This window comes from Mytilus galloprovincialis, chromosome 12 (assembly GCF_965363235.1).
Source record: "Mytilus galloprovincialis chromosome 12, xbMytGall1.hap1.1, whole genome shotgun sequence".
Classification (NCBI taxonomy): domain Eukaryota; kingdom Metazoa; phylum Mollusca; class Bivalvia; order Mytilida; family Mytilidae; genus Mytilus; species Mytilus galloprovincialis.
In genome coordinates, this window is record NC_134849.1 from 28,528,168 (window position 1) to 28,600,256 (window position 72,089).

The 72,089-nt window shown below is 32.1% G+C and overlaps 2 long non-coding RNA genes across 2 annotated transcripts; both read right to left on the bottom strand.

The window, feature by feature from the left end:
* Positions 1-39,036: 39,036 nt before the first annotated feature.
* LOC143054377 (uncharacterized) lies at positions 39,037-47,229 on the bottom strand. The gene is made up of 4 exons (XR_012971648.1): positions 47,091-47,229; positions 43,755-43,969; positions 42,474-42,710; positions 39,037-39,608 (listed from the first exon to the last, which is right to left on the bottom strand). It is a non-coding gene; the product is annotated as an uncharacterized LOC143054377 (long non-coding RNA).
* Positions 47,230-59,086: 11,857 nt separating this feature from the next.
* On the bottom strand, positions 59,087-64,490 carry LOC143055322 (uncharacterized). Its single transcript, XR_012971987.1, has 3 exons — positions 64,314-64,490; positions 60,328-60,399; positions 59,087-59,602 (listed from the first exon to the last, which is right to left on the bottom strand). It is a non-coding gene; the product is annotated as an uncharacterized LOC143055322 (long non-coding RNA).
* Positions 64,491-72,089: the final 7,599 nt, after the last annotated feature.

The following is a 72,089-nucleotide window of genomic DNA, read 5'->3' on the forward strand; positions in this document are numbered from 1 at the left end:
AACGAATAGGTAACGAATAGGTAACGAATCAGTAACAAGGTATTAACCGAGCGCTGGAACGGGAACATGCGCGGTAATAGGGTCATTTCATCTCTAAGAACACATTGTTACCACCAGAGACATGGACACAATTGAAAATCCTATTCTAAAAGGTGCAACGTACAACAAACGCATTATAAGTGAATAGGTAACGAATAGGTAACGAATGGGTAACAGGGTATTAACCGAGCGCTGGAACGGGTACATGCACGCTAATAGGGTCATTTCATCTCTAATTACACATTGTTACCACCAGAGACATGAACACAAGTGAAAATCCTTTTCTAAAAGGTGCAACGTACAACAAACGTATTATAAGTGAATAGGTAACGAATAGGTAACGAATAGGTAACAGGGTATTAACCGAGCGCTGGAACGGGAACATGCGCGCTAATAGGGTCATTTCGACTCTAAGAACACATTGTTACCTCCAGAGACATGAACACAATTAAAAAACGATTTATTTCAAGGTGCAACGTATACCCTGCGCATTAAAAGCGAATAAGTAACGAATAGGTAACAGGGTATTAACCGAGCGCTGGAACGGGTAGATGCACGCTAATAGGGTCATTTCATCTTTAATTACACATTGTTACCACCAGAGACATGAACACAATTGAAAATCCTTTTCTAAAAGGTGCAACGTACAAGAAACGTATTATAAGTGAAAAGGTAACGAATAGGTAACGAATAGGTAACGAATAAGTAACAGGGTATTAACCGAGCGCTGGAACGGGAACATGCGCGCTGATAGGGTCATTTCATCTCTAAGAACACATTGTTACCACCGGAGACATGGACACAATTGAAAATCCTATTCTAAAAGGTGCAACGTACAACAAACGTATTATAAGTGAATAGGTAACGAATAGGTAACGAATAGGTAACAGGGTATTAACCGAGCGCTGGAACGGGTACATGCACGCTAAAAGGGTCATTTCATCTCTAATTACACATTGTTACCACCAGAGACATGAACACAAGTGAAAATCCTTTTCTAAAAGGTGCAACGTACAACAAACGTATTACAAGTGAATAGGTAACGAATAGGTAACAGGGTATTAACCGAGCGCTGGAACGGGTACATGCGCTCTAATAGGGTCATTTCGTCTCTAAGAACACATTGTTACCACCAGAGACATGAACACAATTAAAAAACGATTTATTTCAAGGTGCAACGTATACTTACCCCGCGCATTAAAAGCGATTAAGGAACGAATAAGTAACAGGGTATTATCCGAGCGCTGGAACGGGTACATACGCGCTAATAGGGATATTTCATCTATAAAAACACATTATTACCACCAGAGATATGAACACAATTGAAAATCCTTTTCTAAATTGTGCAACGTACAACAAACGTATTAAAAGCGAATAAGTAACGAATATTTAACAGGGTATTGTCCGAGCGCTGGAACGGGTACATATGCGCTTATAGAGTTATATCACCTCTAAGAACCCAAATCTACCACCAGAGACAACAAAACAATTGAAAATCATGTTTTAAAAGGTGCAACGTATGATAGACGTATTATAAGCGAATTATAAGCGAGTGATGGAACGAATTAAACAAGGTAATAGCATGCTCCGAAACGATGTACACCCTGCTAACATGTTTAACCCCACCACATTATGTTAGTATGTGCCTGTACCTAGACAAGAGCCTGCAATTAAGTAGTTATCGTTTGTTTTTGTGTTACATATTTGTTTTCCGTTTATTTTTTTGTATATGAAATACGGCCGTTAGTTTTGTTGTTTGAATTGTTTGAAATATTCATATCTGGGACTTTTATAGGTGACTCCACGGTTTGGGCTATGCTCATTGTTGAAGGCCGTACATTATATAGTTGATAGTTTCTGTGTCATTTTGGTCTATTGTGGGTTGTTGTCTCATTGGCAATCATACCACATCTTTTTTTTATGCAAGCGCTAACACGGTGATTTCATCCCTTCGAACCAAGATCCATCTTCAAACATACGGACATACAGCAGTTAAAAGGTAGAACGTATAAAAATCAAATAAGGAACAAATGAGTATCAAACATAAAGTAAAAGGATCGGTTGAGCACAAACACATATAAATAGGTCATAAAAAGATCATTTTACCTCAACATATTTAGAATTATTACCAGATATAAGAGTATAAACAACAAGAAGTAATTGTAACAGGATGCTGTTACGAAGTCTCCCAAACAAAGCTCCCATAACTCGCAATTCATTTGGTCCCATGTTCATTTGATTTGATTTTTTGTCCCATACAAGAATATATATGGCTTACTGGTGGGGATCTCCACCATTTACAAGTATTCAAACAGGAGGGGGTGGTGGTGACCCCCAGGGACTTTACCTACATTTCATTTTATTTGTTTTATTGTCCCCTACAAGAGTATATATGGTTTAGGGGTGGGGATGTTGACCGTTTACAAGTTTTCAAACAAGAGGGGGTGGGATGACCCCCTCAGGATCAGGACTTCCCTTTTATCTCATTTTATTTGTTTTATTGTCCCCTACAAGAACATATATGGTTTAGGTGTGGGGATCTGGACCATTTACAAGATAATAGTACATTCTCAAATTGAACGGGGTGGGGTGACCCCAAGGAACTTCCATTTAATTTCATTTGATTAGTTTTATTGTCCCTTACAAGAATATATATAGTTTAGGGGTGGGGATGTTGACCGTTTACAAGTTTTCAAACAAGAGGGGGTGGGATGACCCCCTAGGGACTTTCCTTTTATTTCATTTCATTTGTTTTATTGTCCCCTACAAGAATATATATGGTTTAGGGGTGGGGATCTGGACCATTTACAAGATAATAGTACATTCTCAAATTGAACGGGGTGGGGGTGACCCCCCAGGAACTTCCATTTAATTTCATTTGATTAGTTTTATTGTCCCTTACAAGAAAGTATATAGTTTAGGGGTGGGGATGTTGACCGTTTATAAGTCTTCAAACAAGAGGGGGTGGGGTGACCCCCTAGGGACTTTCCTTTTATTTCATTTCATTTGTTTTATTGTCTCCTACAAGAAAATATATGGTTTAGGAGTGGGGATCTGGACCATTTACAAGATAATAGTACATTCTCAAATTGAACGGGGTGGGGTGACCCCCAGGAACTTCCATTGAATTTCATTTCATTAGTTTTATTGTCCCCTACAAGAATATATATGGTTTAGGGGTGGGGATCTGGACCGTTTACATGATAATAGCACATTCTAAAATTGAACAGGGTGGGGATGACCCTCGGGGACTTCCATTTAATTTCATTTGATTTGTTTTATCGTCCTATTCAAGAATATATATGGTTTAGGGGTGGGGATCTGGACGGTTTACAAGATAATAGTACATTCTCAAATTGAACGGGGTGGGGGTGACCCCCAGGAACTTTTTTTTAATTTCATTTGATTAGTTTTATTGTCCCATACAAGAATATATATGGTTTAGGGGTGGGGATCTGGACCGTTTACAAGTTAAAAGCATATTCTCGAATTGAAGGGGGTAGGGATGACCCCCCAGGGACTCCCCTATATTTCATGTGATTTGTTTTATTGTCCTTTAATCATTTCTGAAGACTACATGTATCTATCACTTACAGTTTTCAAGTTATATTCATTTGAAAATTTTAGAAAATAAAATCCCATAGGGTTCTATAGTAAATCCCTCCCTTCTTTCTGCCCCCCCCCCCCAAAAAAAAATACCCCTTAATAGACCCCAATGCACAAATGAACGGTTGATGGCTCACCTAGACATATTAGTCTAACATTTTATGAAACCCTAAGTAAATCTGACAAGTAGTTTTGGAGAAATGTTGCGAACAAGTTCATTTTTAAAGTGGCGGAAGAAGAAGAGAAAGAAGGGGAAGAAGAGGAAGAAGAAGAATAATAAAAATAATAAGAACTGAGCAAAAACAATAAGTCTCCAAACTTTGTTTGGGAGACTTAATTAAAAAGGGGGAAGGATATTAAAAATCGAATAAGTAACGAATAAGGCATAGGGAATAAGTAACGAATAGGTAACGAATAGGGAATAGGGAATAGGTAACGAATAGGGAATAGGGAATAGGTAACGAATAGGTAACGAATAAGGAATAGGGAATAGGTAACGAATAGGTAACGAATAGGGAATAGGGAATAGGTAACGAATAGGTAACGAATAGGGAATAGGGAATAGGTAACGAAAGGGAATAACGAATAGGAATAGGGAATAGGTAACGAATAGGTAACGAATAGGGAATAGGGAATAGGTAACGAATAGGTAACGAATAGGTAACGAATAGGGAATAGGGAATAGGTAACGAATAGGGAATAGGGAATAGGTAACCAACTTGACGTCAATAAATTTCCTATTGCAGCCAACATCTCCCTGTTCGGGACAGGTCATTATTTTCACAAAATACCGTTTGATTATCGATTGGATATATTTAAGCAACCAAAAGCACTTTGAATCAAAAAAATTCTTAAATTGTAAATTATGGTATTTTGTTTGGTGTTTTTTCCCGATCCTATTTCGGACCCCCTGATTTTAAGAGGGGGTATCTAATAAGTCATGCCTGATTAACTTTATGTAAATTGAACCTCAACTTGAAGACCTACACTGGGAAAATAAGTTCGAGGTACAATAAGTAGACAAAAGAAATCCTTTGTGAAATGAGATCGTCCCAGGTATCTTAGATAATTATTTTGCCTTGAATAACAATGAAAAATGCACGAGCAGGTTTGTTAGAACTTGTAAACGGTCGATATCCCTACCCCTAAAACATATAAATTCATGTATTGGACAATATAACGAATCAAATAAAATATAGGGGCCTTCATTTGGGTCACCCCACCCCTCCTGTTTGAGAACTTGCAAACGGTCGAGGTCCCTGCCCTAAACCACATATAGTATATGGGACAATATAATGGGGTCTCCCAACCTCCTCCGTTTTTAGAACTTGTAACCGGTTGATATACCCACTCCTACACGCTATTAACTTCTGTTCGTCATTTCAAAAAGATTTGAATGACATACAGGGTCAATCTCGCAGGCGTCACATATGCATATCCCTTTATCATGTTTATCTACACCAAAAAAATAGAAATATCAATGAAAATGTTATCAGAAATATTCATTGAAACTTATAGTACTACTTTCATGTACATATAGGTGTTCTTTTGTATATCTACTTTTTCGTGTAGATATATTTTGCCTTTTTATTTGCAAAAGACATTCTAAATTTGCTGATGTAATTAAAAAATCGATCATTAAGTGACAAAGTATAAACAACAGAGAAAAGATGTTACACGTTCGAAAAATATTTGCGTAGTCAGCTAATTAAGGAGGAAAAACAACATATGCCACTAATCGTTGTTGCACACCTTGCAGAATATTTCATCAATTTCTTTAATTCAACTTGATATATCAGTAGGCAATTCATTTTATAAGTAATCTTTCTATCTACAGGTCTTCTATTACACCTCGTGGTAAGTTTTGAAATATTTTCTTAGATACGACGTTTTTGTGAATACAACAGTATTTTCGAACATCGAAACAATGGTGACATTGCTTCGCAAAACTATCATTTTAAAGTCAACGTAGCGTAGTAAAGAAGACGCAACCGCTGTTTCGGAGATTGCAGTATTTTATCAAATAATGTTTAGCTCATGTTCTTTGCCGAGGGCTTTTGACAATCACAACAAAGCTTTAATGCAATATTTCTTTTCTGTTATATATGCATTATCAAAATAGAAAGAAGTCTACTGTTATGTTTTTTGATAATTAATCTCAATTTGCTGAAAATCCCGGGATCCCTTTATGTACTTGTATTGCGCAAGAAGAGATCACTGAAGTTTATGAAAGTAGTTTCGGAAACATGGTTTATCGAAGTGTAAACCAAGGGAAAAATGCAATTTACCAATCCCCTTCAAGTATTTAGAGATATGCAAATCATATAAGAATTATTGATTTATAATATCGTCATATAATTTCCATTAACAAATTTAGATATGGTCAGTTTGGGAGGATGAAGTCCTATATTCGATTATAAACAAACCATCATGAAATAAGAAAGTATTTTTCGCGATAGTGCAGTACATCGAAAGAAGAAAGAAACACTGATTCTCTTACTTCTAAGTTGAAATTTGTTTTCTGATTTTTGATACCGCCATTTCCCTGTCATACTCATGTGTAAATATTGTTAGCTTTGGTTTATGTGTTTTTTTTATACAAACTATGAAATCTACTAATAATTTATTTCTGTGAAGTGTTCCGAGTAAAAAAAGGTAAAATTGCTTGTACAATTAATTGATACAGTCAATGTTATTGATTATTTTACACAGATAGGGCTGTTATTTGTATTAAAAATGTATTCTAATTAGTTAACAAATTTGCTTATTTCTATTTCATATAAATATTTCCCCCTATCTATCTTAAATGTATTTGCAATTGGATTAGGGACTTTCAGTTTCGAATTTTCCTGGGCATTCGGTATTTCTAATATTTCTCTTCTTTTATATTTAACACGAGCATCTTTTGAAACATGAAGATGACCCACAATGTTTAACTGCAAGTATACTATTAAACATTAATTAATTAAATGTATTGTCTCTGCTGATATTCGCAGGAAGTATTTCAATGTCAATAATATGTATGATTTATTAAATAGAGTTCCAATTACAAATATTTTTCATTCTTAAAAGAAGTTGGAATAATTTATAAGATATAAAAATGTCATGTTATATTTAAAACTATTTTAATTTTTATCCCGTTATCTTTATTTGACTTAGTCAAGAATCTTAGTTTATTGAAAGACCTGTTTTCTGATTTTTAAAATATACTTTAATTTGTAAAAATATTCGAATAAGCTCTCTGCCGCGATATAACCTTTTTTGTGTTAATGTGGCGGAAAGCAAACAACAATTAATCAATCAATCAATAGTCTGTATTTACCCCTGTAGGATAACTTAAAAATTGACAACATGTACAAAAATGATCAGTTTTCAATGCTGAGGTCAATTTTTCTTATCTTAAAGAGTAACTATTGCATGGCACTCTAAAATAATATTGCTGTCTATTGTCTCATATGAGCAATCTCGATTTTGAAAAAAAAAGCATTATCAGAACTGATTTACGTACAAGGAAATTGTTTGAAATGTACTGCATTAATGGCAGGCAACACGCCTGAAAAAGGGGGGGGACCAAAAAAAAAAAAATAAACAAGACTTAAAAACAATTTTTGTCCAGACTTTGCAGATGACGATCAAAATTAGGCAGTTTAAAAAGCTACCTGATGCTAGCATCCTATATCTGATGATAATTTATAAAGTCCGATTAAACAAAATATTGTTAATCACGATAATATTTATGTTTAAGAAGAATGTGATTATTTAATTGATTTCAATTAAATGTATGCACATTTAAATTCCTTTCTATTATCAGATTATTTCGTTTATCTCTGACCTTGTTGTTATTTCATGCATAAACAAAACGTTGACCAATCAGGTCAATGTTTTAAGAAATGCAGAACAACTCGTCCCAGAGACAAGTCGGACCGTCTAAGATGACAACTCGGACCGCTTGTTAGATTTACGTAGGATTTCATAGAATGTACGACTAATTAGAGGATCCATCAATCTTTCGTTTGTGCATTCGGGACTATTTAAGGGGTATTTTTAGGGGCCTTAAGTTGGCAGGGGTTAACTGTAGAACCCTATGGATTTTATTTATTTTTAAATGACTACTACTCGAAAACAGTAAGTGATAGACACACGTATATAGTAGTCTTCAGTAATGAGATGAGGACAATAAAACAAATAAAAAATGTAGGGTGAGTCAACTAGGGTTATATCTTACCCCTTCAATTTGAAAATTTGCTTTTATCGCAATCCCCACCCCTGAACCGTATATATTCTTGTATAGAACAAACAAAGAAATAAAATAAACTATAATGGGAGTCCCTGAGGTCACCAAACCCTTCCTGTTTGAGGACTTGAAAACATCGAAATCCCCGTCCCTAAACTATATACATTTATGTATGGGACAATTTAACAAATCAAATGAAATGATGGGGTAATTATTTAGGTCACCCCCGCCTGTTTGAGAACTTGGAAACGGTCGATATCCCCACCCTTAACCACATATATTCATGAATGGGACAATAAAACTTTGGGTCTCCAACCCACTCTTGTTTTAGAACTTGTAAACGGTCGATATGACCACCCCTAAACCATATATATATTCATGTACAGGTCCTAAACAATATAACAAAACAAATGAAATATAGGGGACGTCATTTGGGTCACCCCACCCCTCTTGTTTGAGAACTTGCAAACGGTCGAGATCCCCGCCCTAAACCACATATATTCATAAATAGGACAAAATAAAATGGGGTTTCCGAACCCGCTCTTGTTTTAGAACTTGTAAATGGTTGAGATACCCACTCCTAAACCATATTTATTTCTGTTCGTCATTTTAAAAAGATTTGAATGACATACAGGGTCAATCTCGTCGGCGTCACATACAAATGTTTGCATATCACTTGATCATGTTTATCTACACCGAACCATTAAGTACTAGACTTAACCCAAAGTCAGGCGACCATAGGAATGACGAATTATGACAGCTTTGTTTGGGAGACCTCGTTACAGCATTCTGTTACAGTTATTTCTTGTTTATCATAAAATTTAATTGATGAAAAAAATGAATCTAGGTTGATTGAATTCACTTTAATTATCTTTTGAATATTTCTGGGCCTATAAAAAAATTCATTTGTTGCTCATTTTGAAGAAAACATATAAATTTTTCAAGTAGTGTAAAGCCCAAAAATGTTTGACCAACTGTTGTATAATCACCTGTCATGTTATACCAAACTTGGTATGGAGTGACATCATGGACTTAGGGTGAAGGTTGGGGTCATTTACATTTACTATGGGGAGGTCAGTCAGACCTCACCCCTGATCCCCGTAGAAGTTAACATTTTTATGATATGTGTCTCATTACTTTCGTACTGAAGGACCGATGAATATTGTTCCTCCCTGGATAGCAAGTCCATTCATACTATTACAAACTCGTACTAGGTTAACGTATTCCACTAAACGTGGACTGGTACCAACGTTAACTACCAACTTGAATAACTGCAATAATTGCGAACTTGTACCTCTACAGATTCACCATTACAAATATTATTAGTTACATAGTGTGCTAGTGACCTAATACGATATATATGGGGTCAGTAAATTCCATATGGGGTGAGAGCGAAGCTGAATCCCAGGTCATTTTGTTTTTTGTTGTATTGCTGTCAAATTTAAGAACTAAATTAATCTAGGTAAAAAAGCTAGAATTTGCAGTTTAGACAAAATAGAAATAGTACACTTTAAATGTTATAGTTTAAAGAAAATCTAAGTTGATTTGAAAAAGATATGAACAAATTTAAAGTGTACTATCTAAATTTTGTCCAAACTGCAAAACCTAGCTTTTTTTACCTAAATTAATTTAATTCTTAAATTTGACAGCAATACACCAAACTAAATGACAACCTAGGATTCAGTAAGATCAATATATTACAAAGATAGCTTAAGAGTTTGATGAAATTCTAAGTTGATTTGAAAAAGTTATGAAAAAAATTAAAATTGTACTATCTCTATTTTGTCCAAACTGCAAATCCGATTAAATTAATTCTTAAATTTGACAGCAATACACCAAACTTCATAACAACCAGGGTTCAGTAAGATTAATACATCACCAAGGTAGCTGTTTAGTTTGAAGACAATCCAAGTTGATTTGAAAACATTATTGAAAAAATCAAAGTGTACTATCTGTATATAGTACAAACTGCAAATTCTAGTTGTTTTTACCAAGATTAATTTGATTCTTAAATTTGACAGCAATAAATCGAACTTTATAACACACTGAGATGACTTGTGATTCAGTAAGATCAATATATTACTAAGATAGCTGTATAGTGTAAAGAAAATCTAAGTTGATTTGAAAAAGTTATTAAAATTTAAAGTGTACTATCTAAATTTTGTCCGAACTGCAAATCCTTGCTTATTTTACCTAAATTAATTTAATTTTTAAATTTGATAGCAATACACCAAACTACATAATGACCTATGATTCATTAAGATCAATATATTATTAAGGTAGCTTTATAGTTTACTGAAAATCCAAGTTGATTTCAAAAAGTTATTGAAAAAAATAAAGTGTACTATCTCTATTTTGTCCAAACTACAAATTCTAGCATTTTTTTACCTTTATTCTTGAATTTGAATTATTTTGAAAAAAAATATTGAAAAAAATTAAAGTGTACTATCTGAATATAGTCTGAACTGCAAATTCTAGTTCTTTTTACCTAGATTAATCTGATTCTTAAATGTGACAGCAATACACCAAACTTCATAACAACCCGTGATTCAGTAAGAATAATATAACACCAAGGTAGCTGTATAGTTTGATGAAAATCCAAGTTGATTTCAAAAAGTTATTAAAAAAATTAAAGTGTACTATCTCTATTTTGTCCAAACTACAAATTCTAGCATTTTTTTACCTTTATTCTTGAATTTGAATTATTTTGAAAAAAATATTGAAAAAAATTAAAGTGTACTATCTGAATATAGTCTGAACTGCAAATTCTAGTTCTTTTTACCTAGATTAATCTGATTCTTAAATGTGACAGCAATACACCAAACTTCATAACAACCTGTGATTCAGTAAGAATAATATAACACCAAGGTAGCTGTATAGTTTGATGAAAATCCAAGTTGATTTCAAAAAGTTATTAGAAAAATTAAAGTGTACTATCTCTATTTTGTCCAAACTACAAATTCTATCTTTTTTTTACCTAAATTAATTTAATTCTTAAATTTGACAGCAATACAACAAAAAACAAAATGACCTGGGATTCAGTAAGCTTAATATATATCTAAGATAGCTACATAGTTTGATGAAAATCCAAGTTGATTTGAAAAAGTTATTAAAAAATTAAAGTGTACTATCTCTATTTTGTCCGAATTGCAAATCCTTGCTTTTTTTACCAAGATTAATTTAATACTTAAATTTGACAGCCATACAATAAAAAACAAAATGACCTGGGATTCAGTAAGATTAATATATATCTAAGATAGCTGCATGGTTTGATGAAAATCCAGGTTGATTTGAAAAAGTTATAAAAAAATTTAAAGATGCCTATCTGAATTTATATAATAATTTTCATTTTTTCCTATTGTAAAATTAAATTCTTTCATTTCTCAGCAATAAATCAAACTACCAAACAAGCTTGAATTTTGTAAGATCAATATTTAATTTAGTTGGATGTGCTGATTTACACCAGTCAAAACTAAATTTGAAGGTCAAGACTAGTCTAGACAGGTTGAGACTGGTTGAGACTAGTCGAGACAGGTCGAGCCTTGGTCAAGACCATTTAGACTACACCAAGATCATCAAGTACTGAATCAGACTTATTAAGTAAAGTCGAGACCTAGTCGAGTACACTTAAGTACAGTTAAGAATAGTCGAGACAAAGTCGAGACTAGTCGAGTAAAATGTGTACTCGATATTACTGGTCGAGCACAAAAACTGGTCAATTCAGACTCTGAGCAGTTTGTAGTGATTGAAATAGTAACAAAAATTATTCTATTATTCAAAGCGCGTACCAAGCTGTACAGTGATATTTTTTTCAGAATTTTAAAAAACAGACTGAAGGCGATATGACCCGTTTTGTAGTAGACATTAACAAATATACAGTATCACTCTGGTCCATTTGATGTTCTAAATATTTTTTAAACCAACAATTTAACTGCCGTTATAAAAATTAACTTAAGTAAAAGTGCTAGCAGAATTCATTCAGAACTTTCTAAAAGACAAACCGAAAAAGCACCTTGCGAAATTCTTTAATTTTCCTTTTATATAATATATTGGTGATTTCCTATCATTTAATAACCCATATTTCTGCCAAAAATAACATCTAATATATCCCAGTGAATTTGAAATTAAGGATTCTACTGACACTAGAAGGACTGCTTCATACCTTGATTTTCTCCTCAATATTGACACAGATGAACGACTTCATACGAAAATCTATGATGAGCAGGACGATTTCAACTTCCCGATTATCAAATTCCCATTTCTCAGCAGGAACACACCCTCTACCCCTTTGTATGGTGTTTGCATATCTCAGTTTATAGGTTATGCTCGTGCATGTTCACACTATACGGACTTCATATACAAAAGTGTGCTTCTAACACAGAAACTGCTGAAACAAAGTTACGAGGAGGACAGACTAAAAATATCACTTCGTAATTTTATGGACACCATCACGAATTTGTTGATCTATACGATGTGTCTTTGTCCAAAGTAATTAAGGACATTTTTACCACGTGCTAGGTTTGTCATTACGTCGTCTGATCTTTTAAGTACCGAACGTAGCTTATTCCCGATTGCGAATGTTTTGCTGAGTGTGAATTCGAACTGTCACTGTATTTTGCAATCCAAAACTCATATATTTAGTTTTGATGTTATGATTGTTATTCTCATCGGACTTTGCCAAATGTCTTATCGTTTTTTTCTGTTCTTTTCGTGTGTTACGGAAACGATAATTAATCACCGAATTCATTTATACGGTTTTCGGTTTGGGTCAACTAAATTACACACCATGTATTTGGTTTACTGTTTGATTTAGAAGAAATACCGACATAGCTAGATAATACAATTAATTATCTAATTACTGCCAAAATGTTATATTAATAAGTATTGTAATTTACGTTGCTATTAATACATGCTATATCAGTATTACAAACCTAATCTTGAACTCTATCCTATTTTTTGGAAATGTTAAGAAATTTAAATTTGACGTCACTTTGTGGGTCGATCTCTTCGGATCACATATAATACATTGTTCGGGTTGTTTTACGTGTTCGTTTTTATTCTGTAGTTAGTCACCACTTCGGTGTTCACATGTATATCTTATATATCATCATATATATGTCATGTGTATAAATTTACCAATTGAAAAAGTATGAATTAATTCTGAATACTGAGGACTTTCTTATTCCAGGCAGATTAACTAAGCCGTATTTGGCACATTTTTTTGGCACTTTTGGTCCTCAATGCTCTTCAACTTTGAACTTGTTTTGGCTATTGAACATTTTTTATCAGAGCTTCAATGATGAGTATTATGTAGACGAAACGCGCGTCTGGCGTATTAAAATGTAGACGAAACATGCGGACAGCGATTTAAAATGTAGACGAAAGGCGCGTCTTGCGTATTAAATGATAAGTCTGGTACCTTTTGATAGCTATTATTTGTGTGTTTCTTTGTCCTGTATGTTCTCCCATTTTTTTTGTATTGTAGTCCTATCATTTAATGTTGTAATTTGAATGTTTGAATTAACATTGCCATAAAAGTGCGAGGTTTGGCTAGTTACTAAACCAGGTTCAACCCACGATTATTTTTTTTCAAAAAATGTCCTGTACCAAGGCAGGAAAATGGCTATTGTTATATTATGGTTCGTTTCTGTGTGTATTACATTTTAGTGTTGTGTTTCTGTTGTGTTGTAGTTCTCCTAAAAATATTTGATGTGTTTCCCTCAGTTCTAGTTTGTAACCCGGATTTGTTTTTTTCACAATCACTTAATGAATTTCGAACAGTGGTATACTACTATTGCCTTTATTTATGATTATTTCCGAGAGAAGACTAGATTCATTTACGACATAATTTATTGATAACAAAGACATTTAAAAAGAAAAAAATTGTTACAGGGAATTTGTAAAATCAGAGATTTTGAATAAATCACTGAAATTTCAGGGAATTTGTTAAATCACTGAACTGATTATTGATTTTATAAAATCCCTGAATTTGACTAGTGATTTTACTTGAAATAATTAAGATTTTTGTTTACAGATTCACTGACTAAATTCAGTGAATTTGTAAAATAAATTCATTCATTTTTATAAGAATTTCTGTGAAAAATACATTTCAGAGCAAGAGCATCTTGTTGTTGCATGAAAATTAATATATAAAAAAGCAAATAAGTATTGTATTATTAAAATTTGCTGCCTTCAAAATAACAATTACATTCATAAAATAATAATATAAAAAGACAATAGAAAATATAGGTAAGAATACTTTGTTTTTTACTTGCAAGTTTATGAATAGGTTCTAACGAAGCAAAAATGAAAACAGTTTTACTTACTTTGGTCATATATCAATACATGTACATTTTTTGTATTTGACCACAAAGTGAAATATCTGTTACTAAGTTTCTAAACTTTCTCAACTCTTTTAATCCAAATAAAAGTAGATACTTTGGTTAAATTATGTATGAAGTTCTTCAATGTGGAGATTTGAAATAGTTATCAAAAGTACCAGGATTATAATTTTATACGCCAGACGCGCGTTTCGTCTACATAAGACTCATCAGTGACGCTCAGATCAAAATAGTTAAAAAGCCAAACAAATACAAAGTTGAAGAGTATTGAGGACCCAAAATTCCCAAAAGTTGTGCCAAATACGGCTAAGGTAATCTACTCGTTTAAAAAATCGTTAAAAACGGTATAATTCATTACAGAAAGATGTTTTAAAAATATTATGTAAGTCTTGAAGACATGTAAACTAGTTCTGAAAGTTCACAAATAAATTGGTCATGGTGGTAGTTACAAAATGTTAGTAAAGGTACGCAAATAAAAATGGTGCAAATGTTTCAAACAAAGCTTTAGAATTTTTCAAAATTTTGAGAGGAATACCAACTACCGGGTAAAACAAACGTAGAGCTGCTACAGTAAAGGTATTTTCGTTAAGTCTATAATAAGCAAAGATTTCAATTTTCCATAGGACAGGTTGATTTGATACAGACATGCATCGAAAAGCAGGGTAATTTTGTAACAGTAGAAGTGGTCCAAACTTGCCATGCATAAATAATTAAATTATCAGTGGTCTAAATATTCGTTTATATGCCTTTTAGTTATTATCATTATACACTAGTTCTAGCTCACAGTGTTTATTAAACAAATATATTTCAAAATCATTAGTGATCATTAGTCTATTCTTATATTAAGAAAAACACATTTCTGAAAGCAAATTATACTTAATTATAATCAGGGATTTTACAAAATCCCTAGCCCTATTTTCAGTGATTTTGGAAACTCCCTAACAATTTCGGGGATTTTACAAAACCACTGAAACTGTTAGTGAGTTTACAAAATTACTGAATAGTACAGTGATTTTACAAAATCCCTGGTTTTACAAATTCCCTGTAACATATAAACTTGTTATTAAAGCTTTAGTGATACGGAAAACAAAATGCTCTTATTGCTCTGCAAAGTCTATTTTGTGCTTTACTAGTTCTCTATTCATGATGTATCTATTAATGACCTTCTATGATTGATAAACAAGCAGTTATATATTCATCACGTTTGCACGAACTTTTTTTCTCATCCGTTTCAATACTTCATTCTCTGTACAACTTTCTGGAAACAACTGTTAATCAAGTCAATACAAACATACAGATTTAAAGCCAGTAGCAAACTTTACAGACCAGTTGGCATTGATAGACTGAAATGAAAAGATGGTTTCATTGGTTGTTTTCATTTGATAATTATTTAGAAATTGTTTAATTTTTTTTTGTTTTATCTACTTGGCATTCAATCTCCTTTGATTTGAGCGTCACGGTTGTGTCTTGTGTAGATGAAACGCACGTCTGGCGAGCTTGGTTGTGTTTTGACATTTACTTCGAAGATAGTTTTTTTTTTTTAAATCAGAATTGACCGACTGTGGATTTTTTTTAAACACGGTTTTAAATGATAAATAATAAACTCGACTGTAATATTTTTGGCATTCAACAGACTAATTGCAAACCCTGGTTAACGATTTCTTCTAAACATATGAAATTTGATTTAAAAATGTCGTAATAAGGTATTAAAATAATTCGAAAGCAAAATGTACATGATGTATAAGCCGCTTCAGTGCATACTACCTTGAAAGTGTTATATGAAACAATCCGAACCCGTCAGGTTGTCCTTATTGGTAAGTTTGGACTTTAGTTTTATTTATTTTTTCGAGCTTGAAATAGCAATCAAAATTGATCATTAAGGAAAACAAGTGCATTGCACTTGCTTCTGGCAATTAGCTCTTTCTCAATAATCCGGCATATAGAATTAATATAGAAGAATATCAATTTCAGAATTATGATGAAGTTTTGTTGTTTGATTGTAATCATCCCCTGCATAATTTATGTGACTAATGGCGGCAGTAAGTATGTCATAACTACATGTAGTATAGCTTGTTCGCTCTTTGATCAAAGACGAATTTTTAGAATTGCTTTTATGACCACAAAAAAAATTATGTTTCGGCATGTACAGTGCTGAGATTTGGAGCGAGGGTCAAAACAAGGTCCACGTGCAAGATAACTTTGAACTTGGTTTACCACGCTAAACAGAGTTAAATCAAACTAGAATTAGCGTACAAGATTGCTTGCAACCGATAAACTGTTTACAACATTTGTTAACACAAGAGTTTAGAAGACATTTAGAGAGGAATAAAAACTCAAGTCGAAAAGTGTTGATGTTCAAAAGACTCACCAGAGAAATGCGTATGAGCGTTGTAAATATACCAGAAACTCCTTATTGGGGATGCTGACATTGATGAATAAGATTTTTCAAGTAAATATTAATCAATTTACGTTTAATATTCAATTCAATACATTTCACCAGAAACAAAAACAACCTGTTTAGATGCATACGTATGCACATAATAAACAATTCGAACAAATTGGCAATGGAACTTTAACTCATAATTTGCGTGTAAGTAAGGTGTCGTGTTACAGTAGCAATTGAAGAACACGTAGGTAGATACATACATTCTGATTTCAGCTTTAAACCCCGTCAGCGGAGATTAAAATGAGAGGTGTGGTTTTCAAGAAATCATAAATACCACAATATCATAATACATTAAAAATCAACACTTTTCTAAAAAATATCACATTTTTATTTATGTCCTATATTTTACGTGGGTAATATTGAAAATATGATTGTGAATCATACCACATCCTCTTTTTTAGATGTATTTTTTTCCATGTTTCCCTCAAAATTCTGTGAAATACCATGTTTGATCTGATAATTAGATATACTAGAGCTTGGAGGTTATATCTCTATCTATTTGCTAGAATAACTGCCGAAATAAATTTCAGCAATTTGACGGTAATATTTAGCACTTTTCCAATAATGGAATTGTTTACATTTTATGAACTTATATCTTTAGTATTAAAACATGTATCACATCATCACTGAATAAACAAGAGCAACTGATGATATCATATTGTATCGATGTACTGTTCTCTTTAGTACTCACTGGACAATGTCTGGCTTCTAATGGTAAATGTGGAACAAAAGGTCTAACGTGTGAACAAAAGTTTGGACAAGGATGGATTAATAAGGGCAGATGCTGCAACGAAAAGCCATGTTGCGGAGAGGAGGAATCTACAGGCAAGTGTTTGAATAAAATACCATGCTGCCACGTTGCAAATAATATTGAATTGAAAAAGTTGTTTTTGAAACAATTCATAGAAAAGTGTTTCCTCCTCTTTCATAGATAGTTTGTACTTGACTTCAAAGATAGTGGCGACAAGTGCATCCGAAAACAACGTCATTTTAGATCTAAAATTAATATATTTATACAAACTATATCCGATTTGAACTTTTCCCGTTGAAAACCAAACAATTCCGGGTAGATTGCTTATAGTGCGACCTTGTCCTTAATGATGTCGTCATATTGCTATTTTATTTGTTTTGACTGTAACGTTAACTGCTAATTAAGTTATCAAATATAGTAGTAGTAGAATAAATCTAGCAAAAATGATCCCTGTATCACAGAACCATCGACAGATAATCATTTCAATTTGTATATGCTTATTGTTTGGAACAGATGCAAAATTAAAAGCGACAAATATGAACACAAACAGTTTTTATTATAGTTTTCGACATGCTACATTGTACGCATGTTGTAGTAAAATATAAATCAAAATAGACAAAAGGACACCTCTGAATTAGATGTACAGTTAACACTGATTGATCTTATTAATAAATGATTCCATCGACTTAAACATAATACGATTTAATATATTTTACAGTTAAACCAGAAATAAGCTATAGCTGTGGATTTGAGACAACTGAACAATGTTTTTTCAAACAAACTAGTAATGATGATTTTGATTGGACTCGGGGATCTGTAAGTTCCTTAAACACTGTCTATTTTTAACAAAAAGTCGTACAATCCCCGACCATTTCTCCATGATGTATATTTTTAAAAAGAGAGAAAGATATCAAATGGATATTTAGACATACAAGTTCAAAACTAACTGGTAATGCTTTCGAATTAAAACAACAATTTGATTAGTATTTTGCTATCTTTAACAACTCAAATAAGCGTTAGATAAAAAGAATAGGAGGTTGTACAATGATGCAAAAACTAGATGCCTACCCACCAAAATCTAAACTGATTGCTAAATTGTTTGTTGCTTTACGCTATCTCAGCACAAAACGGCTTAAAAACTCATTTTGATTGGTTGATTGGTTGATTGTTTATCTATGTTAAACGTCACTATCAGAACTTTAATTGATTAACAAATACCGAGTAAATGGAGAGAAAATTGGATACTCTGTAGAAAATTAATACTCATATTCAATGACGATAAAAGTGGTCTCACTTTACCGAATCTGGGTTGAACATGCAAATCTAGAATAAAAGATTTCAATGATATTAGTTACTTATAAGCAAGAGATTGACTTTACTTGACTGAGAATGGACATAACCTGTGAGCTTACGAGGTGTAATTACAAAAAAAGACCGCAATCGATCCTCAGTTAACATGGCCATAGGTTAAGGTCATTGCGACATAGTTAACAACTGTAACAGTAATAAAAACGTGGTACGGTTACTAAATTATGGTATAAAACCAATAATGTATAGCCCCTTAGCCTTTTATGTTAAAATATGCAATTTCAAGCATTAAAGTGGCAATCATTTCATGTCAAAACCATACCTTATCCTGACTTGTGATGAAAAATTCAACTTATCGTTAATTGCATATAAGAGTGTACTTGTTCCCTGATGTTTGATAGTACAAAACAGGTACACGTTATCTGAACAACAGGGTAAATGTCCCTTCTTATTATAGTTTTATATACTTTTTTTAATAATCAAAAGAAACTTTTAACAAGGGTTCTACAGTAGTTCATAATCCCAAAGCTTTCATTTGATACAAAAAAACTATTTAAATATTTAACCTATTGACAGTGATACAACTATGTGTAGGACATATGTTGTTTAGAATATGTATTACTTTGTTGTATGTTCTTTCCGACCGGGCCTGAATTAGTGGTCTTATATTTTTTATTGGGTATACAGTTGTATAAGTCTTTTCACATTTCGTATCTATAAACCTGATATGACATAACTTCATCAGTCATGGTCTATCGATTGAGACATGTACATTGTTTTACACGTTAGTTGTGTGAATTGATTAATTTATATGCTCATGGTTTGAATTTTCAAAACCAAGGGGTTTAATCCCTTGAAATAGATTTCCATTCTCAATTTTATTTCTTAATTGTATAAGGACAACCCTTTTGGAAAAATTGGTCGTCGATGCACTGCAACGTCGTAATTTATAAATTTTAGAGTTCATGCGTTATTGATCAATCTAGTTGACAAAATTTTAATCCTGGTATCTATGATGAGTGTATTGCAGGGTTTCCCCTGGGTCAATTATTTTTTTCGCCATCTCTTTCGCCAAACATTATATGTTTCGCCACTTTATTTTTTTTCTTCGCCAAGTAACATAAATATATTTTTCTTGTAAAATTTACCTTTTTTCTACCCCCCCCCCCTTTCCTCCCTTAAATAAGTCGATTTTGCATCATTGTGATCATTCTCTCAAACTTATTTTAGAGTCTAAATTTTAATGAATAAACACATCATTTTTTTTTTTAAAACAACAGATTTTTTTTTAACTTAAAAGGGAAAAATACTCATTGTTTTTTAAACAACTTTTGTAAATGAGGGGGTCACTATCCTTTTAATAATAAAGAAGATACGAGTATTGATCATATGATACCAGTATTGTTCGTAGGGAAAGTTTCTTTAAAAGAAAAATACTGATGAACCCTTTTGTACTAAGAAGTGGTTTTACAACAAAACAAAATATTTTATCACATGAAATTGATCCCTCATTTTATGTGTAGTCATTACATTGAAGGGTTACTCTCATTGGAGAGCTTGTTTCAAACCTTTTTAACAGATTTCTTTATAACGACAGTTTTCTTTTTTTTACCATCGTAAATGAAAAAATTTAGACGTAAAACTATGCTTGAAACACGTGTGTCACTCAAACGACTTTAAAGTATATACGTAGTCTCCCTAATCAATTACCTATATAAAAGTAAAAAAAAATCTTACTTTTGAACATTTTTCGTCACAACAACAGTTTTCTTTTCTAAACTATCTTTAAAAGGAGAGGAGACGTAAAAAGTTTGCTTTAAACACGTGCGTCGCAAAGTGGTAAATAAATTCTGTATGTGACATTTAGCAGAAGTCATTTAACCATATCATTTTGTCAAACAATTTAATCAACACCTTTATTAATTAGTCCTTTGTTGTCGATAGCTATAAAAAGCAATCAGCTGATTATTGATTTTCTGTCCAAATCCTAATGAGGTTAAGGTGAATTCCGAGTATTGTCTGATCGGGTAACGTCCGAGAAACTCGAAAAAAGTAAATAAGCAAGATGGAGGAAAATAAATCGTTATATATATTTCTTTCGCCAAATTCTTTCCCTTTCATGAATTTGACTGTCCCTCTGGTATCTTTCGTCCCTCTTTTACAATGATTGCTAGTTTCTAAGTTGATAAGGTACACCTTCAACATGTTTTTTCTGCAAATAACGCAATGAACGTGGATAGAAATAAATATTAATTTTATTGGATTTTATGTTTTAACTGTTGTCGCATTAGGGTTCTACCCCTTCCAGTGCAACTGGTCCCACATCAGCAGCCGAGGGGATATACTACATGTTCATAGAGGCAACTGGAAATGTTGCTGGAGCACAGGCTGCATTCACTACAGATGGAACAAACTTTCAAGGTAGGACTTTCATAATAACTGGTAATTGTTTTTCCCCAGTTATTTTGTTCATTTTACTTTATGTTCACGAAATAACAGACTACTTGAAAGTATGAAGGTTGTACCCGGACGTTAGAAGAATATTTTGGATTGACGTCGTCGCCTCTTCTTCAGGGTGTTTTGTAAAAGTTTTTTTCTCTATTAAAATGGGTTTCGATTAATGGATTATTTGTTAATACACAAATATGCCGAAATTAATGTCTTGGTTAGAGAGAAAAAAAAAAACTCATGAAATTGTATATCAGTAATCAATAATACATAAACATCATGTAAAAAGCAACCAAGGATTCAAAAGGCTTTTTGATAAAACCAAAAAGAGTACCTCACTGTATTTTAGATTAAATATATCAGAGTTGATAACACAAATAAAATATCCACTTTATCCTGCACTACCGCCCGCTTATTACCAAAGTATTTCTATTCTATAAGTTAGTATTGGACATCATTCTGTCCCGTTTGAACAGGTTATAGTCAGTAAGAGTGGAGTAAAAGATATTGAGGTTACTAGTTTACAAAGTGTATACTCATTTAAATAGACATGATATATGCTCAATGATTCAATAAAAGAAATTGATGTCAAAGATCATAAATTGATACCCAAGAATAAAAGTATCTACAAATCTTCTTTACAAATAGTCGTTCGTGTTTTAACGATAGGCAATAAGTAGAATTTCAAATATTGTTCGAGTTTTTTTTTAACTGAACGTTGCAATGTGAAATGATACAACTTGTTGGTTCTTGGAATATATTTTCAGTTTGTTTTTTATATATGTCATTCAGTGTTTCGTTATCCAGTTTATGGATTGTAGGCGGACAGTAGGCAAAGGGTGTTTTTATATATTGGTTTTCGTATTTGATGTATTTCGATATTATTGAATACATTTGATCAAAGTTATCACTTGGTGTAAATTAACCAAATATCAGAACTGACGAACAGACGCCATTGATGCCTGGATTTGTATTTCACTACAACAAATAACAAACACTGATTTTGTTTGGATATTGAATTGACATGGCAACATTTAATCAAAATTCATTCAAACAACAACAACAACAGTACACAACAAAAATTTGTCAATCAATTAAATGTTGATGACGATTGAACTAATCATTGTATCATAGCTGGGCGATCCAAAGCTGGTGTACTGAAGGGCGGTCTATTCAGCAATATTTCAGAATTAGCAGTTGTTCTATCCATAGTCTGCATACAATGAGTTAAATTTCGCCCCGGTTGTGTGACTGTGCTTCAGCATGTTTGTTACCCTGACGGATATTTGCATGAAGACTGGAGCATCTGAAAAATAAATAAAACCAGCAGCAAACAAAGTTCAATTCATAAGCATGATAAGGGTGGGAGAGGACGGGTCTTAACTTGTTAACGTCCTCTCCGTTCGATTTTCAAGATAAAAGTGACCGTTGATATGCACGGACTTTTACTACTCGGCTATCACATGCTCAAATTAGCATAATAAGAGTAAAGGACGACTCGATTTGTCGAGTTTCAATACATGTATATGTTAATTCAATAAATGAATTTCATTTTCATTTAATTAAATTCTATTATTTCGTCTAAGTAGTTGTCGTTGTTCATGTTGTACACATTTCATTGATTTAAATCATGGTATTTTTATGTTGATTTCTAGTTTTTCAACATAGTCTATTTCGTCGTTTGACTAACATTCACCCTCATTGGCGTAGTCGTTGTTATGTTCAACTACTGTAATGTTGTTTTTATCTGCGTTATTGCTAGTAATTGTTTGAATGTGTCGTGAAGTACGTTTACATTGCAGTTCTTCTTTTGTCATGGTTTTTTGGGGGTTTTATTTGGTTTTTAATATGGAAGTTACATTTTTGTAAATGAATGATTAGTGCATGGCAGAAGAAATGCTTTCATCAGTTTTCTTGCGAATTTTATTTATACATCTTTAAGGATATTTGTCCTAGAGATTTTTCGCGTCGGTATAAAGTCCAAGGCTTAATTACCACTGGTAAAAAGTGATAACCGTAACTATAATTATGACTATCCCAATATGGCGACGGCAAATATAGGTAAAATCTGTCATTTTTCGCAAATGTAGCATGTTTGTTGTACATAGTTACTCAGCTGCAAGGTTTTTCTATACCATTACATCATATTTGAATCGTAACGGTGCTCTGAAATTGTCTAAGCTCTTTGAAAATTGCTGTTGAAAAGTTTGGGATGGTAATCGTAACTCGGAAAAAAAGATAATCGTAATTATGGTATTAAAAATGAGAGAACCATCGTAATTGGATAGTGTTTTATTGTTATTGACACTGAAACGTTTATCTGACAGCATACAATAAAATTATGGTTATGAATTAATCACGAAATCGTTCCAACATCTTATGACATTTCTTTTTGTTCATGTATGAATAAAAGTTTGAATGAAAACAGCTACGTACTAGTATATCATAAAATTGAAAGGGTGAACCGCAAGCTTCAGGAAATTAGGAATTGGGGAAAACACGAACTATGTTTAAATACAGAAATTTCCAAGAACTAGGAATTTCACTAAAAATGGGAATGAGCGAAGAGGCAATTTTAAGTTTATGAATTTAAATAGTAACAAATAACTATTCTAGATCCTTTACCATCCACACTAGAATTGTTTAATGAAACGTCCTAACATACAGATTGAAATAAACAATTAATTTCCCCATAGGCGACAATGACAGCCTTTTTTGTGATACAGACTTTAGAAAGTCGATTTTTGTAACAAAACCTTGCTAGAATTACAGAAAAGTTATTCGGACAGTCATTTTTGGTCCAAAAAATATAGGTTCGCGTTGCTTTTCTTAACGTATTTTGTTCTTATCTCCCATGCCTATCAATTTTGCACTTAAAAAACGTGTCTCGACCTAGCATTGAAAAGACTTGTCATTTCTGTTATGCTCATAAAATGGCTGCGCCCATTCAATCTAATGGTGTATTGTAACCTACATGGGTAATTAATCAAAACATGTGAATGTAGATTTTAAAATCATATTATTATACCAGTATAAAACAGAAAAAAAAAAAAATCCACGGGAAAAAATATGAACGACTATTTTATCTGTAATTATACATTTCACTCCAAAATTAGACTATATGCATTTTTATTGAAATATTAGTGAAAGGGCAAATAATGCAGTTATAAAGTTATTGTTGTACATTTCGCACAGAATATTAGTTTAAACGTGATATTTGAGGCAAAACATATGATATATTAAAATGTGGTATACGGGACTTTCATTTTGAGCAATGAATTGAAAGGATTGCACATTTGGGATATGGAATATTGCTAATCCCACCTTTCCACCCTCCTCCCAAAACAAAACAAACCCACAAAACAACAAAACAAACCGAAAATACCCTTAAACACAACATTGAAACTTTGAAAGAAATTAAAATATTTACTTACCACAATCACTGACTCTACAGCTGCATCATTTTCCATGTCTTGAACAAGTACATGTATATATTAATTATATGTTTGTCTGCTTGTCTTTTTCATATTTAGCAAGGCGTTATCAGTTTTTTTTCGATTTATGTGTTTGACTGTCCCTTTAGTATCTTTCGTCCCTCTTTTAAATGGTTACGCATAGTGTTGTCAGTTATAAATACACTATATAAGTAATTTATACCTAGGTTACACATTTATTATTTTTCAGTTACTATTATCTGATAAAGAAATTACGATTATCAAAAAAAGAAAAATGCCATTGAGTTACGATTATCATCCCGAATTTTTTACGGCAATTTTCATAGCCTTTAGACAATTATATAGCACTTGAACGATTCAAATATGGTGTAATGGTATAGAAAAACCTTGCAGATGAGTAACTATTGACAAAAAATTGCTACATTTGAGAACAATGACTGTAAAGATTTTACCTATATATGCCGTCGCAATATTGGGATTGTCGTTGTTCCAGTGACGGTTATCAGTTTAATATCAGTGATTACGCAACGTTATAATTTCTGTGTTTGTAAATTATTTATTTGAATGGTTTAACATAAATTGTTTAACATGTTTTAGGTTGTTATTTTGTTTAGCAATATTAAATCACTGTTTTCTGTGAATGAATTTATAAGCATTCAAAACGTTCAAACTTAAAATTTTGTCGGACAAAAACCTCAAGTTTTATACGTGTGCATGTAAAAAAAACATCTTGATAGTGATGACTCAATACAGCACAGACAAGATTTTCAAAAAGCGCAGAAAAGTGGAAAAGTATATTTTACCAAAACGCACAGATGTTCTTAAACCCTGCTGATTGCCATTTCGATTGCCAAATAAACGGATCACCAGAATAACGAAACGTGCTTAATTATCAATTTTATACCCAACAGAAAACAATAAACACATGATAAACTTGATCAAAAAATGGTATACTGCAAACATGAGGTGCAAAACACTGGTACATCATATCCGAATTTCGACAACTAAAACCTCTTCAGAGATGTAATGAATCAAAACGGTATTTTGAAGTCCATATAATTACTTCGGTACTGACATGATTTAACAATCATAATCTAGGTTACTTGTATTGAATTAGCTGGTTGCATTTATGGTCCTTTTTATAGACTTCGTATTTTTTATAAAAAAAAGCTTCTGCAATTTGATTTTCAATTATACGTCAGTTACGCCAGACGTCAATATTACAATACAACATAATTATACCTCTTCAGTAAACATGGTAAATTTCTGAAAGAAGAACACAACATATATATTTAATTTCAAATCGAACTAGTAGCTAATGCCACTTTAAAACTATCTGCCGATGGGAAATTACCTTTGAGATGAACGAATAAGTAATCAAAATAGGCACGTGAATAATATTGCATTCTTCACATCTTAATTTCATGTCTCATTGATGTCGTTTCAGTATATTGATCATTAACTGATTTTTTCCAGCCTGTCCTTGGTGTCTGTCCTTCCAGTACCATATGAACGGAATAGATATAGGAACTTTGAGAGTATTTGCAGGAGATAAAACATCTTCTTTGAGTTTTATATGGGGAAAAACAGGACAGCAAAATAATCCTGACTCTTGGAAAACTGCTACCATAGATATCCCACAATATAGTAATCTTATAGTATGTATACTACGACTCATTTATAAACAATGTATGAAAAATAAGAGTTTAGGATGTACTTACGTGAGGTTTTGGAAATTATGTCAAATGTTCAGACTCCTTGGTTTTTTTTCATACAATGCAATGTAAAACATTTTACCCTTTCACAGCAATTTATCTTTTTATGTAGACTTAATAGGCCATAAAGGGTCATTTGCTTAAATTTAAGTAGATTTTAGATTTTTTTTCTATGGATTGAGACCAAAATAATACCAATGTAACATAAGATAAAAGTCCGAGCTATAGCTTTTCCCCGCCATTTATAAAAATAGTTATCTCGAAAGGAGCTCCATGACCTATCGATATTTAAGCTTAGTTTATTCCTTAACTAACGCTATTCTGACTTAAGGTATCAATTTTAAATTCTTGATTTTTGAATTCCACAAACCCTCACTTTAGTACATCCTTTAGCAGAAATTGCTATCAAAGTGTGTCATATTGCCGTTTAAATGTAACTAGCACCCATTATATGGAAAAGCGGAAAAGTGGTATCTATATATGATTGATAATCAGAAAAGTATCCATGACATGGATAAATATCACAAACACAAACATGAATGCCAAATTGAAATGACACACCGTCACTGAACTAAATCGAACATTCATAATGGTTTCCTTTGATCTGTTTGTTGTATTAATGTCGTAAGTATTCTGTTACCTACGTGACTAAAGAAACTGCTATTGTAGACTTTCAACAATTCATTATCCATGTTGCAAGTATGTGTAACTTAAAATATCACTCTTTAAATCATCCTGAAAGTATTATGTTACTTGACATACCACTCTTTAGTTATCATTCTGTAAGTATTGTGTAACTTGACATATCAGACTTAAGTTATCATCCTGTTACTATTGTGTAATTTGACATACCATACATTAGTTATCATCTTGTAAGTATTGTGCAAATTGACATAACACCCTTAAATTTTATCTTGTAAGTATTGTGTAACTTGACATACCACACTTTAGTTATCATCCTGTTACCATTGTGTAATTTGACATACCATACATTAGTTATCATCTTGTAAGTATTGTGCAACTTGACATAACACCCTTAAATGTTATCTTGTAAGTATTGTGTAACTTGACATACCACACTTTAGTTATCATCCTGTTACTATTGTGTAACTTGACATACCACACTTAATTTATCAACCTGTAAGTATTGTGTAACTTAACATATCACTCTTTAAATCATCCTGTAAGTATTGTGTAACTTGACGTACCACAATTAAGTTATCATCTTGTAATTATTGTGTAACTTGACATACCACACTTTACATGCTTTAGTTATCATCTTGTAAGTATTGTGTAACTTGACATACCACACTTTAGTTATTATCAGGTAACTATTGTGTACTTGAAATACCACACTTAAGTTATCATCCTGTAAGTATTGTGTACTTGACATACCACACTTTAGTTATCATCCTGTAAGTAAAGTGTAACTGGATATACCACACTTTAGGTATCATCCTGCAAGTATTGTGTAAATTGACATACCACACTTTAGTTATCATCCTGACAGTATTGTGTAACTTGACATACCACACTTTAGTTATCATGTTGTAAGTATTGTGTAACTTGACATACAACACTGTTGTTATCAACCTGTAAGTTTTGTGTAACTTGATATACCACACTTTATGTACCTGCCTGGTAGTATTGTGTAACTTGACATATCACACTTTAGTTATCACTTTGTAAGTATTGTGTAACTTGATATATCCCAATTAATTTATCAATTAGTAAGTATTGTGTATCCATAAAGAGCCTACTGATCGATATTTAAAAAAAATGTTTCACAGATATGTTCACTGCATTTACTTTTTCTTGTTCCATGATTTCTTTCGTTGTGATATCACTAAAACTATTCACTGTATGTACTAATTATTGTAACTTGATATTTCAATTCACTAAAATATATTGGTATATATTGTTAATTCTTTTAAACAAAACAAACAAGATCAAGATCACGTATGAATTACAGCCATACAGAAAATAAATTAAATATTAAGGTAATTTTTTCTCAATGTAAAAAAAATAAAATACAATTAACCATACATCTAAAAGAAAGTTTTTATTTAAAACGTAAAAGTGAAAAATAAGTACCAACATATTTAATACAGTTTGTGTCAGTGTATTGCATTACCATTCACAAATGTTTTATATGTTATAGATCATCATAAACGCGATTAATGGGCCATCTATCCGGGGTGACATTGCTATTGATGATATCATTCTCAAATCTGGTAAATGTACTAGTAAGTTTTACTTTATTATTGTCGTTATCATGAATATTCATGAGAAATTTTCCTTTTAATGTTTAGCTTAAAATAATGGATCAATGTTTCCATTACCATTAATTAAAGAGAAGGAACTATAGTTACATGGATGTTGCTTGTTTTTTTTCTTCAAATATTAAAAAAAAAAACCCAAAAAAACCCGATCTAAACTCAAAATGGGAAAAAACCGACAACCATCCACAGAAGTAGTATACTGAATTGAAAAATGTCTTCATGTTTTGCATTTGAAATTAATCGACCATTTCTTACTAAATTCATTTTGCATTGGAAACTTTGATATATGTCTCTAGAGATTTATCGACAACAATCGATTTAAAAAGTTTAATACTTCAAAATAGTCATGGGAGAAATAAGCTGATACAAAATTATATATAAACAAGATAAAAAATATTTATTTACAATCGTTGAGAAAAAAAATTTCTTTGATACCATTAATGGCACCAATTATACTGCATCAGATGCTTATATTCGTCGGTAAATAGTTAGTGACTTAAAGTTAAAATTCAGTTTGAAAATGAATAGTAGATGCTTGATATCACATGTTTAACATGTATAAGTCGTTAATCCCTGCATGTGGTCTGTCACATTATATTGATATGTTTATGTCTTTCAGTTTGGTTTCTTTAATTTGCCGTGTCATAGATGTATACCTTACATCGTGTTTAATTTATATAGTATTTGCATTATAAAAATAATACATATTTCATGATAAGAACTTATTACTTACTGAGACGTACTAACTTATCAAGATGGGCTCTGCGATAGTTTTAAGTCAAAGTAAATTCTCACAGATAACCCAAATAACAGATAACTTTGATAAAATACATAGCTATGTTTTCGAAACATTTATTGGGCAATGTGGATTACAAGTGAACAACAGTTTACGTTTTATTTTTTAATGTAAAAAATGTTTTTAATTAAGTTTTTTGAAATATTCCATAAAGAATTTGATGTTAGAAAACATCAGATATAACACCAATTGTTCAATAAATACAACAAAGTTGTCGTTTTTTTCTTATGAATTATAACATTCAAAATGTTAACAAACAAATTGTTTGATTGTAAGAGTAAGTAACATGTTTTTTACTCTATTAAAAACAAAACAAAAATGGGGTTAAATTTTTCTTCTGCTGCAAAAAATCGACAGGTATAGGACATTCGAGTTATCTGAAATATTGATTTATCAAAATTGACCCAACCCTACCAAATTCATACGCATTACTGTATTTAAAGGCATGAGATGCATTTGGGTTTGAACATTAAGAGTTAAAATAGGTTTACATTGAAATTCTACAGATATAAATAAGGGCAAATCCATAAAAACATGCAAAATACCTAGAAAAGCAATTCAAAAGTCCAACAATAGGTTGGTGTTAAACTAGTTGTACAGTGAAAAGATTTTTACCTTATTTTCATAGTGCCTTCCCTTGGTCTCATGTACGTTTGAATCAAACATCCTTGAGTAGTTACAAGTAAAGATTGCACATTGAGTAAATCAATCGACAGGCATAATTCCGTCTCATCATAGACTTACACAACTAAAGTAAAAATTAGGCTTGCAATATTTTTTAAACTTGTAAGTTGGGTCATCGGGTTTTATGGGAATGATAAACACTTTCAACAATTTGTTAAAAATACTAAACGGTAAGTAGAACTTGGTATAACCAAATGAGTGTATGCAGAATATGAACACGTGCTCTGTAAATTTTATTAGAAAGAAAGACAGTAAAAATGAGAGACAAAACTACATGTGTCTTTCATAATCTACACATTAGATACATTCTCTCTTCTGATATGACATTAGATAATACAGACATTTGCATTCATAATGTTTTTCAATATCAGAAAATTCTCATAAAAAGGTTGGGGACATAGTGTAAAACTATTTGTTTCTCTTTTTTAGATCCTTGAGAGTGACTAGAAAACAGAAAAAACCGATGACATTGATTGTAGGATATTCATAGTTGCTTGTTCATTATAATGATCATGGTGATATTTAGTAGCTAGTACTTTATAATGAACGTGTTATAATAACAGTTACCTTTTAATTAAAATGATCAGGTTATACAATGATGAAAAAAGATTAAAAAAATAGCACAATTGAAATAGGTTTTTCTTTATATATTGTTTTCCCTTAAAAAAACAGGGGGTATAATGCTTTCTGTTAGTTTCTTTTATGGTCACTGATTCGTCATAGCATGAGTTAATATAACCTCCATCGATTTCCATACTGCACTGAAACTATATATAACAGGAAAGAGGCTGACCTTATTTTAATAGTTCATTGACTGCTTTGTTTTAGGTGATTTGCATATTTATCGTGAGTAATAATTTTTCTAAGGATTTCTTGCAAGGTCTACATATTTATCAAGCAGAGTTCACCTTACCTTAACCTTATTCCATGGATCAGTAATACAGGTTAAAATTACATAATTAGGGTTCATTTCGCAGATACTATTGATACAAGCAGAAGATACACTATATATGGTGTATGGAATGATCATAAGGTGTAATGTCACACTGGCAAGCTTTGTCTGATATTGGCCTAATTTGCATTTTTAATTTGACAATGTTATTATTTTTTGGTTTTGATCCGTTTTGCAAACACTATTTTCATAAGGTACACTATAGTTGGTATATGAAATGAATGTCCATCTGACAGGTATCATCTAACCATTACCCATGTGCATAAGTCAATGGTATAATATTATCTACATTGCAGACCTTTTCGACGGTTCATTGGTTAGTGTTGAGGTTTCGTGTCAAAATGTGTAACTACATTCAAAAAGTTAATTATTTGTGTGTGTTTAAAATTATTGTAAGGTATATTTTTTTGTCTGAAGTGTACATCTGACTTCAACCTGATTAACAATGTTTATTGATTATCATAAGCTTATTTAAAATTTGTTTTAACGCCTTTGTCTTAGAGATTGCACCATCAAATTAATCGTGATCCCCCTTTATATATATATAAGTACGTCTGAGTCAGTGACAACTCTACAACAGATGTATACATCGGATCGCCATCAATGATGGTGATACATGGCTGTGTACATAATGTATATACAACTCGTCTAAACATCAACCCAACAATGTTAGATCTGTAAATTTGCTTTCGCAAATTTTTGGTTCTTCTCTCGACGGGATTCGAACCCATGCTACTGTGATATCGTGACACCAAATCGCCTGCACTGCAGCCGTCCCGCTAGACCACACAACCACCTGGGCTCTACAATAATAGAGCTTTCGCTGGCCGTGTGTTACCTTTCCACGTCAGTTTTAATCTAGCGGCGTACTGCAGTACATGATATATAAGGCATGAAAATGTTATGGTTACAGATCAGCTAAATTATCTATAGTAAAGGATCCTACAAATTAATGTAAGATACAGTCACAGAAAATAATTATATTTATAAGTACGTCTGAGTCAGTGACAACTCTACAACAGATGTATCCATCGGATCGCCATCAATGATGGTGATACATGGCTGTGTACATAATGTATATACAACTCGTCTAAACATCAACCCAACAATGTTAGATCTGTAAATTTGCTTTCGCAAATTTTTGGTTCTTCCCTCGCCGGGATACCTTTCCTCGTCAGTTTTAATCTAGCGGCGTACTACAGTACATGATATATAAGGCATGAAGATGAAGATATATATATATATATATATATATATATAAACGAGTCTAAATTGAAAACTACGTTCAAACCTATGATTGCGTTGAATAAAAACCGCAATTTTTATACGTGTGCATGTAAAATAAATTTCGTTGTAGAAGGGTCTAAATACAGTACAAACAACATTTTCCAAAAGACCAAAAAAGTGAAGAATTATATTTAAACAAAACGCATTTGACTAACAGGTCGAACAACTGATGTTCTTTAACCCTGCTGACTGCCATTGGCGATTGCCAAATAAAATTGATCACAAGATGTAACAAAATGGATCTTAATATAAATTCAATACTAAACAGAAAACAATTAACTTGTGGCCACGATGTTATGCCACAAACATAAGGTGTTAATATTTTTGTGTACACCAGATCCGGATTTCGACAATAAATGACTCTTCAGTGATGTTAGGGATCGAAACGGTTTTTGGAAGGTCATATAAAATGTACCCTCTTTTTTAGATAGACTCTTGAATTGTAAGAGTCAATGTGGGATGAACGGATCATATAAACCGGAGGGAAAATATGATACAAGCCCAAACGAAAAAAATATGTAAACAAGTCTAAATTGAAAACTACGTTCAAACCTATTATTGCGTTGGATAAAAACCGCAATTTTTATACGTGTGCATGTTAAACAAATTTCGTTGTAGAAGGGTCTAAATACAGCACAAACAACATTTTCCAAAAGACCAAAAAAGTGAAGAAGTATATTTAAACAAAATGCATTTGACTAATAGGTCGAACAACTGATGTTCTTTAATCCTGCTGACTGCCATTGCCGATTGCCAAATAAAATTGATCAACAGATGTAACAAAATGGATCTTAATATAAATTCAATACTAAACAGAAAACAATTAACTTGTGGCCACGATGTTATGCCACAAACATAAGGTGTTAATATTTTTGTGTACATCAGATCCGGATTTCGACAATAAATGTCTCTTCAGTGATGTTAGGGATCGAAACGTTTTTTGGAAGGCCATAAAATGTACCCTTATTTTTAGATAGACTCTTGAATTGTAAGAGTCAATATAGGATGAATGGATCATATAAACCGGAGGAAAAATATGATACAAGCCCAAACGAAAATAATATATAAACGAGTCTAAATTGAAAACTACGTTCAAACCTATGATTGCGTTGGATGAAAACCGCAATTTTTATACGTGTGCATGTTAAACAAATTTCGTTGTAGAAGGTTCTAAATACAGTACAAACAACATTTTCCAAAACACCAAAAAAGTTAAGAAGTATATTTAAAGAAAACGCATTTGACTAACAGGTCGAACAACTGATGTTCTTTAACCCTCCTGACTGCCATTGGCGATTGCCAATTAAAATTGATCACAAGATGTAACAAAATGAATCTTAATATAAATTTAATACTAAACAGAAAACAATTAACTTGTGGCCACGATGTTATGCCACAAACATAAGGTGTTAATATTTTTGTGTACACCAGATCCGGATTTCGACAATAAATGTCTCTTCAGGGATGTTAGGGATCGAAACGTTTTTTGGAAGGCCATAAAATGTACCCTTATTTTTAGATAGACTCTTGAATTTTAAGAGTCAATATAGGATGAATGGATCATATAAACCGGAGGAAAAATATGATACAAGCCCAAACGAAAATAATATATAAACGAGTCTAAATTGAAAACTACGTTCAAACCTATGATTGCGTTGGATGAAAACCGCAATTTTTATACGTGTGCATGTTAAACAAATTTCGTTGTAGAAGGGTCTAAATACAGTACAAACAACATTTTCCAAAACACCAAAAAAGTTAAGAAGTATATTTAAAGAAAACGCATTTGACTAACAGGTCGAACAACTGATGTTCTTTAACCCTGCTGACTGCCATTGGCGATTGCCAATTAAAATTGATCACAAGATGTAACAAAATGAATCTTAATATAAATTTAATACTAAACAGAAAACAATTAACTTGTGGCCACAATGTTATGCCACAAACATAAGGTGTTAATATTTTTGTGTACGCCAGATCCGGATTTCGACAATAAATGTCTTCAGTGATGTTAGGGATCGAAACGGTTATTGGAAGGCCATATAAAATGTACCCTCATTTTTAGATAGACTCTTGAATTTTAAGAGTCAATATAGGATGAATGTATCATATTAACCGGAGGGAAAATATGATACAAGCCCAAAACGACAAAAATATAAAAACGAGTCTAAATTGAAAACTATGTTCAAACCTATGATTGCGTTGGATAAAAACCGCAATTTTTATATGTGTGCATGTAAAACAAATTTCGTTGTAGAAGGGTCTAAATACAGCACAAACAACATTTTCCAAAAGACCAAAAAAGTGAAGAAGTATATTTAAACAAAACGCATTTGACTAACAGGTCGAACAACTGATGTTCTTTAACCCTGCTGACTGCCATTGGCGATTGCCAAATAAAATTGATATATATATACAGGTATATATACAGTTTAAAAGTAAAAAACACAAAAAATCATATCATAAATCGAACATTGTTTCTGTTAGCGCTTTCACCGCATCTCCTGCGGTTCACCAGACATAATTGTTATCGTTAATAGTAACGACTTGTGACGTTACGTTATAAACCATCAAATAATAGAGCAGAGCAAAGTACTTATAACCGTCCTGACGCTTTGCCGCAAAGACCACGTATACAATGAAGGACACAGGAATGCTTATACTTATCAGCGTTCTAGAGATAGAACACCTAATCCCGGAAATAACAATCATTTTTTAGGGGAAGGTCAGATGTGGAAAAAACGAAGGAAAAAAGTAATTTCCAAACTTCTCAAAAACAAAACCGAAGGTAATTAATCTATCGAGTAGAGATTTATCTGACCAGGAAATCAAACTTTTGGAACATGGTTTAAAACTTACCCCATCACCAATATCTGACAATGTTGATCTTATAACCGATACCGACGAATTCTGCAGAAAACTCAGACTTCGTGAATTCTTTGGAGACACTAATCATGAAGATGGATCCCTGGAACGGAACTAAAAGGGTACTTATCCTCAACCGAATAGGGACAAACATTTAAAAGAATATATCAGTTGTTTAAAACAAACCGTCAACACAAATAGTGTCGATTCACACGTAAAATCAAATCTGCCGAAGTCTCAGTAAAAGACTATAAAGAAACTTCAAAATGATGAATCAATTATAATAAAAGAGGCGGATAAAGGTGGGGGTATAGTGATTATGGACAAAGATCACTACAAAGAAATGTATTCTACCAAAGACTGAATGGAAATAGAGACAAAAGCACAATGTCGAAAATAAGAAAACTAATAAAGGAATATTCTAACAACCTTACCGATAAGGAAATAGATTATCTTAAATATTTTGAGGTTAAAACCAGCAATTTTTACGGCCTTCCGAAAATCCACAAATCCAAGGAAATTCAAGACCATATAATAAACTGTGATTCTATGTATATAAAAATCAACAGGCCTACTAATCTAAAAATAAGACCGATTATTGCAGGACCTTCATGTAGTACACAAAGGCCAAGCAACCTCCTTGATATTCTGCTTAAACCACTTTGTATACAAGTGCCCAGTTTTGTCAGAGATGACATGGATTTTCTTAACTATATTCAAGACCGGGTATGTTTTGTGAATATTGTTTGTCAAATCGACGTTAGCCGTTTTTTCATTTGAGTTGTCAATATAGTCTGACTGATCGTTTGTAATTAAATGCTTATGAACAAACCTGGTTTTGATTGTCTTGCAGTTTTGGTGCTTTTAAAGCACATACACAATTCTTGGAATATTACTTTTTTTTAAAAGGTTTTTGGGAATTAAACTTATATTGAACACATCTTTCCCATTGAACATAAAATAAAAAAAGTAACAGATAACAGATAATGTCAAGTGTACCTTTTATCTTGAAATTGACAATAAGAGTCGGATGAAAACAAAAGTTAACGACAAAACAAATGATTGCAGCTTCCAAATTGTTAACTGTTCATTGGTATGCACCAACATTCAAGCAGCGCCTGTATGTTGAGTATATATGTCTCACGTGTAACGGTATTCAAGAACTTGCATGTCTCATCATGAAGTCCTTAAAAAAGGTTTCACAATTTTAAGAAAGTCATCAAACCAAGACCTCCAAGTATTGAAGTTGAAATGATCCACCTTCGAAACTTTTACTGACACCATCACTAGTTGGTTGAATGTTATTGAATGTTTGTTCATCAGATGATGACGTATATGTTCTGATTGTCGTGACCAGAATAAGTAAGTCTTATCTACGGGTTTGTATTTACAGGAGTAACACTACATAATCCACATATAAAACAGGCTCTGCTTTCACTTGGGGATTGTGTTGCTCTCTATTTAGTTATCTATTATATGTGTTGTGTGCTGTGAGTCTTCTTTTCTGAATTTGAATGTCTCTTTAGTAATCTTTCTTTTTGTGCGTTTCATTGTACAAAACAATATATACAAGAAAAAGGACCGATACATAATAAAAAGTTAAATATAAAGCGTCTACAAAAAAATATGAGCATCATTTAGTTGGGTTATTTAATACTGCAAGGCTATTGTTAAATTGTAGTCACGGAATATCGGCATTATATCAAAACAGGGTAAAAATTGGTGATCATAATAAAAACGTTGATGCGTTGGCAGAGGTCTAAAAGGGAATAAATGTTACTGTCATTCACCTAACTGCAGTAATGTCACTTTCAAATGTCCCGAAAGCATTATTTATTTATAGTATTATTCTGGAAGAAACCTGGTCCAGTTTTTTAAACGCCATTACAATATAACTGTAGTACATGACAAAAAAGTACAATGTAAAATGATTGATTTTGAATGAAATACAAAACAAAATAAGCATAGTTTGTGTTCAAACTTAAAAAAAGCGAGGCAGTATTCAGGCAAACGACTTCATTAGCGAAATAAGCAACGATTATTTTTGTCCAACTGTGTAATTTTACTAAAATATCGGAGGACCAAAACCAATCTTAAGGGTTTTGCTAAATTTTATGGCAGTAAATAAAGGCAACCGTAGTATTTCGCTGTTCGAACTTCATAAATCGATTAGGGAAAAAAAAAGGGTTACAAACTTAAACTGAGGGAAACACATCACATATATAAGAGATAAGAGGAGAAATACTACACAACAGAAACACAACACAAAAATGTAACACAACCAAAAACGAACTATAAGATAACAATGACAATTTTCCTGACATGGTACAGTACATTTTAAGAAAAAAATGGTGTATTGAATCTGGTTTTGTGACTAACAAAACCTCCTACTTTTATGGCAATGTAAAATATAACATTACATGTCAGGACTACAATACAAATAAATGGTAGAACATATAGCACAGCGAAACATACGCATAATAGCTATCAGAAGGTACCAGGTTTATGATTTAATTCAATATATTACAATTCTATATACGGGCAAAATATATTGAAAAGATATAAGGAAAATGCCAAACCTGAAGTTAAATTCAAAAAGGAGAAGTGCATAAAACTAATTTAAGAATCCGTTAGTCCCATTATCAACAAACGGAAAGAAAAGAAAAACACTAGCATATTTAAAGACATCAGATTTATATGACATGTTGACATTTGAACTCCTAACTATATTAAGACACCTGCTAAACAAAAAATAAAATAAATATATATCATTTATTAGAAAGAGTTACTAGAAAGTCTGAAATAGAATAACGAATGTAAGTACCAAACAGTATTTTTAGAAAAAAACCAGCTACCTTGTCAGTACAAAATATAGAATTGAGAATGTAAATGGGGAATACGTGAAAGAGACAACAATTCGACCACAGAGCAGTCAACAGCTGAAGGCCACCAATGGATCTTCAACGCAGCGTGAACATCCCGCAATCGCGTGTGTTTCTCAGCTGGCCCCTAAATACAATTACCAGCAAGTTCAGTGAAACTATAGTATATATGGAAAGTTATTTCTATTTCCATCATCTGATCTTGCCATGTTGTTGTCCGCTGTCCGTTGTATTGCTGTGTTACATCTCTCTAATATCCTTCCAATCTTAACGAATGTAACATTTTAACTTCGAGTGCGGGATATTTATCGAAATTTATTTGTACGGTTAATAAACATGTAGGCAAACATTTCACGGAATTGACATTTTTGGGAAAAACGAACGACTATTTATAAAGCAGATTTGTAGATACTTTTATTCTTGGGTACCAATTTATGATCTTTGACATCAATTTCTTTTATAAAATCATTGAGCATATATCATGTCTATTTAAATGAGTATAAACTGTGTAAACCAGTAATCTCAATATCTCTTACTCCGTTCTTACTGACTAAAACCTGTTTAAACGGGACAGAATGATGTCCAATACTAACTTATAGAATAGAAATACTCGGGTAATAAGCGGGCGGTAGTGCAGGATAAAGTGGATATCTCATTTGTGTTATCAACTCTAATATATTTAATCTAAAATATTGTGAGGTACTCTTATTGGTTTTATCAAAAAGCCTTTTGAATCCTTGGTTGCGTTTGCATGATGTTTAGGTATTATTGATAACTGATACACATTTCATGAGTTTTTTTCTCTCTAACCAAGACATTAACTTCGGCATATTTTTGTATTAACAAATAATCCATAAATCGAAACCCTTTTAATAGAGAAAAAAACTTTTACAAAACACCCTGAAGAGGAGGCGACCATGTCAATCCCAAATATTCTTCCAAAGCTGTAAATTATCGTATTTTTTCTACAGTTTGTGTTGTATTGTTCTTCTGGCACTGACTACACCTGTTCCATAAGATTCTATTCGTTTTAATCCTAATTCTGCGACGGCGTTGTCCAAAAACGTCCAATTAGTCCATTTGCTTGCTATTCCACGAAGTACTATATAGTAACTCGTTGACCGACAAAGAAACTTAGCAAAGTGTAAAATGAGGTGCTCCTTAATATTATCAGACACACAGCCATAAATGTTGAAGACAAAAATCATTCCGATTGGTGCTTGATAGAAGTTAATTATTGAGAGTACAGTTCTTTGTGGACAATCAAAGTCAGACACGACAACTGCAGTTCGTTTTGAAACGATCAGTGGAGCATTGGATGTAATAGCCATATATGGTACGTAGTCAGCAACTATTTCATCCTCGGGGAATAAGTACTGCTTATGGTCAGTCGATGCCAGCACTTGACCTAGCATATTGACATCAATATGTTCAGCTTTTAAAGATTGATTTTTCTTCTTTATGACATTGTACTTTATCTGTAAGGTTGTTTTATGCGTGTCGGAAAATACAAAATCCTGTTGAAAAGAATACATGTTTTTAATTAATGTTTAGCATATAACAGTCAGGATTCTACTTCGTCAAAATTATCTCCCCATTACGCCAGTTCATTTTCACAATCGTAGAAATGGAAGCCATTGTAGGGATGACGCGCTACCAATATTGCTCTTGGACACCGATAAATGTATCCACATTGCACCATTACGATCCTTATAAGTCAGTTGTATTTAAAAGACAAATGTATCAACTAGCTAATGAGCATCAGTTAATGATCTTGTCTGCATTGATTGAACTTAAAACTATTGTCTGATCGGTTGTCATTTGGAATTTTCGAAAATTTATAAACATTTAAAAAAATTCTAATTAAATATTTCGTGGAAGGACATAATAGATTTTGTTAGTGGTTGAAGACTATAAACCCTAGTTATCACATACACAAAATTATAATTTTTCGAAGATATGCATTTTCATCATCCAACTTGAAAGATTGTCGTCAAGTACTTTCAGTAAAAAAAATAGCTATTCGAACACACCTACTCTGTTTTTGTAATTCATTATATAGGTATTTCACTTGACCCATATATTTCATCTTTTAGTACTGTTATTGTTTTATGTTATAAAGTCAACCTGTAGTTTTGATATATAAAAAAGATAAAATCTAAGGCGAGACGATGTATGAAATATTCTTGCTTTGTACGATATCAAGACAAAATATTCAACTCAAACACGCCCTAACATAAAAAGGTACACTCGATTTTTTCTTTTCGATACAATTGTTACCCATTTTTGGGAATTTTTTCTTAAGTCACATAATGGAAGGGCAGACACGAAAATTACTGAACTAATAGATTGATATGTTTTCCGTCCGTGGTAATTTAAAAAATAAACGGAGGTTATGCATTTTCTACATCCAACTTGAAAGATACCCATGTCGTCGACTTGATATCTAATTGTTCTGCTTAATTATGTACTAGATAAATTGAAAACTTATGCAAATGGTGTTTTTAAAATAAAACACTTCGTAATTGAGAAGAAAATTGTAATTGTGTTTGTTTCTATTACCTTTTAAAATTTGTGTCACTATAGTAAGCATTACAGTAAACATTTATCGGCTTCTCTAACAAAGAGCTTCGATTCTTTTGTTCTATTTCAACCAGGTTTCCGACTGATAAGTTATTAACATTACTAGCAAAAAAGTAATCAAATAAAACGGGCATCACTGGTGAACTATATCTCGCCAGCAGTATACAATTCAGAAAAAATACTATCTGATTTACAGCAGCATTGTTTATTAGTTCAATCGCTGAGCTAGTTGACAGGGCCTGGATATTGTCGAAAACATGAGATCTACACACAGTAATATTTTTGGCTATTGTAAGTAGCTGAACTGACTTCTGCAGATAACTTATATCAGAAAACATCGAACGTTGCTTATTAATTCATATTCATGGGACCATGCTATAGGAGGAATACTAATTAATATAGATTTATATCAAAGTAACTTAAGCAGAACTTTTTAAACTGAAAATAGGTAGCCAATCAAAAGTCTTAAAACTATGCCCGAGGAGACAGAGACTGATATAAGTCGTCAAACTGATACGTACTGACAGTAATGCAACTTTATAGAAAATATTATTGATCAATCGAAAGACGATCCTATCAAACTACTTAAGAGGAAGATGCAACATCATCTTTTAACTACAGAAAAAAATAGAATAGTCAATCCTGATAACTTTTGAGTAACTTTCATTTTTAAGCAGTAAATCATAAAAAAACCGCGAGGACACGTTCACATGACAAACTAGGTTTATGTGTAACATTCAAAACCTTTTTCCTCAGAGTTCAGTTTTTTTTGTGATTTTACTTTTTACCGTTATAGAATATCCGTTTCAAAGATGATGTCGGATAATTATGTTTCTTATGTCGTGACTACAATCACATCCGATTTTTTCCGAATGTGACCAATGGTTTCAATTGGTGAGGTTGATATCACCTCTTCGTAAATTGTACAGGCGCCATCTTTCGTTGGTTGACTATTATAGTATGCCAATACAATTCTGACCCCTTTTCTTGGAATGCAATCTACGAAATAAGACTAATTTATCCTGAAATATTAGCCAAATATTGTACAAATAACAGGAATACAATATATTTTTGCTTTATTTGTACTAGTACACATTATATCTTCTGTTACCCCACATTCACGTTGAGCAAGCGGTATTATGAATATTTCTGTTTCCTAATCAGTTCATTTTGGTGTCCTCTTCTTAGTCCGCGTTTCAACTATGTCGATTTCTTGAGAAATTATAGACAATGATTTTGACTTTGATAACTGAAGTTTCAAGTGTTTTGATTAATTTCAGGATAAAAACAATATGTGTACATATAGTTGGAAAATATAAAATGTGTTTGTACTCGCTAGGAAACAGTAGAAAATCTCGGCAGATCATCGCTTTTCGTCTTGTTTCTAAAGTTCATTAATTTTTATATTTTCCAAAAGCACACATTAATTGTATATTTACGTGTTTGTTCTATCATGAGTAGCACAACAATTGACCTATGTGGAGTAGGATCTACTGAACCTTCCGGAGCACCTCATATCACCCATGTTTAAGTAGTAGCTACGTGCTCAATCTTTTAGCTTTTAGCTTTTATGTTGGGTTGTGTGTACTGTTGTGTGTCTGTTGGGTTTTTTTTTCTGTTAAGCGTTTGACAGTTTCTTTTCAACTTATGGGTTTGAATGTCCTTTGATAATTTTCGCCTCTTTTTTAACTGCGCATATTAATTAAATGTGTTGTCAAGTTCATAAATATAATACACAAAATGATTTCCCTACCTACCCCATTTTATAAGATTTGAGGTAGAAAACTTGATGAACTTACTTGTTCTGATGTTTTTATGTTGATTCCTTTGTCAGTCAGTTGAAGTAATGGTGAATGGGTTCTATTTGCAGTAAATTTATGCCAAATTACTTCCGGTCGGTAAAGAGGTCCTCCTATATCCATCCATTCAGACATAATGCCAGCGATTCCTTTACCAGCATATTTCTTTGAAACTCTCACTGCCCTAGTAACTACACTTCTACCATTATCTATCGTTGTCTTTCAAGTCAATCCTACCTAGAGTATGAAATATCATTTAATATCATCAACACTATATTTCAGGCTCCTAAATTGCCCTGTTCGTATCTACTTCAAAAATAAACAATTGACAAAAATACTTAATAAGCCCAATCAACAATATATCAGTTTAAGAAAAAGACAATCAAAAGTCAACCATTCAGCACGAAAAAAAATATAAGCCACACGACCCCAAACAGTAATGAATTCGTCCATTATCGATGAGTCAGCAGTTTCTGTTCCTCGCCTGTCATGTAACTCCTATCAAGATTCGTTGAACATATCCTACTTAAAGAAATTGACAAAATGTATAACCTGAAATATGTTTTTATCAGGATAAGAAAATTGTATTGTTAGACACTACTAACCAAAACAAAGGTCATCAGTAATGAGATGAGACAGTAGGGAATATAGGTAAACAATGATAATGCATTTTTTATTATTTTTTTAATTGTTTGAAGTGTTTACAAACATTGAATTGTCAAACAGTAAACCTCATCTACCTATTATGTCTGTTTTGTTTACATGTCGTTGAAAATATAATTGAATTTGATTCATCTGTCAAACAATTGAGAGGTTAAGCGCTATAAAACCAGTTTCAATCAACCATTTTTTACATTTAAAAATTAATGTTGAAAATGTCTGTAACAAGTCAGGAATATGACAGTTGTCCATTCGCTTATTGTATTCTATCATTTGATTGTGTCATTTGATTAGGGACTTTCCGGTTTTTTTCATCGGAGTTCAGTATTTTGGTGAATTTACTTTCTATGTCTGTTAAAATCCTTCATTTCTAAAATTACACAAATTTGTCATGACTTTAAAACCAGTTGAAGCTACCAGAGATAGGTAAATTGCATTTGTTTAATGAGTTTGTCTCAGCATCTCCTTGTACTTCCGATGCACTATAAACAACCTCGTTTTTGAAGTCATTATTGATACTCAGTCTTAAGATGTTATGTAGTGTTTTGTTAATTGTTTCCAAAAAGAAGTAGAGGAATAAACAATAGTTTTCCCGAAACTTAAATTAAAATATAATCATACAAATTTATCTCCTATGACAGCAGCAGACATCTCGTTGTTTGGCATATCAATTAGTATATGTAAATAGTCGGGTAGATAATCACCGCCATTATAGATCTCAGAGGGAGGTATGATAGCCATCACTTTCTCATAATCTTCTTTTGTCACCCTTTTACATCTTATCAGGCTGTTGTCCATTGTGGTTTCTGCTTCTTCTTTTCTGTATCTCCCTCCTGCTAATGAGGAGAATATCCAAACGGATTTTAAATTTTTTCCGATATTAAACGGTCACAATATCCATGACTATTATCCATTTCAAATGCCACATAGAGAGTCAATTAAAAACTTCTATCAGAAAAGTATGAACTGTTAAAAATGTTAATATATACATACAAATTAAAAATATCAGACTGAAATTTTTAAAAGTTTTTCATATAATCAGTAATCAAGGTACTATAATTATAATTAAGTAAGCCAGACGTGCGTGTTGTCTACATAAGATTCATCAGTGACGCTCATATCTCAATAGTTATAAAGTCAAGCAAGTACTAAGTTGAGAGCATTGAGGATCCAAATAAATTTCAAAGCGTTCTGCCAAATTCGGCTAAGGTAATATATGCCTGGGATAAGACAAGCCTTAGTTTTTCAAAAAATGATAAACGGTTTATTTGTTATCAGCACAACATAAGGGACACAACTCTTGCTTAGCTTGGTAAAGCTAAAATAAATCCGGGTGAATATGACAAGGGGATCGATATTCTAGTATCAGATCGATGTATTTGTATGTCACAGTCTTTTATTATTATAATGACTGTTATATTTACTTATTCAATTGTTTCAATTAAAAACAAAATCCTATGGCTTTTCCAAGAGAGTAATTTCCAATCGACAGTTTCGTCATTCAGGTCGCTAATAGCTGACAAAATTGTTTATTCTCGGATACAAGAGATTTAAGAAAATTTTGATTTCTATTCATTTTGTTTTATCTCACTCTTTGTTTTCAAAAGAACATATAATAAGATTAAAGACGCCGTTTGAGTAGTTTTTAGGTGATCATCAACGGAAGCCATAATCCTCACTTTATACACACCCAAGCTCATTAGTGTAAATCACAAATTAATTGTTTTGTAAACAATTAAAATACTTTTTCATGAACATTAACAATTTATCACTAATTATTTATAAAAATTCTACAAAAGATAATCTTAAGAAAACACTCATGGAAATAGCATGTCATAAATCAATACAGTGGTCAGTGACCGGAAATTTAATTACACGTAAATTGTCAGATTAACTCTTCAATCCATTTAAATCCCGGAGGTCATGTTTTGACATATGTGTATTAGTTCGAGATGAAAAATGATTTTTGAATGCTTTTGTTAACCTTGGAACCGTAAATTTAGTTCGACTCAACCGAAATTTCGACTCATCCAATTTCGACTCATCTGGAGTCGAATTACATACTTTTGTATGGAATAAAGTTCGGGACCACGTGAAAACTTCGATTCATCCGAAATTTCGAGTCAACCGAGTTCGAGACAACGGGAGTTAACTGTACTAAAATAGTTATTTGAATTCTGTTTTAACACATAAGTAGTTCAACTTAACCCAAGCAATAGGTAAATTATTCAATCTTTTCTCGAGTCAAAATTCTTCACGTTCATTCACTCGAACATGAGTATCGGGGGGGGGGGGGGGATTGGGTTGGGGGGGGGGGGGTACTTCTCATATCTTTAATGGAATGAGGGTGCCGCAAAACAGGGTCCCTTTTTCATATCCTGCTGATTAGAACAGGGTCACTTTTTCATGCTCTGCTGGTGAGAACAGTGTCTTTGTATAACAAAGTATTTGTTAAGAACATGATCACTTATCTAACTGTTCAAGATACAGTCTAGAATCCGGGTCTAGAACAGCATCTATTTTATAAGGTCTTATACAGGGTATATTTTTCCATATATCTGTATGTTTTTCAATGTTTTCTGGTTAGAACAGGGTATGATTTTGCAAGTGCTGTTGGCACAGTTATACTTAAAAGGATAATCAGTAGCCCCACTACCCCCCACCGGCATGGGTTTACCTTCCTTAATACTTATACTGGTTACTTATACAATAACATTATTAGATTCTAGTTTTGTTGTATTCAAGATAAATTAAGACATTGGTAGATTTTTGTTTTCTTCTTATCGATTGCAGATTAATGAATTACGTAATTTTCCGGGGAAAAGTGTGAAATATAACGTCACAATAAAATAACGCCATGTTGCCTCTTAAATTTTGTTGAAGTCCTGTGTTTAAAATATTCAGAAAAAATCATACTGTTTAAAAGAAAATTAATTTAAAAAAAATGGCTTTCTTGTTTGTTAAGGGATTTCCATTTTTTTGTAGCCATTTTGATTAAAGGGTTGAACAGGTGCCATGCAGAGATTAGGAAATGCTTTTTGTCTGGGGACGATCATTTTAATCTTAATTTCTGTATTATGGTATATCACTTTTACGCTTTTATATGGTTGAAATCACGATTTGGTTGATCGTTACATATTTGTTTTTCTCAAATGTTTATAGACATGCTCACGTTGTCGTACATTTCAACCTATTCAAGACAAGTCAGTGCTTGTATTTGTACTCAGTATTGTTCTTTATTTCACAAAATTTACCATAAATTAAAAAAAAAAATCCGCCATAGATTAAGATTGTTAACATCTGCTATAGATTTGGGATAGCATAACGTCACATTTGCCATAGATTAGGAATCTGTCATAGATTTGGAACACACTATAGATTTGAGTTCTACATATATAAGGCGTACATTTAATTTATACATTATGTACAGTATCGTTATGATAAGACTTGCTCGTACAAAAGACCGTGTTATTGTTAAGTCATGGTATGTTATATGTAAGCTTCTTATATCTAAGGGGTTTGGTCCGTCAGATATAAGACAATTACAAGCAATTAAAGTTGATATAAGACAAACAAGGTTCATTGTCTCAAATGTTCAAGATGCAGTAACAATTTCAATTGGTCAAAATTGATACATAATCACTGCTTTTGTATGGCATAATACATTGCTGTATAACCTTGTAATTTTCTGGTTTAATTGCGAAAGGTTTTTTTGCTAATGAATTATAACAAATCTATGTGAATATACAAACAACACCAACACCACTAGTGGCTGTAATGTTGTTCCATTTACTACACCCTACATTTGAAATTTAAGGTATTCGACTATTTTGTATTCGTATATTTCGTACTTTAATCGACAGTGATATAATAAATAACTTACAAGACATAAATATATACATTTAGTTAGAAAAAATCACAAATTTGCGGAAGAGTACTTCTTTTATAAATACTCACAGTTTTAAATTGCCTCTGAATTCAGCTAGGAGGTTTATTGTTTTATTATCTATCATTACCTTGAAGGTGTAGTAAAGAATTACGCAGAAGGTTATCAACGTATATATAATGAGACAGATTAAGCATATTCATTATTTAGGGTAGATAATACATGTAGCTCGTTGGGCCATTTTCCCAAGTTAGTTTTCTTATATTCTTTTACTTCTCAAGATATCAATTAAAACAATTTAAACCGAAAATGAAAATTTGCATAGATCTAGTGAAAAAAGTGGGTAAAAGAGACAAACTTCGATCTCATTCCATTGAACAGTTTCGGGACGAAAGAGTTGAAAGGCAAACTCTGGACAACAGACCTAGACGGAGGTATGACGGACGCCAAGAAATGACAGAAGCTCACTTTACCCTATGTCAAATTTATTTAAAGTCAGCGTCATAACGTGCTGGCTACTACAAAAAGCTTAGAATGTGTTATGATATGGACCTCATCATTTAACTTTAGTTTTTAGTTTGGGAACTAGCTCATGAAAACCCGTCTAAAATAAACGACAGTTTTTAATCAGACAGAGAGTAAACAAAAAAGGTGTTTCTGAAAAAATTTGTGCTATGAAATTATGTTTGGTCGTATAAGTTACTGGTGAAAATGATCTCATAATTCATAAAATGTGTCCTAGTTACATTGACGAATAACAAACAGGTGTCAAATGCTAGTACTCGTATACGGTGTCACATTTTCAGCAATGAAATTGACTGTGTCGTGAAACCTGCACAGATATTTCTCAACATTTTGTAAATTTCTTCTTAAAATCTTTTAGGGGTCTCTCGACTATGTGACAATTAGGGCGTCGTCAATTAACTGAAGGTTTTGCTTTTGTTTGGGAACTAGCTCATTAAAACACGTCTGTCATAAACGACAGCAGGTAGAGAGTTAAAAAAAAATCATTTGAAAGCAGAATGTAGTAATGTGCTCGATACTACTGGAAACGTAAGAAGGTTACCATCTACGATGGTTGTATACGACTGCTACTGAAGCTAAACAAAAAGCTGTATTCGATTATCTTTTTTTTATTACAGTTCGTGTTGTATTGTTCTTCTGGCACTGACTACGCATGTTCCATAAGATACCGTTCTTTTAAATCCAAATTCTACGACATTGATGTCCAAAAATATAAAACGTGTTCCTTTGCTTGATATACCACGAAGTACTATATATTCACTCATTGACCGACAAAGAAACTTAGCAAAATGTAAAATGAGGTGCTCTTTTATATTCTCATACCAACAGCCATAAACGTTTAAATTACACATCATTCCAATTGGTGAGTGCCAGCAATTACTTATTGAAAGTAAAGTTCTTTGTGGAAAATTCAAATCAGACACTACAAGTGTAGTTCGTTTTGCAACGATCAGTGGAGCATTATATTTGATAGCCATGTATGGTACGTTTTCAGCAACTATTTCATCCTCAGTGAATAAGTACTGCTTATGGTCGATCGATGCCAGAACTTGACCAAGCAGATTGACATCAATATATTCAGCTTTTAAAGATTGATTTTCTTTCTCTATGACATTGTACTTTATCTATAGGGTTCTTTTATGCGTGTTGTAGTATACAAAATCCTGTTGAAAAGAATAGATATTTTTGAATCATTTGTAGTTGATCATTATTCAACATTCCCAGTTCATAAAGTGATAAGTTTTCCATTAAACTGTTGACAAAGATATAATTCTTGCCTATCGGTTAACAAAATGCAAAAAAAAAAAACAAATCATCTGATCTACAGCAACATTGAAGTGTAACTTTGTAGTAAATAGCGTTGTCTATTGTAAGTTGTTCCTATTAGACATTTGCGGAAACTGTCATACACCTACGATTAGGATTACAATTCCACTTACATGACTTACAGGTAGCATTTAAATCTTGGGCTTTCCCAAAGTGTATTAACTAACAGTCGATCACTGTAACAAAAGCGATGTTTTCTGTATTTGAACAATGATATTTTTCTAAGATATTTGCAGCATTTATTGGGATATTAACATTAATTATTGTATAGGGTGTTACCCAGGTTGAAATGCTGTAATTGTACGAAGTATGATAGAATGAACTAACACAAAATATCGCAATTGTCGTTGTAGTAGCTAGATTGGGACATTTGCTGAAAAAAGTCAGCAAAACTTTGTGTTAGGGAAGGTGCAATTATCTATGGATGTATATAGGAAAGGAAGATGTTGTATGACTGCCATTGAAACAACTCTCCTTCCAAGCAACAATTTATAAAAGTAAATCATTATAGGTCAAGGAACGGCCTTCAACTCGAAGCCTTGGCTCACACCGAACAACACGCTATAAAGCCCCCCCCCCCTAAATTACTAGTGTAAAACCATTCAATCTAGAAAACGAACAGTCTAATTTATATAAAAACATGGTGCATCTTAGCATGTTTATGCTAAGACATACCTTCTCTCTTCTATTTTGTTTTAAAGAGAATGAGGAAATACAGCGGAAGAGTGTTTTTAAGCTTTTTTAAGAAATTTCACTTGCCGTTCGGTATAATTTTTAAATCATTTATTTTTCCTGAATAGGACAAACACTTTTGTCTACGTTATTGGTTTCAAAAGAAAAAGAATCACCATTATTAGAACAGAAAAAAAAACACCAAAAAAAAAACAGTTATCAAAGAACTTCTCTATGCCGGAAATGTATTTTAGACTGTTCGCCTAACTCAGTTAAAATATAAGAATAGGTGTACTCAAATAGTTAAAGCTTTGCTATTTATATTTACAACAGCAAGAAACAAAAAATGACAAACGAGTTCCAAGTTGGTTTTCTTTAATGCAATTATTATAATAGGGATACTGGGAATCATTTAGTATGAACGTTGTTTTTTTTTTCTTTGCGGTGTCGACAATTACCCCCCCCCCCCCCCCGCATGAACATGACTGGGACTGGTATGCTCGAATCATGAGCTTCAACCACTGTTCCTAGACTGGTAAAATTTTAAGGAATTGTAATATAGAGTATATTGACGACGCAGGGGTCGATTCAGCCATTTTCAAAAAGGGGATTTCAACCCAAGATAAAAGGGGAGTGACCGACAATATGTCCCTATTCAAAAGCATTGATCAGCAAGAAAAGGGGTGTTCCAAACGATGGAACAGCCCGTGATCTCTAACTGCGGTGTCGTTCATTTCAACAAAAAAGTTTATACGCAAATCTATTCATTTGAGTGTTAGGGATAAAAATTGTAAAAGTGTAGCAGGCGAGAAGAAATTGTATAGACCTAGTTTCAGAAAATGTCTATTTAACTGACTTATGTAGAAAATTTAACATGCAACTTTTGATAAAACATAAATTATATATATAGACCTTATACAGTTCCTTACATTCAATTACCTACAGACCTCCCTGGTCCACTTGTTTTAAACATTGGTGGATAGTTTTTCTCATTTTTAATAATACTATACTTAGTTTTAAAATAGATCCACAAAATTGAATTGGGTCAGTGAACAAGTCAACGACAAAAGAACCTGCTAGAACATGCATCTTACAAATATTCTATAGACCACTATGTATTGACTTTTTGTTTAACTGATATTGTCCAAATTGAATCCAGTATATCTGAGTGTACACAGCTGTTTGTTTAACTGCTATTGTCCAAATTGAATCCAGTATATATGAGTGTACATAGCTGTTTGTTTAACTGATATTGTCCAAATTGAATCCAGTATATATGAGTGTACACAGCTCTTTGTTTAACTGATATTGTCCAAATTGAATCCAGTATATCTAAGTGTACACAGCTGTTTGAGTAATTAAAATTTAAAATTTAGAGAAATATCTATGATGAAATAACATCAAATATGTAGTGCACACTGGACACTGGCTATGTAAAAATATGAACGGATATTTTCCTAATGTCGTAACTACAATCCTGTCTCAACTTTTTTCACACCTTACTTTGGCCTAAGTTAGCTATTTCCATTTTCATTTTAGACAAGAGGGCAGGTAAAATTTGTTATATTTTATATGACAGTTTATTGTTTCATTCTGACCATTAATTTACAACTGTAACTTCCCGTACTAAACGTAAGTATCCATTTTGAGACTTCCCCTCACAGTTTACCAGTCAGAGTACGAGTAAACAGTCGGTACCGATACTTTCTATGAAATTCTACTATGCGATATGGATCTTGGTCATTGTCGAAGGCCGTACATTTAGTATTTGTTTTTATTTTGAGACTACCCGTCACATTTTTCCTGACAGAGCAAGTGTAAACAGTCGGTACCGATACTTTCTGTGAAATTCTTCTATGGGTATGCATGTTTGAAGGCCGTACGTTTAATATTTTCTTAGTTAGACTACCCCTCATTTTATTCATGTCAAAGTAAGAGTAAACAGTCGGTAACGAGACTTTCTGTAAAATTCTAGTAGACTTAATTTTTATCAGACAATTACCAAATAAGAATGATGGATATATCATCTTTTTCTCTTAGATTGTACCGAAATACTTATTTGGTTTTGAACTGCACCTGTCACAGTCTGAAGTAAAAAGAAAAACCAAATAAAACAAGCATATGCGTTTGTTTTTCTACATTGGCTAGAGGTATCAGATGGTAACTGTTCGTTTGTGTCTTACTTCATTCTGTTACACACATATTTTTATTGTGTTTGAGTAATAATTTCTAAGGTTTACATTCCAGCTCCTTTTTCTACCTAACAGATCACCTAAGTTAGACTTTCCTTGTTCTGTTACTTTTTGGAGGGAATGCTTTATCCACAATAAAACTTAGAACTTTTCATTGAGAAGAGACAAACTTTCAAAATATATGTAGAAACAATCCATTATCTATGCTGTGATTCGAACTCAAGACCTTAAGCATACCAACCTACGATACATAGATTAGACACATCGGCTCAAGCGAGAAAATCAATGAACAACGATAATCTACTATAGTAGCTGTCAGCTGAAATTCGTAGCGGTTATCGGTAAAAATAATCTAAACTGTCAACCACGTTCACTCATGATATAGTTTTTCACATTCCAATCATAAATCGCAAAAAGAAAAACCACTACTGACCTACCTTTTAAGTGATTGCACTGTCATAATCCTGACCTTCACATTTTCCAAGACGATTTTGAATGGTGGAATCCGACATTGTTTTTACCGGAAGTGTTTCCGTGGAGTTCAATTTCATAAAATTTGCATAAAGCGCGGGAAACCTTATCACATCAATAAAAAGAACATGTCAGGAAACTGCGTAAATGACGAATGTCATATGTAAACAAATGAACCTCATAGAAACGAAGATGGCGGAATTACAATGGAAAACATTCTGGAAAATGTGAAGGTCAGGATTATCACAGTGTGATAGGTCAGTAGTGGTTTTTCTTTTTGCGATTTATGAATGGAATGTGAATAACTATATCTCGAGTGAACGCGATTGATAGTTTAGATTATTTTTACCGATAACCGCTACGAATTTCAGCTGACGGCGACTATAATACATCTCTGACAAACATGATAAGGCAATTGATATCTTTATTATCTTCAAAAATGAAATCAGAGACATTATAAACATGAAAAAATCAGAAGCAAACAAATCAAAAGAATAAAGCTTAAAACATGGGAATATTTCAAATTTCTTTAAACAAAATGTATGTCCCAGCTTCGACAACGTTTATATATGACTGCACAAAAGCCACATTTGTCGAGTCAAGTGATGTACAGAAACTGAAATCTGTAATTTTACTCTTTTATAATGTTTATATTTTATCATTATGTATTATATATACAATAAAATAGTATTGTTATTAAATGTTTTCATACCTGTTCACAACGAAACATAATTATTAGCAGGAAATCGATCAAATTACCCTCCCGCAGCATCTAAGATCACCCCCAGTTTTGTTGGGGTTCGTGTTGCTGAGTCGTTAGTGATCTATGTAGTTTTTTATGTACTATTATTTGTCTGTTTGTCTTTTTTAATTTTAAGCCATGACATTGTCAGATTATTTTTGATTGATGAGTGTGACCGTTCCTCTGGTATCTTTCGATCCTCTTTTTCACATCACGGGTACCTTCGATCAACTTTAGATCTTTGACCATGACAATTACTTTTTACTTTAAACAAATGAGGTTGTACACATCATGTGTGAAAAAGAAAACTTCTTACCTCATCATCTAAGACTTCTTGAGTAATTCAGTTGAGTAAACAAAACAAAAATGTTCAAAATTATATTGTTGGCTGAAAGGTCAATGTCAGTATCAAAAATCATCATCAATTTCGCGGTTCATTAAAGCGTTAATAAATAATCATATAAAATGTAGGTTAAAAAACGTACTTTTTCCCGATATAAAATTGTACTTTGTAGAACTGTTCTTATGGATTTTATTATTATGTAACTAACTTTATAGATATACTTGAATGAATAGGTTTCCGTATATATTCTATAACTAATTTAAAGGGATACAAAATAAAGCTGTAGATTGAGTAAATTGTTATCAGCAGAGATGCAATAAAACTTGTTTAATTTAGAAAAAATAAATTGCTTTCGGTGACTTATTTTTTTATACAATTAGCTTGTTATTCTCAGTTTGACACAATACACCTTGTGTATAAAATAATGTTCTTATGAATCCAAATTATTCGACTGCGCTGTCCAAAATAGTCTATCTAGTTCTTGTATTTGACTCTCCTCCACTAAATATTATATATTCACTTATTGGCTCAATAAGAAGTGTAAAATAAGGTGATTCGTTATGTTCAAAGACAAGGAGCTACATATATATATATATATATATATATATATATATATATGATAAGATACACATTCATTCCTACTGGGGCTTTGAAAAAATAACTTCTTTAAGTAAAGTGTTAAGTGGGCATCATACACTAAAACAAAAGTTCGTTTAAGAAAGAAAAAAGAAAAACAATGAGTCCGACTTTGAGAAGAGACAGAAGAAAGGTTTTGCATAGGTGGGAGCTCTGACACATCGTAGAATAAACAACAATACAAACTTAACTTTAACAAACCCAAAGGTTTACTTATAGGATCTCTTAAAAGAAAAACACAAAAATTTAATAAAATTAAATGGATTTCAGGTAATATGAAAACCCTCGGGGTAAATCACGGATAGGACATTGATAATGTTGCTATATGGCAACGCATTAAAGAAAAGATTAAAACTGTGTGAAAAAGCAGAAATATTTCATTTAGTGGTAAAACATTAATAGTAAAAATTTCTTTTTGCCCATGTGTAGTTATGAAATTGAAGTATGGGGAATTCTTGAAAAATATTTAAAAGAAATAAACAATATTATTTTGACTTTTATATGGGATGGGAAAGTCAATCAAATAGAAAGACAATTCTGTTGTCTTGGTATGACAATGGTTGGCATGGGCATGATTAGTATAGACTTATTCATTAGAAGTAAGCAAATAAAGTCTCTTTATGTATGGATTTATTTGTTAATTTCATGCTTCATACATCACATACTTCTTAGTCGCAATAGAAACATTGTTTAGGATTGGACCATGTTCACTAGGCAGGGGACGACCATTTGATATTCTAGGGGGGGGGGGGGGGAGTAGGAGAATTTGTTTTTGATATGAATCTTTTATTTTCCAAACTGCATATACATGTATTGCATACTTACATAGTATTAAAGTTTGGTTGTTACTAGCCTCTTTTAAAAGTATTGGCAAACATAATTCGACGAGCTTATCATGTTTTCTGGGTGTTCCGAAGACCCTTTCTTAATCTGAAAATGCAAGTTTTGTTTTAATAACTTTTTGACAATATTTTGGTCTAAAAGCAAAATGTATATATTCAGTGTAAGACTTAACTTTCTAGGGACAACATCAAAAGATTAATGTGCATGGAAAAGCAAAAAAGGAATTCACATAGTTAAGTCTGTGGCTGCTGTTCTTTTTTTCAAACTCATGATGATGTTCATAACACAATTACTAGATTACAAAAGGAATGCAACACTAACAGAATACAGAATGGCAATCAATGAACAAAAGCGAACATAATAAGAAACATTGAACCCGAAAAATCAGAGCTACATTCTGAGGGAAAACAGAACTTGCTTCTTGCAAGGTAATCGCCGTGAACACAATTTGATATGGAGACAAGCGTTTGGTTTTGAAATTTCCTACATGAGGCATTTGCCTCAATGTACATGTAGGTACGGTCCTGTTAAAATAAAAGGGAGTTAAGGTTTCCTGAGACAATACACCTCAAGTTAAATGAAACCAATTTTCAGACATTTCAAGTATATTTTAATAATATTTATACTTGTATTATTAATAAAATTGGGAAGTGTTTCCCGATTTTTTTTGGGGGAAAAGATGAATTTATGAAGAATCTGGTGCCATTCCATATTTTCGATCAGACCTGCTGAGTCATTTATTTTCAATACATTGCAAGTCAGGTAATTTATGTTCAAATGACCATAGAACAAACCATTTATTTTTGTGATTATTAAGGCTGAGTTATTTATTTTCAAAATCCTCCTGGCTCTCCCCAGAATATCAAATGGTCGTCCCCTTAGTGAACCTACAACATGTACTTCTTTAAAACAATTAAAACAATATGCTTTCAGGAGATACCAGTGGTCAATCGAACCACACTTTACTTGTAAATTTCTTTTTTATCTTGACAAAATGGTCCTTGTGGAAAATAAGAAACAAAATCAAATATGATCAGATAAAAATGTCAAATACAGATATTTTGATTTTTTGAAAATCATACATGATAATCCATCTGAAATCAGAACCCTAGTACTTATCTAATTATACTATAAACAAAGAAAAAATAAACTCATTAATTAATTGTATATGATAATTATATACCTTGAAGGAGACAGCGGTCACAATGTTATGTGTTCAGCCTTTGTCTCTTTAATTTGTACTACATAATACTACATGTAAAACTATATTATCGAAAGATGTTTTTTTTTCATTCATTGTCATATAAGAGAATAACAAGTATTATAATCATACTATTTTACTGGTTAAACAGTGCACTTTTCTTTCAGCGTCCTGCTTCCAGGACAGTTGCTTTTTATGTAAACAGGAATGGTCAGTTTGCATCCGGGGCAACTGAAGAAATTGTAAACAGGATATTTTTGGAATAAACAAGTATCTATTTAAAAAAAAGAGTAAAACACTAGACTAGTTTAAATAACACTCCATAGAATTATCAAAGGCAGCACGACAAAACCATACACCGTAGCGGTCTCACGTGCTCCACAATAAATCATTTTGACGTCAACATGTCTTCGTCCTGACTGATATTTTACTTACATTTTATAAGCACTTTATATAAGAAATATTCGTTACTTGATCAGCCTGGACGAAAACGACATAAGTAATTAATATGGAAGATGGAACCGATACACTTTGATATCAATCTATTTAGCAGATTCAGAAGAAAAGATTGTAAAAAAAACAACAAACTAACTGACGAAAGGGATGGCAGAAGATCACACTCACCTCTGATAAATAGATTCGAAAACAGGGTCATACTATAATCTCTACTACAGGGCGCTTACATCGCCCACTGTAAAACAGATTAGAAATCAGGGTCATAATGTTATCGCTACTACATGAAGCTATGGAAGGTAGCCATAAAGATGGTTTGAATTTAATGCTGAAGAAAACTAAACCAAAAGAGACAATGCACAATAACATTTATTCGATAACTTTTTATGAGAGTTTGCTTGGTATTCTTCTCCTGACACTTACTAAACCTTTCCCATACAATTCTGTACTTTTAAATCCAAATTCTTCGACGGAGCTGTTAAGGATGTTTGCTCTTCCATTTTTTGATTTTTTGCCAGATTTTCGGAATCCTCTGGTTTTATCCATGTATTGCCATTAAAAAAAATTGCCCACTAACCCCTACTTTTCTTTTCATATTTTTATTACATATTATTTAAAAAGCCATATTCCAAAATCTAATGAAATCCTTGCGTTTTTTTTCATAGTTTATTAAACAAAAAAAGTGCCAATGTTAAGTGAAAGAAAAATCTAGAGAGAATTATTTCCCGCCAAATTTTCAACGGCTTATATCTCAAAATCAAGCACACGGACCCTCCATTTTTTTCTGCATTTTTAGTTTCTTTATTTATATACTATCAATTTATAACAGTCTTTTAAAAAGCTTGTTATTTTTAAAAATAGGATCGAACATCCTTAAAAAAAGTCAAACTAGTCCCTTTGCTTGACATACAACGAATAAGTATATACTCACTAATTGGCCGACCAAGAAACTTTGCAAAGTGTAAAATAAGGTGCTCTTTAATATTCCCAGACAAACAGCCATACATGTTTAAATTACAAACTATTTCAATTGGTGCCTGCCAGAAATTACTTATTGAAAGTAAAGTTCTTTGAGGACAATTTAAATCAGACACCACAACTGCAGTTCGTTTTGAAACAATCAGAGAAGCATTCGATTTCATAGCCCTGTATGGTACGTAATCAGCAACTACTGCATTCTCAGGGAATAAGTACGGCTTATAGTCATTTGATTCTAGAATTTCACTAAGAACCTTTTCAAGAAAGTCGGAGTTACGGCCCTTGACTAAGGTAACGGGTTGTGCTCATGCAAGAGAAAAAATTGTGAAATTCGAAGTAAATTCCAGATTTGCTGCAAAATATTTTTGTGTAAGATTTACCTTATCATTTCTTTTGACAATTAACACGTTCTTAATACATCAGAACATTCATAAAATCCTCTTAAATGGCAAAATCAAATGAAGAAAGCCAGGGTGAAGAAAAAATGGCGTCGTATGCCGATGCAACAAAAACCAATCCAAAGACAATACATTCTTCAACAATGTCAGGAGTTAAACCAGTCTTTGTTCAAGAAATAGATGTATTTGGATCACTTACAGACCGGGTTACTACAAAAACACTGTATTTAACAAATATTGAAATGTACCAAACGCTAGGTTATTCAGTTGAAGCACGCTCGATCATTGGACTTCAACGAATAAGAGGCCTCTGGCGAATATACCTAGATTGTGAGACGGCAAGAGATCACCTCATCTGTAAGGGTGTAGAAATAAGAGGTAAACAAGTAAACATTTACTCAAGGAACCCTCGGGTAACGACACATGAGGACATAGATACTGTCAGAATAAGAGTGAAGGACGTCCCACTCTCTGCCGATGACGGCCAAATATTGAGAGCTCTAGAGGAAAAGAGCTGTATCATAATGAACCATTTCAGAGAACGTCTGAGGTATGAGAATGAAATCACAAACTGTCTCACTGGTGATAGGATCATAATATGTCAGGGTCCTTTACCCCAACATATTCCTCGCTCCATTACTATCGGAAAATATAGAGCCACAGTTATGTACCGTGATCAACCATCTACAGGAAGTCGTCCAAAAAAGTGTTCAAAATGTCTAGGTGATGGGCATAGTTTTAGCAATTGCCCTAATGACTGGGTATGTAAATCATGTGGTAAGGAAGGTCATAAACAAATTGACTGTACAGAAAATGACCTCTCTGATAACACCCAACAATCTGATGAACATCAAAAAACAGATGATGTAAGTGAACACACAAATGATGCTGATGATACCACTGTAGATACCTACGCTGCACAACATTCAAGTCACATAGATGATCCTTCTACAAACAGTGAACCTGAATCAACTAGCGTATATGATAATGACATAGACACGCCCCAATATGTACCTACTCCGGACGAAGAAAAAAGAAAGAAAAAAAAGTCAAAGAAAGAAAGAAAAACAACACAAACTCAAATAACATCATTTGTAACTGAACAACAGGAATCTGAATCAACTCCAGGAAAACAGAAAAACAACAGAAATGTTGAACGGTCTCCAGTTACCCCGACACATGTTTTGCATGACAACGAAGGGGATACCTCGACTAAACGGCCGAAAACTTTAGGAACTTAATAATATCAACTGAAAACTAATGACATTTATCAGTACTGCAAAAACAAACAGTTTGAATATTTTTTATTTGAAAATAAAAAAATGTAGAACTAATTCAACATTATACTGTAATACATCTACAATGATATTTATTCTATGTCTGTTCATGTTGATATTTAATACAAAACTCATTCACATTACAGCTGAACTGAGTAACACTCAAAATACATGTATTCACAGAACCATTCACATTTCACAACTCTTACTTTTGGTGAATTACATATTTTACATAATCTTTGTACTTTTCTCAGCACAGTTTCAACTAATCCAGATGTGCCTCAGAATTCTTCTTAGATCACAAAAACACATATTGCACTTTTCAATTCTGAACACAGATATGCTCAAGACACATTTTTGTACACCAAAATCTATAAATAAATTGACAACCGATGTACACAAACAGCATCACACTTGTAGCTCCATATATGCTCATATTTCAGATTCAAATTATGTGCAAGGGTATGAGTCCAAATTAGAAAACAAATATAGTCCACTTCATATTGCAAACCACTTCATACACTTCCTGGAAAAAACAATAACTCTTTTAGCATTCAATAGTTATAAAAAACAAGATATCAAAATAAAAGCAAAGAAGAATGAGAACAATACACCCTTACTATTTAGCCCTAACAAATGCAACAAATATAGTACTGATAAAAACAAATGTATATATTTACATAAAATAATTATTATGTTTATCAACTGTAATCTATGTAAATATAACTATTGTGTAATATATTCATGTATATATTTTTTTCAACATAATCATTGTAATATATATAGTTTTCTTGTATTGAGTAAAATTTATTTCTCAATTGTTGTCTTCACAAACTGTGTGTGGTATATGTTTGTCATAGTTCAGTTTGTAAACAAAGTCACGTTGTTGACCCAAATAATGACCCGTAAGGCGAGGTCACTTTGTGTAAAAGCTGCATGCATTTTAAACTTGAAAACACTGTGTAATATAATTTGCTATAATATCGTCAACATTAAAGATACTGTGTATCTATTTATTGTGATAAAATGTAAACAATATTCAATATGTTTTCATGTAGGATCATTACCTATAATAAAACAGTGGGAACTACGTAGAAAGTATAATAAATTTATAGTTAAAAGTACGTCAAATCTACCGATAATTATTCACCTGTTGAATATTGAAGTAAATACGCGTGAACTAGTAGAAGAAAGCACAAAATCGATAATTGACACTATAAATAGATGGGGGTTCCCCAATCATAATCTTACCTTTAAATAAAATAATAATGGCTGATCAAAAACTACACATCTGTACAGTCAATGCTAAGGGACTTCAGCAAACTGAAAAGAGAAAACGACTAATTGAATGGACAAAACAACAAAAATGTGATATTCTTCTAATACAAGAAACACACTTTACAGACAACTTAGAAGAATCTTTAAAAAAAGAGTTTGAAGGTGAATTATTTTTCAGTAATGGTCAGAGCAATGCTAGAGGGGTATCAATATGGTTAAAGAGTAGGCTTAACTACAAATTTATCGACTATTATAAAGATAAAGACGGAAGACTTCTTCTGATAAATATAGAAATTGACGAAAGCATACTTACAATTGCAAACGTTTATGCACCAAATAATAATAAGTTAAGAAACACTTTTTAAAACAGTCAAAACTTTTATTGATAAATATAGTCTTGGACAACTGATAATAGGAGGAGATTTTAACGATATTTTGTCTGAAAAAGATACAAAAAATAAAAATAGAAGAACAAAATTTGATAAACCAGTCTGCGGACTAAAAACTTTAATTAAATCTTTTAAATTAACAGATATATGGCGTGAAAAAAACAGAGATAAAACTCAGTTCACCTGGTGTAAAAGAAATAAAACAGAGGCCACAAGAATTGATTACCTGCTTGTCAGTACTGAAATTAAAAAAAATTGCTCCTCTTGTGATATCAGACCAATTGTTATTCAATACACTGACCATAATAGTGTATCTTTAAAATTACATATATCAAGAAATAACAAAGGACGTGGATATTGGAAATTAAACAGTAGCATCTTAAACGATGAAATCTACTTAAAAATAATAAACAATCTCATTAACAACTATAAAATCAAAGCAAGTAATTCAAAAAATCTAGCTCTTTTATGGGATACTTTTAAAATAGAGGTTCGAGACTGTACAATTCAGTTCTGTAAATTGAAAGCGTTAAACAAAAAAGATTCAATCAATGTATTAGAAAATCAACTTATACAACTTAACAATGAAATTCATAAAACTAATATCAGAGTTAATGAAACAAATACCTACTTGATTGATAAAATAGAGAAAGTAGAACAAGAGTTAGGAAATTTATACAATGCAAAAGTAAAAGGCAATCAAATTAGATCAAGGGTAAAATGGATTGAAGAGGGAGAAAAAAATACTTCTTACTTCTTAGGTCTTGAAAAAGCCAGGCAGTGCAAAAAAACCATCACTAGATTGTATGATGTAAACAATAATATAATTACTAATCAAGAAAAAATACTTAACCTTGAAGTTAACTATTACAAAAATTTATATTCCTCTACTAAACCAGATAAGGAAGATACCATAAAGTACTTTAACGATATTAAAAAATGTCCAAAATTAAGTGAAAGTGAAAGTGATATATGTGAAGGAAAAATTACAGTGCAGGAATGCACAGATGCAATATTCAAAATGAAACTAAATAAAGCTCCTGGTCTAGATGGACTTAATGTTGAATTTTACAGAAAATTTTGGGAAAAAATAAAAGATTTTATTGTATCAGTATTCAACTTTTGCCATAAAAAAGGAGAACTGTCAACTTCACAAAAAATCGGAGCAATATCATTAATATATAAAAAAGAAGATCCACTTTCTCTAAATAATTATCGTCCAATAACTCTGTTAAATTATGATGTAAAATTGTTAGCTTATGCACTTGCTCAAAGATTAAAACAAGTTTTACCAAAAATAATTCATACTGACCAAAAAGGTTATATAAAAAATAGATACATAGGTTTCAATATTAGACAAATACAAGATATAATTGATTACTCAGAGAAATTTAAAGTAGATGGAGCCATACTTCTTGTTGATTTTTCCAAGGCATTTGACTCCCTTGAATGGAACTTTATGTCAGAAACCTTAGTAAAATTTGGCTTTAAAAGTAGTTTTATAAGATGGATTCAAACAATGTACACGGACATAAAAGGTTGTATACTCAACAATGGTTGGGTGTCCAGCAGTTTTAATATTTTTCGCGGAATTCGACAAGGATGTCCAATTTCTTCGTTAGCCTTCGTATTAGTAGTTGAAATTATGGCAATTAAACTAAGACAAGATAATAATCTCAAAGGTTTAGAGGTGAAATTAGATGGTAGAAACTGCTCACTAAAAATATGTCAACTTGCAGATGATACAACACTTTTTCTGAAATCACCAAAAGATGTTAGTTTAGCAATGAACATAATTGAAACTTTTGGAAGTTTATCAGGATTAAAACTTAACAGAAATAAAACAGAAGGATTTTGGCTAGGAAAACTTAAAAATAGCAGAGATAAATTTGAAAGCATAAATTGGAAAACAGATAGCATTAAAAGTCTTGGTTTTTACTTTGGTTACAACAATCCAGACTGTCAAAAACTAAACACTGATAAACAGCTAAAAAAATGTGAAAAAATTATATCAAATTGGATGAAAAGAAATTTAACATTAATAGGTAAAATAATAGTAGTAAAATCACTAATTCTTCCAAATTTAACTTATATTGCATCAAATATGTACATCCCAAAGGAAATAATACAAAAGTTTAAAACTCTAGTATATAAATTTATATGGAATGGAAAAAAAGATAAAATTAAACGTGCAACCCTTTGTAAAGACTATTTAGAAGGAGGGTTAAAAATGATCGATATAGATTTGTATCTCAAAGCACTTCAATTACGCTGGATTTTAAAACTTAAACAAAATTCTGGTGAAAATTGGTCAATCTTACCCCAAGTTTACTTAAATAAATTTGGTAAAAACCTTTTGATATTTCAAATGAACATTAAAAATGTTAATATGTTAGACAAAAAAATATTTAAATCCCTTCCTGAGTTCTATCAGCAATTGATTAAAACTTGGATTAATGTTAAGGGGGGACAGACAAAGACCCCGCAAACATTTCTAGACATAAGAAAGCAGATTTTATGGGGTAATCATAACATACAAACAAAAGGAAAACCCTTATTATTTACTAAATGGATTGAACAGAATATTTTGTATGTAAATGATATACTTGACGAAAAAGGTTATATATCAGAAAATAGAATATTAACCAAAATAATAGATAAACGTGATTGGATTCGAGAATTATCCTTATTAAAGAAAGCTATTCCAAAACATTGGCAGAATATTTTAAAGCAAGAAAGCTCATATAAAACAACAGTAAATATAAATAATTCAAAAAATCTGCAAATACTACTCAATCATAACATTCATCCAGAAATGAGTAATAAAGAAATATATTCAATACTATTTGTCCCCCATAAGCAAGAAAAACCTGTAGGTTTTCTAAAGTGGGAAAGAATCTTTGAAGAAAATATAAAAATAAAATTTAAAAGCACTCTTGATTTTATTTTTAATTACCTAGATAACAACAAATTTAAAATGTTTAAATGGAAATTGCTTCACTTCATCCTTCCATGCAATGAACTGCTAGTTCAGTGGAAAGTATTAGAAAACAATACTTGTAATTTTTGCAAAGAAATTGACAACTATAAACATTTTTTTATTACATGCCGGTATAATAATACTTACTGGCAAGAAATAAATAAGCTTTTACTTTATCTTCAAATAGATAGACACATTCTAAAGATAGAAAATTTAATAACTGGCTATAAAATTGCAGACAAAAAATATTCTGATATAAACACCCTGATAACAGTTATATTTTTCTCAATATATAAGGCACATTTTGTCTCAAACAAAAAAGAAACAAAGATAGAAATCTTTAAAATTTTTAAAAAAGAAATAAACGACATAATAAAATTAAATGCGATAAGAAACATTGAAACCGGAAAAATGTTAATAAAGACGTCAACATATTGTAAACTGTAAGTAAAAGTATTACTGGTTGACAAATTAACATATGCTAATTACCTTGGCCTAGTCTAAATATTATACCACGAGGTGCCACAAACAAACAAAATAAAGCTACGCAAACAACCTTTTGATTTGAGTTAACATAATTATTCACTTACCTATATGTGTATTTTCCTAAATAAACATGATCAAGAATGTAAGCTAGGAAAAATAAATCCATAATATCACAATATAAAAGAATATTAAAAAGTTAGGCTAACTCCAATACACTATTCTCGAGACACTCCTACACACGTTACCTGTACATGTAAGAAAGTAAATACACATAATATAATAACAAAACGGCACGGCGTAGAACCGTAAATTTTTCCCGATTTATAAACAGAAACACACAATTTGATTTTTAAATGAATGAATTTATTTGTATTGATGTTTATTTATATAATGTATTATGCTTCATTGTAAAATACTAACATTAATATAATATTTTATTATATATTCTCCCTGGATGTATAATAATTGATATACAGGGATACTTAGCCTAAAGCTGTAAGCTAGGTAAATTGTTAAACAGCATTTAGTGCAATAAAGATGATCTAATTGTTAAAAAAAAAAAAAAAAAAAGAACCTTTTCATTGATACTTTGAGCTTTTAACGAAGGATTTTCTTTCCTTATGACAGTGTACTTATTTTGTAGTGTTCTGTTATGTATGTCGTAAAATTGAAAAACCTGTAAAAAAGAAAAAAGAGATTCTTGATTCATTTATAATAATATATACTCGAACATGTACACACAAATTGTTGTAAATATAGTTGATTTTGATGCGACTGTTATACATTTGTGAGATTTAGCGCTATAAAACCAGGTTCAATCAACCAAATTTTTTTTCATTTAAAACATCAAGTTAATAATATCAGTCGGTTCGAACTCTTCCAGACCAAGTTGACCGTAGTTTAACATGTTTAATTTGAATATTCTGTTTATGTCATTTTTGTTCTTACAGCTGCTAACATTGCATCGTTTTTCCACATCCATGGATTTACAGTGTTAACGTTTACGCTTTCTCGGTTAGAGAAATCTATAAATGCGTTTATTTGAAGAAAAAAAAAAATATCAGGTTTTTTTTTAAGATATAGACGATTATCGGTAGTGCAAATTTTAGTTATAACAATATTTTGAAAGAGTTTCTTGATGTATTAACTTAACCGATTAACTCACAAGTTGAAAAAAGGCCGAGGTACTTTTTTGCAAAGTTTTTCGAGTAAATGAAAAAAGTAATACAGCATTAAAAGTTAACTAGTTTATTTCTTTTATTTTTTTATCTTTTAAAAGTACACATTTTACTCCGATCAAACTGTTTCATTTAAAACAACAACAACGTAGTTCGCTTATTTAGGAATTCTTTATTATGACATTAGAAGCAGAATGAAGATTTGAATAAGGGCCACCAAAACGTATTCTATAATGTTTTATATGCCATCTTTTTTTATTCCTTATATATTTTGCCCATTTTTTTTTATATTTTAGAACCCTTTTATTTATGTTTTATTCCGTTTTTGTTTTGTCCTTTTTTTCCATGTTAATTGCACATTATTCTGTATTCTGGAAATGCTAGACAATCATACATGTATAAACATATATGTTGATATATTTCCCTTGATTTACAAGTAAAAGCTAAAGTTTATGATCAAATCTCTCAGATCTATCTCTTATATTATACATGTAAATATTTATTATTTACAGTATTTTAATATAATGTACTATACTACATGTAGTTATGAAATAATATGAATTTCTTATCGTTGGAATATAGATAATCTAAGCAAAACTTTTCAAAATTTGGTTCACCAATGCGACTTTAAGCGAAAAACAAAATTCTCGACCAAAAAGGGAAAAAGGGGGGGGGGGATTTGAAGTATATTTAAGCACACACACTTGTTCTAAAGTTTTGTTGTATGTTCCTTTGTTAATCAATTGAAGTAACATTGAATGTGTTATACTTCCTGAAGTTTTATGCCACATGACTTCCGGTCGGTAAAGAGGTCCTCCTATATCCATCCATTTTAACATTATTCCAAGTATTCCTTTACCAGCGTATTCCTTGGAGACTCTCCCTGTCCTAGTTACTATACTTTTCCCTTCATCTACAGTTGTCATCAAAGTGAATCCTACGTACCTAAAGTAAGAATTAGATTTTAAATATTATCATCGACTATTTTATACATTATAATTTATGACTTCTAAATTGATTATATACCATATTTACATATAAAAAAGCAATTATTGAACCAATTTAGTAACAGACCCAATCAAAAACTAATAATTTGAGACACTCAGACAATTTTAATGTCAGTCATGTGAAACCTGACAAAAAGATAAACAAATGTCGACCATTTTTTTTATATAGACAATGGAGATCACTTCTAACCTCTCATTAGAACTGTCAGGAGAACTGTCATAGAACTGTTCTAACCTGTCCTAGAACAGTTCTACCTAGAACAGTTCTACCCTAGAACTGTTCTAAGTAGAACTGTCAGAATCAGTTCTAGGTACAACTATCAGGATCAGTTCTAGGGTAGAACTGTCTAAATCAGTTCTAGGTAGAACTGTTCAAATCAGTTCTAACCGTAGAACTGTCAGCAGAACTGACTAAATCAGTCAGGACTGTAGAACAGTTCTAAACTGACGTCACTGCAGTAAGGGCACTTTAGAATTTAGAAGAAATAAATCACTTCCAATTACTTTGCTATATAATAGCAGATTTTCTATATTTCGTTCTGATCATACGTTACATGTACAAATATCGAAGTGAATAGGAGGTTATCCAACTCATCGGAGAAGTATTTTTATAAGATTGCATAGGAAACACCATTGTTTACGTTTCTTCGTTCCCCCGTTTTTAACAGTCTCTTCATACATGTCATAAATATATCTCTGCATTTTATTCACGGAATTTTAATCGTAATTTACCTTGTTTGCCTTGGATTTACATTCATTTAAGATTCTGTTTTGACAAATGTTCATACGAAAATTGTACAGTGGATGAATTATGGGATATTAATGATAAAAGTGTTGTATTATAACGTAAAAAAACTATATACATTTGCATCATCTCGTCAATTTAGCCAGACTTATCCATAACGATTATAAATGATATCAGGGAGTCTGGAACTCAGAAAAATATACTCATCTGAACATGAATGAAGCATTTGCCACTGGACGTTCGTCTACAAACAAAATCATGCATTTTTCTTTGCCTTCTTCCATTTGTCTTCAAATTATATTAACAGTATACTATTCCAAGAAGAGAACTTCCATACATGTACTTTTTATTTTAAAATAAAGTATATGAATCAGTCATGTGAGTGTTGGATGATGCCGTAAAATAGTTTTGTTTAAAAAAAAACCATCACAAACTAACTGACTTAAAAAGTCACTTTATTGACGGTTCATTATTATGGATACAGAGAGAAAATAAGGGTGCTCTAAATTTTTAGATATGGTATAAATACACCTTACCGCTATTTGTCTGCCATTACTGGATATCGCACAGGTTCCCGTAAAAATTTGACATCATAAAACAAAATATCTGACGCCACAATGGAAAAATGATTGTTGTATGCTTCAAAAGTTCAAGAGGCCAGGTCAGCCAGGATTAGCAATATAGGTGTATTGTGTTCCAAAGTTGGTGTCATTTTTATCATACGATCTGTCCTGAAATAGAAATATTATTGGTTTACAATGAGGCCATATATATTTACATGATAAGTGTAAATAAGTTCAGTTTTGGTTGATATGGTCAAATAATTTTGTTAAAACGACTCAGTCTGATACATGTATATCGAAACTACTGAAATTTGTTTACAATTCAATATTTTGAATAAAAAGAGGACTTGCAGAAAATTGCTGGTACTCTAAATTGATGTGAAAATTTTTTTTTAGCCAATGTGTTACAATATAGCTGTCATTTGAATTATACAATCCATCGTGATATGTAACTACATGTATAAGTGATTTACTATGCGGCTATATATATTTATATATATATATTAAGATTTACATTATAAAGTGTAAATATGGTCAGTTTTGGTTGATACTGTCACATATGGTCAGTTTTGGTTGATGCGGTCAAATATGGTCAGTTGTCATGGTTTTGTTGATGCAGACAAATAATTTTGTTATATCCATGAGTCAGTCTGAGATATCAAAACTACTGAAATTAGTTTACGATTCAAAATTTTGATTAAAAAGAGGACATGCTGGCACTTTAAACTGATGCGAGCATAATTTTGTTTTCCAATGTTGCTTTCCTTTATCATGTTTATATTGAACAATCCATCCTGATATAAAAATATAAGCACGCGCAATATAAAATTCTACTCTGAACAATATTCCCCAATATTCATGCAATAACCCTATAATATAGATCATTTGTATTATAATGATTATACACTCCATCCTTACATAAAAGTATTACAGATTTACTATGCGACTATAAGAGTTGTATAAAAAAGAGCAAATATGGTCAGTTTTGGTTGATGTGGTCAAATATGGTCAGTTTTGGTTGATGCTGTCAAATATGGTCAGTTTTGATTGATACAGACAAATAATTTTGTAACATGAGTCAGTCTGAGGTATGAAAACTACTGATATTTGTTTCTGATGCGATATTTTGAATAAAAATAGGAAATGCTGGCACCCTCAATTAATGCGAGAAAAAAAATTTGTGGTCATTGATTTCCAATATTGCAGTTATTTATATACTACAGTCCCTTTCGAACTAAAATTATAACTGAATTGCTGTGCAGCTATATAGATTTACATAATAAAAAGCAAATATGGTAAGTTCTGGTTGATGCAGTCAAAAGATTTTATTACACGACTCAGTCTGAAGTATAAAAACTACTGATATTTGTTTATGATTCAATATTTTGAATAAAACAAGGACATGCTCATTGGAGGATCAAGGGGAGGGGGTCCAGGGGTTGGAACCCCACTTTTGTTTAACATCAATGCATATGAATGGGCGCATATAGTTGGACCCCAGCCTGGATCTAGCTCTCCCTGCATGCTGGTACTATAAATTGATGTGAACAATTACATTTTTTTTTCAAAATTGCTGTCCGAGGTATGAAAACTACTCGTAAACAGATATTATATTGGTTATTGAGGTCCGATAATTTTGTTATGTGATAATGAGCCATCCTGACTCCCGGAATAACAAATGTAAAACAATTCAAATAATAATGCCCCCCCCCCTCCCTAATACTAACGGCCTAATTTATGTACAAAAATTGAGAGAAAAACAAAAATTTATGTAATACATCAACAAAAGAAAATCACTGAATTACATGCTCCTGACTTGGAACAGGCACATACATGCAGAATATGGCGGGGTTAACAGGTTAAACATGTTCTCTAAGGCAGCAACCATTTGATTTTCGGGGTGGGGGGGGGCCTATGGGTTTTTTTTTCTGTACAAACTTTTTTTTTTACTTCGGCGAAGAACAATCTATTTTTTTAGCGACAAACCGAAAACAATTATATAGTGCCAGCTGAGGATGAAACAAACAATTTTTTTTTTCTCAGGGTCCAAAACAAATTATTTTTTTCACCAAAAACTGGAAACAAACTTTTTTTTCCAAAAAAAAACATAGCCCCCCCCCCCCCCCCCCCCCCCCCCCCCCGAAAATCAAATGGTAAATGGTTGCTGCCTTAGTCTTGCCGATTATAAATCTGAAATAAAACCGGCAAAATAGCAAAACTCTATATAATTTAAATCGCTTTTTTACCCAACCCTGTATATTAAGGCAAAGTGTTCTTAAAACTTACAAATCAACTCTAGCCGTAGAATTTATAAATCAATTTTAGCCGTAGAATTTATAAATCAATTCTGGCCGTAAAATTTATAAAAATCAATTTAAGCCGTAGAATCTATAAATCAATTTTAGCCGTAGAATTTATAAATCAATTTTAGCCGTAGAATTTATAAATCAATTCTGGCCGTAGAATTTATAAAAATCAATTCTAGTCGTAGAATTAGAAATCAATTCTACCCGTAGAACTGTTCTAGAAGTAGAACTGACCAAATATCTGGTCAGTTCTAGCTAGAACTGTCAGGATCAGTTCTAGGGTAGAACTGTCAGGATCAGTTCTAGGTAGAACTGTCCAAATCAGTTCTAGGTAGAACTGTCAGACCAAATCAGTTCTAGCTAGAACAGTTTTAACCTAGAACTGACTAAAAGGTGTCAGGCTGACAGTTCTACGTACTGTTCTAGAACAGTTCTCCTGACAGATTTAATGAGAGGTTAGAAGTGATCTCCAATGTAGATTAGACCGTTGGTTTTCCCATTTGAATGGTTTTACACTGGTAATTTTTGGGCCCTTTATAGTGTGTTGTTCGGTGTGAGCCAAGGATCCAAGTTGAAGGCCGTACATTGACCTATAATGGTTAACTTTTATAAATTGTTATTTGGATGGAGAGTTTTCTCATTGGCACTCACAACACATCTTCCTATATATATTAAACCGAATCTAAAGATTAGCTAACCGACCTCCTTATAATATGTGAGAAATCGTCTATTCTGAAAAAGTCAACAGTTTCTGTTCAATTGGTGAACTCGTCATGTATCGTTGGGCATATTTGGTGTTAAGATATTGACAAAATGTAAAATCCGAAATATTGTGATTCTATCAGTTGAACAAGATCAATATTGTTAGACATGTTTTGCCAAGATGTGTTCAGTCACACATGTGTACTGCTTTCCTAAATCAATCATTGGTTTTGATTGAATGAATAAATAATGAACACAAGTGTCGACGAAAGTAAAAAATGAAATATAAAAATAAAGGCAACAGTAGTATACCGGTGTCCAAAAGTAGTAAATCGAACAATAATAAACAAATCCGTGTTACAAACTAAAACTGCGGGAAGAACTTCAACTATAAGAGAAAAACAAAGGAACAACAGGAAAACTGATGTGTAACAAAATCAAATGCCAACCTACATAGAAAAGAACTTTTGGATAATAAATGTCATATTCCGGACTTGGTACAGGACATTTTAAGATAAACAATGGAAAATATATTTCAACTCATACATATGTCTTCCCTTTACGGTTTGGGGTTAAACAGACAGCCCAAACCTATTAGACAGATTTCCCACTGTGTTGTAAGACAGTCTTGTACTCTGTCATGTACGTAAAATAAAGGATATGATCGGTACCATTTAGGGGAAAGTAAACTATTCAGTTCTTCACAAAAGATCTTTCAATTTTCACTTGTTTCAGAAATATAAGTATGAATAATAATAATAGAACATTATTATTATAATATATTGTCAGACTTCTTTCATCCTATATCCATGTAACGATAAAAAATCTTAAATATTATAAACTACATAGCTCATTTCAGACGCAAATTAAGTAATTACTTAGAATGTACGTTTAAGGAAAATTTTGGTTTCATTTGCTGATTTAATTCTAATTTCACTGTTAACAGAACATTTGACAAGTCAACAGGATATGATCACTCATATAGAAATTGAATATATATAGCATTTCATATCAAAACTGAAGTCAAATACGTTAAAAATTTAACATTACTATATAACAAATGAGATGCACTGGTGCAGTATATAGAATGACACAAACTAATTGGTGATATTTGTAAATACTATGTCTTTAAATGAAAAAGGACGATGTTTCTTACGAGGACTTTTGGTCTTAATAATAAAAAAACGAAACTGTTAACAATACATGAATACATAAACGCTTTATAATACAAACATACATATTTAACCTAGAATCCCGCCTTTAATAACCTTTCATGTTTGATCCGTGTCAATTGGCAAATTCTTGCCAAGCACCCTGAACTACCGAAGATCTTACCCAATTCTCCTGTCGGAGACCAGCTAATCTGCTAACGTCTCCTC